Genomic DNA, 72,089 nt, shown 5'->3' on the forward strand with positions numbered 1-72,089 from the left:
AAACATTACAACATAAAATGACACACAATAAAATATCAATTGAAATGGCTTAACTCGATAAAAAAGACAATACACAAAATATACACTGAATGAATAAGTTCGATCTATGACACAATATAAATAAAAAAGATGTTTCAAAGTCAAAAAAGATAACTTTAACCTAGGACACAATGTCATCAAATAATTAACGTACACGGGTAAATTTAAATATAATAATGTTGTTGTTAGCAGTACAGCAACATTTTATACAAAATGTGAATTTTTTATTGATAGTACGAGTACAGAAGAGAATTTATTTTTCGTCATGCTAAATACTATTATGAATAACAGATATGCATTACAAACTTTTTATTATTGCCTATATATTGAATTAGATATATTATAACAGTCATATAAAAAATTGTTGTATTTGAGACAACTCAACTGATAATTCGTCAAATTGCAATCAATCTATTATTTATAGTTCCATTCCTTTAAAGATATTTTTTGAAGTCATTCAGATTATGGATTTTATTGGTGCAATATATAACTAAGGTTGAATTCAAATGTTATTTACATTCTCATAAATAGTTAAACAATTTTTGATAGTTTACATATATAAAAATATATGACATGGTAAAAGAGTTTAGGGGGAATTAAACACCATTAAATGAGGACAGCAGTGCATATAACACTAACAAAACATATAGTCTTCAACTTCAAAATGAAATTTCACGAAGGCCATACTTTGGTTCTTAGATATATCTATTTCAAAAGCCTTACTTCTAGTTTAAACAATAAAAAAAGAAAATTCTTGGTACATTTGTAACAAAGTCGGAGTAATATTGTAAAAATAAGTTGATTTTGTTCATATTTTAATCTTACAGGATGAGGAAACGCTTGACCGCAACCTTAAATCCAAAATAGTTTGTACCCAAAGATGCTTATGATGATATTTAATCAGTAGACACAAAAACTTTTCTGGTTCAGGTTGGCGGCCAAAATAAAATATGGTGAAATATGTTAAAAAAAAATGGAAAAAATTAATATTATGACAAGATAATATAAAAATAACAAACGGCCCTTTAAGACAGGCTGCTGAAGTCACAAGTCTAGTTTCTGAGAGAATAACCGCTCCAAACTAATGTTTCCAGGGGTTCATTACGCATTTCACGACGTTGAATTTCTGCAATAAAGGGAAAGTCCTCAATAACTCCATCATTTCCTGCGACTTTCTGGGTAGTTTGTATATATAAAAAAACATATATTTTCTTTTAAATCATTATAATGGGTTGACTGATCAATGACATACAAATTTCCAATAAACGATGTGTTCGGACTTAATCGGAATTTATTTGATATTCAAAGTGTTTTGATTCAAGCGCCACTGGTGAGACTGATGTAGACGAAAATTCGCCTAGCATGTCTAGTGTACCACATAATAATCATTGTATCTTTCTTGAGTTTCAATAATAAAGTCAAAATGAAACATGCATCTTTTCTGTTGGATTAACATTGATTAATTTTTGAAATAAAATGCGTAGAAACCAATGGGGTTTAATCACACCATGACACCTGTACTACATATACAGTGGGGTAGCCTAAATGTGAAGGGCGTACACAATGTTTCAACTCAACATACATAATTGGCCTAACAATTATATGTTTATAAGGAAAATCATACACTTCTATTCATCCCTCTCAACGCTATTGTTCTATAGTATAAATGTAGATACCAGATAATTAAAATAATAAACCAAATTCAATATCGTCAAAGTGGTGAAATGTGTTATAATGAGAATAAAATAACTAGAAGAATCATATTTAAAAAAATAAAAATAAAACGAAACAACAAAAATATGAAATGTTAGTTGTATGAACGTATTTAAAATATTTTTATTTAAACCTATTGTTTAGTATTTGTAAAAACATGATTCATTTTACCAAGAAACAAAAAAACAAAAAAAAGAACACTAATATAAAATAATTTAAGAAAAAAGAAAACCCAAATCATTTTACATTGTCAGGCAGAAAAGCTGAATAAAGAAATGCTGATGTTATTATTCTTTGGGTAGACATTGGGTTCTATAGATTTAAGATATAGTTCGTTTAGTCCTGAATGATCAATGTTTTCAACATTATCGATGTATCATCAAAATCATTTCGTTCCTCACAACTGTTACTACTGAACTACTAAATTTTGAAATGACTTTCAATATTTGAAATAATCAATAGTGATCAGAACTACATAGATATAGGAAGATGTGGTATGAGTGCCAATGAGACAACTCTCCATCCAAGTAACAATTTATGAAAGTAAACCATTATAGGTCAAGGTACGGCCTTCAACACGGAGCATTAGCTCACACCGAACAGCAAGCTATAAAGGGCCCCAAAAATTACTAGTGTAAAACCATTCAAACGGGCAAACCAACGGTCTAATCTATATAAAAACGAGAAACGAGAAACACGTATGAACTACATAAACAGACGACAACTACTGTACATCAGATTCCTGACTTAGGACAGGTGCAAACATTTGCAGCGGGATAAAACGTTTTAATGGTACCAAACCTTCTCCCTTTTCTGAAACAATAGTATAACATCACAACATAGAAAAACACACTATAAAATATCAATTGGAAGGCTTAACTCAATCAAAAAACGTAAATTTACACACAATGAACGAATAAATTTGATCTGTGATACCTGAATGCAAATACATAGTTAATAAAAATTATAAGGGATAAATAATTAAGGTCAAAAGAAAATAAACAGGTTTAAACAAAGTTAAAGTATGATACCACTGTGAAATGTTAAACAATATTTAGAAAATCATCACTTTTGAAAAAACCTGCGTCATATTATACACTAGTAAATGAAAATAATCTTTTTGTAACAAAGTCGGAGTAATATTGTAAAAATAAGTTGATTTTGTTCATATTTTAATCTTACAGGATGAGGAAACGCTTGACCGCAACCTTAAATCCAAAATAGTTTGTACCCAAAGATGCTTATGATGATATTTAATCAGTAGACACAAAAACTTTTCTGGTTCAGGTTGGCGGCCAAAATAAAATATGGTAAAATATGTTAAAAAAAAATGGAAAAATTAATATTATGACAAGATAATATAAAAATAACAAACGGCCCTTTAAGACAAGCTGCTGAAGTCACAAGTCTAGTTTCTGAGAGAATAACCGCTCCAAACTAATGTTTCCAGGGGTTCATTACGCATTTCACGACGTTGAATTTCTGCAATAAAGGGAAAGTCCTCAATAACTCCATCATTTTCTGCGACTTTCTGGGTAGTTTGTATATATAAAAAAACATATATTTTCTTTTAAATCTTTATAATGGGTTGACTGATCAATGACATACAAATTTCCAATAAACGATGTGTTCGGACTAAATCGGAATTTATTTGATATTCAAAGTGTTTTGATTCAAGCGCCACTGGTGAGACTGATGTAGACAAAAATTCGCCTAGCATGTCTAGTGTACCACATAATAATCATTGTATCTTTCTTGAGTTTCAATAATAAAGTCAAAATGAAACATGCATCTTTTCTGTTGGAGTAACATTGATTAATTTTTAAAATAAAATGCGTAGAAACCAATGGGGTTTAATCACACCATGACACCTGTACTACATATACAGTGGGGTAGCCTAAATGTGAAGGGCGTACACAATGTTTCAACTCAACATACATAATTGGCCTAACAATTATATGTTTATAAGGAAAATCATACACTTCTTTTCATCCCTCTCAACGCTATTGTTCTATAGTATAAATGTAGATACCAGATAATTAAGATAATAAACCAAATTCAATATCGTCAAAGTGGTGAAATGTGTTATAATGAGAATAAAATAACTAGAAGAATCATATTTAAAAAAAAAAAAATAAAACGAAACAACAAAAATATGAAATGTTAGTTGTATGAACGTATTTAAAATATTTTTGTTTAAACCTATTGTTTAGTATTTGTAAAAACATGATTCATTTTACCAAAAAACAAAAAAACAAAAAAAAAGAACACTAATATAAAATAATTTAAGAAAAAAGAAAACCCAAATCATTTTACATTGTCAGGCAGAAAAGCTGAAAAAAGAAATGCTGATGTTATTATTCTTTGGGTAGACATTGGGTTCTATAGATTTAAGATATAGTTCGTTTAGTCCTGAATGATCAATGTTTTCAACATTATCGATGTATCATCAAAATCATTTCGTTCCTCACAACTGTTACTACTGAACTACTAAATTTTGAAATGATTTTCAATATTTGAAATAATCAATAGTGATCAGAACTACATAGATATAGGAAGATGTGGTATGAGTGCCAATGAGACAACTCTCCATCCAAGTAACAATTTATGAAAGTAAACCATTATAGGTCAAGGTACGGCCTTCATCACGGAGCATTAGCTCACACCGAACAGCAAGCTATAAAGGGCCCCAAAAATTACTAGTGTAAAACCATTCAAACGGGCAAACCAACGGTCTAATCTATATAAAAACGAGAAACGAGAAACACGTATGAACTACATAAACAGACGACAACTACTGTACATCAGATTCCTGACTTAGGACAGGTGCAAACATTTGCAGCGGGATAAAACGTTTTAATGGTACCAAACCTTCTTCCTTTTCTGAAACAATAGTATAACATCACAACATAGAAAAACACACTATAAAATATCAATTGGAAGGCTTAACTCAATCAAAAAACGTAAATTTACACACAATGAACGAATAAATTTGATCTGTGATACCTGAATGCAAATACATAGTTAATAAAAATTATAAGGGATAAATAATTAAGGTCAAAAGAAAATAAACAGGTTTAAACAAAGTTAAAGTATGATACCACTGTGAAATGTTAAACAATATTTAGAAAATCATCACTTTTGAAAAAACCTGCGTCATATTATACACAGGTAAATGAAAATAATCTTTTTATTAAGTATACTTCCTCTTCTGTGTGTATAAAATCTTCCGTTAAGAATACCAAGAAATTTCTTTAATATCAATAAAACTAATTTAACACTTGGTACATATAGGGTGAATATCAACAATAAAACTATACAATAAGTGCTAGATAAAACTTCCTGTACAGTATTTAAGAAGAAATGAAATAATTATGATGTTCATAGTACAAAGAAGTTAAAATTAGTAGTAATACCAAATACTCAAAGCTGGTATATAGACAAGATCCATGTTAACATTAAATAACAAAAAAGCATTACAAATAGTATCAACAGGTCAAATTAAAAAGAAAGTACGATTTGAGAGTACTCGCAGTTACTGACAGCTAGTTAAAAGCCAAAATAATTAATAATAAAACATCATGCATCAGAGACTGAAATCAACTAAAACACATCCCATACGATAACCCTCACTAATAAGTTTGTTTAAAAGTTCGATGAGTTTACACGGATCACATAGTGATTTCCGCGCTTTAAGTACACTATTACCGTAAAATTTAGGATGTAAAATACCATTTATAATAAGTTTTCTACAGGTACAGCCAAATTTACTAATCAAATCTTTGTATCTATGAAAGAATTTAGTAAAAAGTGAAGTAATTTATGGTAAAAAATCCCTGACTTAATAATTTACCATTGATGCATTGATTACGTTCGTTAAAACCTGTGACATCACTACACACACGGGCATACCGAACGAGTTGGGATATATAAACACCGTATGATGGAGCCAAAGGCACATCGCCGTCTAAAAAAGGAAAATTAACAATAGGAAATGAAAAATCGTCTCTTTTGTCGTAAATTTCCCTTTAGAAATTGAAATGTCTAAATCTAGAAAAGGACAACTGCTGCTGTTTATGTTAGATTTAGTTAAAGTAAGTTCTTTTGGGTAAATTTCGGTAGTATATTTAGAGAACTCTGGATTATTTAACGAAAAAATATCATCCAGATAACGGTAGGTATTGATGAATGTAACAATGATGTGTCTTTACTGAGTTTGGTCATAAACTGTGATTCATAGCAATATAGGAATAAATCTGCTATTAAAGGGGCGTAGTTAGTGCCCATAGGAATACCTACTACCTGACGATACACTTTATCGCCAAAACGTACATATATGTTATCTAGGAGAAAATTTAAAGCTTCAATGATATCCTCACATTTCCAGTAAGTGTTTCTAGCATACTTTCCTTTTTCGTTATAGAAAAAGGCTTTTAACGAGTTACAGCAAATACATTTACAATGAGATTTTTCGAAAGACCATTTTATTGAATATGAAAACTTTTTCTTTATTAGATTGTTTGGAAGTGTAGTGTAGAGAGTAAAAACATCATAACTGTCAACAGAATTAAAAGGACCATCAAAAGTATGTATTTTATCTAAAACCTCTAATGATTTTTTAACACTCCAAAAATAATTAATACCATTTGTTTTCATAAGCTTTATTACAAAAGTTAATAACCAGTTGTTTGATAGTAGTAAGGGAGGTAGTAAGAAGCACTGATAGATTAGTAATAGAACACTTACTAGATGCGGAGATGAAACGGAATTTAGATGTTTTTTTGTGTAATTTTGGTAACCAGTACATGGTAGGGACTTTCAACAACTGTTCGGAAGAGGCTTTAAGCTGGGAAGTGGGAGTGATATTCTTGTTAACGACTTGACTCTCAGTGGTGCGTACGGATCTGAATGTAGAGAAATTGATAATTTCGTTTTGAAGAACTTCCGTGTAGTATATGCGTCATACCACCACTACATTATTGGCTGCCTTGTCTGCCGGTACGAACACAAACCGCTCTGCCAGTACTTGGAGTTTATTTTTTTATTCTAGAAATGGGAATATCATGGACCCTATTATTAATTTCAAAATTGTTTCAAAATGAGATATTCGAATATTAACAGTATTCATTATTTTATTCAAATAACTGTCTAGATCTTTTTTATCAGATTTTTCACGTTTGCACCAATTGTTACAGTAGGCAGACAGAGCGTCTTTAATGACCTGACGACACTGTTTCCAATCTATCATAGATGGAAGACGGTATTTCGGTCCTTTCTTTAGAAAAGTTTTGACCTCACGGTCTTCGACGATGTTGAGGTCTCCTGTAATAACATGACCATAGGGAACATATCTAAAATTAGATGTTTCAGTCTCAAGTGGAAGGAACATTATTTTCTATATTGACGTCTGATGTAACTGACGTATAACTAAACATCAAACTTCTGCTCGGTTTTTTATAAGAATACGAAATAATGGGTGGTTCTATATTATCAAAATATGGAGGTATTTGGCTATAGACGGAAGAGTCATTAAGTATGCTAGATAAGTTAATAAAATCAATACCTCTATTTATATATATTTTAATTTAAGAAAATGTCGTTTTTTATTTTCTTGTTTATCGATACTAGGAAACAGCCTGTGCTGACAAAAGGCTGTAATAATACGGGTGTATTCATAAAACGGGCTAAAAAAAGAATTTATTTTATCACACTCCAGAAAAATAGCATATAATTTACTTATTGGTATCTGACCCAGTTTACATAATACTTGATGTCTGCCATTATTTTTTATTATAGATAACAGATCAGCAAGTGTATAATTAATACGATTTTTAATACGTTGATTACGGTTTTTCGTTTACCATAAGACCTATTATTTCTAAGTCGTTTATCAACAATATTAATGACATCGATAGAAGTTTTAAATATGTTCCCCTGTCCTAATATTTTGTCATTGAGACCGAGAGGATAAGCTGTTTGAAGTCTTTTTATCAAAAATGATTCGCGAACTTCACGTGATTTTTCAAATTGCTTGTGTGATTCTCCTAGTTGTTTCTGAACGGTTTCGATGGGTTGGAATTTTATAAATTTAAGATTGTGATTATGCTTATTTAAATGTTGATATACCAAACTTTTGTTTTTTTTTTTTGTTCTACGAAAGCGGTAAAGGTGTTCTTGATTTCTTTTGTAATACTCTCGTCCCGTCTGTCCCACATATTGATATCCTAATAGGAGAGACTTACTAGTTTCAAAAGAAAAACCACACAAATTACATGTAACGATGACAGCCAGTTTAAATATTATGTTCATTTCAGCGCAGGTTAATTACGGGAAAGCTAAAACAGAAATGACCTGAAATTATTTATGTTGACAAGAAAGTAAACAGCAGTCTACAATACACAGTAAATACATATAAATGAGCAAAATTTACCAATCCATAACGATTAAACAAATAATAAAAATGGTCTTTTAACCCTTTCACCGAAAGCTGCCCCAACAGAAGCTACTCTGAGACGATGGCTTCCCTGGCTACTATGACTCAAGTGGGAGATCTTCATAGTAAATATCAATAAAAACTAGTGTGTAGTTATTTTTTTTCTTTATTTCATTCACTAACACCATGTTCACAGTTTTGTTCATGTTTTGATAATTTTTTCTTCATAAATAATTCAAATTTTCAAATTTTCGGCATTATTTAGGTGGAATTCTCAAAATTCTACTTTTTGACCCAAACTCGTAATTATTTAATCCAAAACGGCATAAGTTTGAAAAATTGAATGAGGCTGTACAAATTCCTTACACTAAACGACGTCCATTCCAAGTGTTTTGTACATAAAACGGCATTTTATGTCAAAAAAGTATACTAGTCTGGCTTCAGTTCTTCCATATTCTTAAAAAAAAATGTTCCTTTATTTCAAATTCTCGTAAATTCCGTGAATTTCATCTGATTTTGACACGGTTTTCAACAAACGGAAGCGCCATGTTTACACTTTCATCCGGGTATCAACAAAGAAAGATTACTCATGTTTGCAATGTTTTGAGCGGGAAATGTAAAAGAGGTATTCCGATCCCGGTAAAACGGGACTCATCGTCAGCTGTCTGAAGCGTGAATCCCGGTAAACAGGGACTCCTCGGCGAAAGGGTTAAATAAATAACCTTCAATGTCTTACTTTCAACAGATTATATTTGGATGATGCAATGTAATTTGAGCAAAAGCACAACAAAAAGACTAATTACTTTTGGAGGATAAGTTCTTTTTGTAAACTGGATATTGTGTGATGAAAATGCAGTTCTAACATTTTTGTATTTACATTCATAAAAATTAAAACGATCAATAGCAAATAAATTAAGTTTGTTTTATCTCAAAATATTCTTTTTTCATTAGAACAGTTGTGCTGGTTCACATGTATCTCTGATGTGTGTACCAATTTTTAAAATAGTTATCCGATCAAAACATTTGATAAATTTTATTCCATCCATAACTTTGTTTACAAAGCCTAGGTACACCTTGCATTTGCAACACGCCCGATCACCCTCCTGTTGCTGTTCATTCGATATCTTACTTTTATAAATATAAAACTATATCTTGGTTTGTATAGTCCAAACGCATTTTAAGAATTTGACGACAACTGTTAACTCTTTTTGTGCTAATTATCCAATCTATATCACTGCGTTTCAGGGTGATTTTACCTTGAACCAAGCAGTTGAAATTAAATGTAGTTAGCTTTCAAATTCTAACCCATTTTGTCAAATGAAAAGAGCAAAACGTGTTAGCATACTAAAAAAATATGTCTTAAAATGAACAAAATAAGAGATGTTTAGGATGTAAAGAACAAATTAAAGTCTTTGTTAGAATCATATTTTTTTTGTTTTGGGACAATTAGCAAGCCTTAATTAACATAATAAACAAATAGTTTTGACTTATTTCATAATATAAAATAAAACGATCACTTTATCGTTTATTTGTTGTAAACCTCGCATTGATTAACGAAATAATTGATAGCAATCAAATTTTCATATGTTATATACATTTGTAAGTTTGTTAAAAACTATTGTTTCATGTTATTTCAATCCTGTTTAATGAACATTTTTCTATATATTCTTATGTTTTAACCACATTTAATGTTCAGACAGTCTTGCATCTTTAAAAACATTCCAACTCTAAAATTACTAACCAAATTGCGAAGAAACGTTTCCTTTGCGAGTCTTTGTTTAAAATCGTCCTACTCCACAAGTAACGTGAAGTTTTGTTTTATATTCTGAAAAATAAAAGATTCTTGTAGCGTTGATAATTTCATTATGTCTTAAGAGAAAAGGTCGAGAAATTTGGAAGATTGCGTTTGATAAGGTTAAAATGGGGACGTAGAGTAACGTTTTATAAAAGATGTGATAAACCAGCTGTTTGGCGGTTATGAATAATATGTCTGCTTTTTGTGAATGGATAACGATGAAAAAAAGAAAATAAATATTCATTATTAAATTTCTTCAAATAAAATTTGCTTTTACGATTAAAGAACCCTCGTCTACCTCTTTAGGAAAGAGTACATTGTAAATCGATTATAGAAACAAGTGGTACATTAATCGATGTTGCTCATGCTGCGACAGAAATAGCCGATACGTCTCAATGACTTTATCGGAAAAATGTTTATGTTAAAGAAAACAACGTGATAAAATCGATCTGATTGTCGTTATAAACACTTTATAATTTGGAAATTACTTCTTCACAAGGAAGCTATTAAACCAAGAGTTCCAAATGGTGAAGTTGAAGTCATCAGTAAACGAGTTGGCTGACCGTTATGGAATAACCGTTTCACAGATGATATCGGATATGTTCCTTATGTCGTAACTACAATACCAATCCCTTTTCACGAATGTGACTTACCGAATAAGACTATTTACCGGATTTGTAATAACATAAGCAACACGACGGGTGCCACATGTGGAGCAGGATCTGCTTACCCTTCTGGAGCACCTGAGATTACTCCCAGTTTTTAGTGGGGTTCGTGTTGCTTAGTCTTTGGTTTCCTATGTTGTGTCATCTGTACTATTATTTGTCTTTTTATTTTTGGCCATGGCGTTGTCAGTTTGTTTTCGATCTATGAGTTTGACTGTACCTCTGGTATCTTTCGTCCCTTTCTTCTTTGAATATTGTTTTCAACGGCACTAACATAGATTTTCTTATCAATAGATTAAATCATAACTAAGTATGTATTGCCATACAGTTAAATATACTTACCGTGTTATATCCTGTGGATACATTTATTTTGGGATTGTACAATCTCATGTTTTCCTAGATTGTTTATGACGTCTTTTACAATAAATCCAGTGGATGTGTACTAATATATATTTTGTTTTGGATACATGATTGTTTAATTGCCAGTTCTTGGCTTTCGACTAGGTTTCAGTAAATAAGAGTACTTTAAGCTAAGTTATTTGTGTGCGATTTTTTTTTCTTTTGATATTTTTTATCATCTAATCGATCTGATGATTCAACCCTTTTTCAACTGACTTTCATTGTAGGTTATTATTTTGTGCTGTTAAACACTGTATGAGGTTATGAGAGGACTGGGAACCCGCGTACAAGTTTAATCCCGCGAGATTTTTGTTTTGTACATGCCCAAAGTCAGGAGCTTGAAATACAGAGGTTGTTATTTGTTTCTGAATATGTTATATGTGTTTCGTTTGCTGCTGTATATTATATTTGAGTTCTGTTTAGTTATTGTGTACATCAATTTTCGTTTCGTTTTGTTTTGTTTTTTTAATTACTTTACATCTTTTAATGTCGGAATCTTATATAGCAATGTGTTATTGTGCTATGGTCATTTTATGTATTCTTGTCTTTCATTTTTGCTTATGTACTTTGCCTATAGAATGTCTATATGCCATTTCGTTTTTCTTTGTTGAAATAGTTATTTGTTTTTTTATAGTGATTAAGATTATAACACAATGTTGACTGCTGTAACCCAATTTTTGACAATTTTACCTATTATATCTGTTTGCTTTTCTCAAACATTATTGTCAATATAATGGAATTATATGCGACTGTCGTACAAGTGAGAGGTTCAGCTAGCTATGAAAGCAGGTTTAATGCACTGTATTCTACATGAGGAAATGCCTTGTCCAATTCAAGAATATGACACTTATTTTCCATGTTTGATGTATTTGAGCATTTGATTTTACCATCCGTTTTGAATATTCCTTGGAGTTCGGTATTTTTGCTAATTTATTTTTTAATACGCGAAATAGATTACTCTATTGTTAAAGACCGCATGGTAAACATTTACTTCTAACAGCTACGTCATGTGGTCTTATTGGCAATCATACCACGTTTCGTTATTTCATACATATGTAGACAATAAACTGGACACATACATGTACATATTGCCTTGAAATATGCATTGAAGAAAATGCGGGCTGTAATTTAAAGAAAAAACAGATTAGCTGTTTCAAAGCAATGAGAAATTATCACATTACAGGACATTCCGTGCTAGGAAATGTAAACAACATTGAATAAAAAGGGGAGAGTTTAACTGATACCCTAATATGTCTAGAGGCACATTTATACCATAAATTAGTAAAGATATATCACTTGAATTGTGTAAACTTCTGAATAAAACGTGTATAGATTAAATGTGCATGCTGCAATTGAGAGTGGTTAATGGTGCATGGGAAATAGTGCATGGTGCATGAAAAATGTTTTATTGTTTTGACATTTTAGTTCCTTTTAAAAAAATATATATATATACTTGTAATCCCCACAAACATGTGACATAGTTGGTAATTCAAAAGGGATATGGCATTAGTTTCACATCTACATTCAGCCAGTGGCAGGTATGGAATTAAATTTTCACTGCAGTGATAACATACAGGTTTTTTTAATGTGAGAAGATACAAGTCGCAGCTATTGAGTTTTGTTTTTGGTTATATTGACTCGAATAATACTTGTTCCTTATAAAATCAATCAAAGTGGCAGAATGCATCAATATATATTTTAAAAAGTAATATTTGTTTGGCTAGTATCTAAAAACAGATGTTCAACAAATATATACATTATACCAGGAAAACGTGTTAATAACATTCTAAAAAACTGAAAAGGAAGTTAATAATTAAAAGTATTCTATTGCCTCATGAAGATCCAATGAAAGCACTTGCTAAAGTATAAACGTACATCTACTTCCTAGTTGTTTTTAATTTGATTTAATAAATTTTTACAACGGTAAAAAAAGAAGCTGACAATAAAAAGGAGACATTTGAAAGGGAAATCCATGGCAAAAAACCATGTGTCTACGTAACCATTTTATAAAAAGAGAATATCTAGTATCTAGTACTATACTATATGTTGTGTTTACAATATTTACTATTATTTTCAATTTCTTTTAAATATACAGTTATTCATTCATTCATTCATTCATTCATTCATTCATTCATTCATTCATTCATTCATTCATTCATTCATTTAAATATTGATTGATTCATTCATTCATTCAATCATTATTCATCCCTTCATTCATCCATTCACTGCCAGACAGTTCGAAAAAGACTTTAGTCTATACTATTATGCACAAATTGATAATATATGTACCTCGCTACATTTTCTAATACTATAAATACTGTGTATTTGTATGAACGCAACTTTTTGTGAATACATTCACAAATAAAATAAATGTATGAATGAATTAACCCAGTTATTATTTTCCCCTTAAATTACACATACCAGTGAACAAACAGCTGAAACAAGATGTAAAATCCATCTACAATGATTAATTATTTGCTGTTTGCTTGGTGTCGGGTTTCATAATGTTCCTGCATCATCAGGACGGGAAAAACATAATTTTATACAATAGATACGTTTCTTTAAAAAAGATATGTTGGGACAGAATGATGGGTTCGAAATATTTACTGTGCTATAATAGAATGTGTTGGATATCGGAAGATCTTAAGCATTACAGCAAAACACAAAAACAATTTGTGAGTACTTTTTTGTCAATTTGATTTGATGAATCATTTTATGGAAGATATAAAAGGGACAATCCAAAATGAAATCGACGCCATGGAAAAACAAAAAAACAACAATCTATCAAACACTAGAGAAACTGGGTCTCACGAACACCATAAGTGGGGAGGATTAGATGTTTCGTAATGGTATGCAGATAGTTTTTCACATGTTGCACCCGTCTTATTGCTCATTGTTAGAATAAACTCGGAAAATGACAACTTAAAGAAATTTCAAATAAATAGTGAATAAAACTCATCAACGATGATAGTGAATATATGTGTGCATGCCACCCTGTACAATCTACCCGATTCAAAAATAGTGTTGCTTTGTGGGAAAGACGAAAATTGCATTTCCTTATCAATCTTTTAAATTAAACCAATCAGTGAACATCTGGAATATTATTAGGCAAGATTTGTCTAAACTGGTTTTCATGATTAATTAATTGTTGTTTACTTGACGTCAAAATGGCTGTGACGGGATAAAGGGTTGGATATTCATACTGCACTGCACACTGAGTATATTAGATATCGGCAGAAACAAAGCTTACAGAAAACCACAAATACGTAAAAAAAAAGTTTGGCAAGGGTTTACTATTGTGAATAATGTGACACTCTCTCGATAAGCGACATCGGATAAAAATAAAGAGGCGAACAATACCATGTGTCAAAGAGAGTGTGACAAAATCAGTGCAAAACAAACGACAAACGACAAAAGAAACAAACAAAAGTCTACAAAACATTAAATAAAAAACTATAAGTCCACCACAAACCAGTGGTGATATTAGGAGCTTCAGAATAATAAGCATATCCTGCCCTGCGTGTGTTATCCGCAGTATTATTGAAAGTAATTAAAATCTGATGTCCAGTCTAAGTATATTAAACATGTTTAACGGTTCACATTCAAACCCAGCTACCGACTTTCATTTATTTGGTGTTGTGTTTGGTTACATTGTGTGTTTAATCTGGTGATAAAAAATACAATCTTTCCAAAACAAATATACTTAAGATGTTTATTGATAACTACTGCAGTTTTCACCTGGTGCCCAAACATCAAACTGGGAGCTTTCTCGAGGGACTACGTTTGATGACGGTTGGACAAGTCATTTGATTCCAAAAATATCATTCAAAACCAAAAATGTTACCCCACTTTTATTCTGTTTAATGCTTCTGTAACCTTCATCTTTGCCGTAGTTATCTCAAATTGAAAGGGGCTACAGAAGTTTGATAGTTAATTTTTCTTTCTTAAGGAAGTGGGCATTCAATTGTCTGAAGGGTATTCTGAGAATAAAATCTGAACACAATGCAAGTTTTATACAGTCAATACAGACGTCGTTCTTATCTCTTCATGTTTTGTTTATGATTTCCTCCCACGAAATAGTACAATGTATGCTTAGTGAATGTTCGCTTTTATCCTGTGTCAATTTAAAGGAAGGATGCCCCAAATATATTAAAATTAAAAATTATAAAATAAGTTGAAAACACTTTCCAATAACACATTGAATTTTTCATTTTATTTTTGCCAGAATAAACAGTTATTGGTAAACATGTTACCTCATTATAAACAGACAGTCTGTCACTTTCTACATTGTAAGTACTATCTTTGTGTTCATATAAGTTATCTGTTAGCATGAACTTGTACTAGGATAGTTGTTCTGATTATTTTTTCTGGAATGTTGTCTTTCGTATTCGAGAACTAAATACATGTAGTTATGAACAGGCTATCCATTAGCAATGAAACATTATAACTTCATAATTCAATCCATTTTTGTCCTTTTTCCTTTTTCTTTAACCTTCCTAGATTTCATCTAGATAATGTAAAGAGTAATTCTAAAACCTCACGAAGGATTTCATGTATGAATGTTATTTCTCTACCTTTTCATCTTACTGTCCATATAAATGATATAATATGATTAAATAAATATTTCTGCAAAGAAAAAACAGTGAAAAGTGAGAAAACTTATCATCGTAAATGTAATGGCCAAGAACACAATGATGGTTACCACTACATGAGAAACAAATGATTAACCCTCCGGGCACTTAAATTCGTTCCCGGTTTGAGGTTGTGTGTCGCGTTCTGAAATTTTTAGTTTTCTGTAATGTTTGTGTGAACTGCTGGTTGTCTTATCGTCTTTTGAGGATGGTGGTTTTTTTTTGTTGTTGTCTTTTTCGATTTATGGGTTTCCATTTGTTATATACCCGACAAACGTAAATAAGGTTTGCCTTGCATGATGAATACGTTCTATTTACAAGAAACACCGCAAATAATACTTAATTAAAAAAATATATCGTACTTATAGGAACTTTCTTCGAATTAATGTATCTTACAATTATCTTACACAATTTGTCGTGCTTGAATTATATAATTGTTTGGATGCCGCATTTCTTTTGCTTTTCTACAATGAAAGATCGCATACGATTTATTTTATTTTATCTTTAACACATAACGTTTTTTCAACGCTGAAATCCATGGAATTCCTTCTATGCCAGTCCATTTTCCTAACCGGGAAGTATAATAAACAACAGAAGATTGTACAAATGTCTTCAATTTATTTGACATGTCAAAGGTCCGCCTCAGTTACCCTAGAAATTAGAATTTTGAATTCAATTTAGAACATATTAAAGCTGTTCTACTACTTATGTTTATCTATTAATTGCATAAAATTCTCAATTTGTGACATGTCAAAAGATACATTTTTTATTTATTTTCCTACATTTCAAAATTGTGATTTACTGTTTTAGTTCTATGGACATTTAAACAGTTACAAAATAGATCGGTATATAATTGTGGTACTTTTCATTCTGTCAAACGTTCGGCTGTTTGAGTTCTAACCAATCAAGTAGTTACACGTAATTCGATATGTTTTATTTGCTTCTGTTTTGTAAAGGCTAACATTGAACAACTACCACCAATCTATTACTGATAACACATGTAACAGCTAGCATTGCAACATGCGTAGGTAATTTTCGTGCATATTGTTTTACAGTTTTGATAATATTTCATAAATCTGATATTTTTTGTCAAGAATGTAGATTTAAACTTTTAAAAATCAAAGTCTGACAAAGACGATTTTGCTATTTCTGTTGATTCACTTCAACACACCAGTGCCTTTTTTATACAGTTAATCGCATATTTTGAGCAGTAGTTAGCACTTCTATGCTGACAAGACTTATCATTGATATGGTTATAAATTAACTGCTTACAACACTTTGAATATTTCGAAAGTCTTTTGCTTTTCCGCAATAGAATACTTTAGCTGGATTTAACAAATTTGTTTTTGATGTTGGGTCCAAATCTATCTTCAACATCGTAATTTTTGGGGCTTTATAACTATTTCCAGTCGAGCGTCACGGATTAGTCTTTTAAAGACGAAACGTTCATTTGACGTACACAATTAAAAGCCTAGTGATGAGTATATTCTTAGCATATATCTTTTGCTCTTAATTATTAATATTATTCTAGCATTAGGGTTTATGCCCTGCTTATATATTTTGGTAAATTCTCACCGGACGCATCTATTTTACATTGCTTTTTAAATGTTTTATAGATGGAGAGTATCTGTCTCTGTACCTGTGTAATAAATTATCTTACTATGAATTGTGTAAAAATTGATAAGATATATAATATAAGAATATTTCATAAAATTTTAAGTCCGATTTAAGTTGAACAAATAACAGAGATTTTCATTTGGAAATGACAGCTCAATATTTGACAAGCAATCTATTGAAACAAACTAGTGTAGATGGAAGGATTCCAAGGCCAGTACATCCTATGATGTTTGTTTTCAATCTACACGATCAGCGAGGAAAGGGTCTTTAGGAGAAAGTACATTGTAATCAGATATTATATTAAATGTATTGACACCTAATACAAATTGTTTAAATCAGTCTTTAACACATATACAAAGAATATTGAATTAAGGAGTACATAACTGAGCAATACCTCAAATGGATGTTCATAGTTCATTCTACGGACTTGCAAATCAATTTTTGAACATCTCATGCAACAAAATTAAGATAAATATCAAAACCTTCTCAATTAATAAAATTGAGAATGAAATTGGGAATATGTCAAAGAGACAACAACCCGACCAAAGAGCACACAACGTAAAACTGTTTCTGAAGACCAATGCAATTCTTCTGGTAAGCATAATTCATTGTAATCAAATAAGAATAAATAAAAATTAGGTTATGAAAGTTATAAGTATATTAATTTGTTGTCAGGACGTGCTTTAATTATATTATAGATTTTTACCCTTCTGACGTGTTTAATATTTCTTATTTGTTTTTTGTTTTACATCTGATAGTTCCGTAAAGCCACATTTGGTTATCTGTCTGAAAATATAATAATGGTTGAGAAATGACCTATTTTATCCAGCTATATAGATCATTACATAAAGGACGATCCATCTGGAAAACGTATTCTCTGAATACAATTCTTGGATGGTGTAAACTTCATATTAACACCATTAACTATTACACCATTCACCATTTACCATTACACCATACACCCTGTGCCATTACACCATACACGTTACATATTTGTACCATACACCTTACACATTACATCATAATGCAATTTTAATTTCAAAAAAAGTGTGCGACTACAAAATTATTTAAAAAAAAAAAAAACCGACTTTTGATCACAATATTGTATATTGATGTATAAAATTAAAGATCAGTTCTTATCAATATTTTGCATAGATTTAAATGTCGTACACCATTCATTCACACCATTCCCGATCGCACGTTACACCATTACACCATAGTACCATACACCATAGAACCATACACTTTCTACCATTGCATCATATGTCATACACCATTACACAATACACGTTTTTTTTTAAGTTTACACCATCCAAGGACTGTACATACTGTTGATTTTAGTTTGATCATTACATTGTGCTGTTTTGTAATAAATCATACTTAATATTTCAATATTAAGAGACGACAACTTAGTTCTGAGGGATTGGGGCCTTGCTAATTTGAAAAAAAATTCAGAATATGTTATTTCCAACTTCAAGTGATTCTATTTTATTGATACAGGTCACATTTTTCAATAGAATACTCATACAAGTTCAATTTGAACGAAATGAGCAATGAAAGTCCAAAATTTTATTTCTATTGAAATATGAAAATATTACAACATTACAATCATGGGTGTGTCAGGGTCATAACAAAATGGCTTAATTGTTCAAATTAGTAAACAATTGGTCAGATGAACTAGGTCCTCCCCTTCAATCTTCCACTGCCAATATACATGTATCCGTAAGATTTGTATACCTTTACAAAGAAGAATATTTTAGACCAGACTATTTATTTTCTACTTTCAAAATCTGCAAGAACCTCCTCTTCCTGAGAATCAAATGAATTTCCCCCTATGTTATGCGGTTGTTAAAGATTAGTGTGGCGTTGAATGACTAATTAAATAGTAGGTATTATAATGGTTTACTTTTATAAATTTTGACTTGGATGGAGAGTTATCTCATTGGCACTAATACCACACCTTCATATATCTATTTACCCAAATGCACCTTTTTCTATTCATTAATGGTTTTATTTCACTAAAGATTATCTCGAAGTCAATCAGCTTGTAGATTTTGTTTTACTACATTATATATCTAAAGTTTAGTAAAAATGCAATTTCCTTTCTTATAAAATGTAGAAACTATTCACAAGGGTTTACATGTCTAAAAGTATAAGACAACGTTAAAGTGTGGAGATAAACGAAAACAGACGAACAACAAAACACTAACAAGAAAATTCATAATTGAGCAACACGAACCTATGCAATAACATCTGGGTTTTACTCAGATTCTGAAAAGGGTAAGTAGTTTGTGCTCTACTGTTGACACCCACAAAAATTAACTATAGATTGCGACATTATATATCTGCATTAGCATTCCAAATTTATCAGCGATAGTTCTCACCCGACTTAACAGTTACAAATTTATATTACATATACAGGTTTCTTAAAAAGCAAATTGATTAATTCAAATTCTTGGTACACTCATATTCTGATGTTTCTATATCTGAAAAGCAAAGTTACAAAAAATTGTCTTTTTCTAATAAGGGAGATAACCTAAATAGTTTCAAGAGAAGAAAAACAAAACAGATACATTACCTGTTATGGTGACAGCTAGTTTAAAAAGCATGTTCATTTCTAATTACAGGATAGCTTAAACAGATATAATCTGAAATTAATTATATTAACAGAAGTGTAAACTACAATAAACAAAATAAAAAATAAGTGAAAAATATCAACCAACTAAAAAAACGATTTTGGAAATAAGGCAGATTGTATTCTCAACAAAATACATTCGGTGTCTTACTTTCAATCGGGTTGCTTATCCAATTTTGTCAATAAAACTGTCATACAAGTGAGCGTTTTAGCTCTTTAAAACAGGTTTTACTCACCAATTTCTTCCGAAAATGCCTGTACCAAGTCAAAAATATGGCAGTTGTGTTACGTTGATTGGTTGCGTTTGAGTTTGTCAGTTTTATGGCCTTCCTGTTATACTTTTTGTCTACAGATGAAGCAAGGTTATTTGAACAAAAATAAAAACCTAAATGACATATGTCTCAATGCTTTGGGGTATAATTACATAATTACTTTTCGTAAATGAGATATTGTTTACAGGAAAATGTAGTTCTAATAGTTTTGTGTTAAGAGGAAATAAATTAATAGAAATATATGAAATAAGTCGTTTAATTAAAAAAGAAACAGTACTGTACCAGTAAAAGTATATGGTATCCTTAAAGATCAACACTTTTTTTCATTAGAATATCTTTGCGTTAAGAAAGATAAAGGCAAAGATAGGTGCTTTATTCATCTGTATTTAGGATATGGAAACATGTTGTTTATACATATCTTTGATTTTTTCTTTTTTTTTTGCTTGAAGAGCTATCTGATCTTAACATTAAGAGGAATCCTATTCTATATCATTACTTTTTTACTCAGCCTAAGTTCACTTTGCGAATAATGCATGCAGATCAAGGGACAGATTACACTTTTGACATGTTCAATTCACCCGATCTCGATTTCTTACTTAACACGTCAAAGCTAAGAAAAAGCTGTAACCTAGAGTTTAACTTTTTAAATATTTCCGCTTACTAGAGATGACCAGGATATTGACAAACGAACATTTCTCGACGAACGAACGTAATGGGAGCGGTAATTGTATGTTTACAATACGTACTTTAAACTTAAAGATGTTATTATTTGGATGGCATGTAATCATGATAATAGATAGAAACGCATAAAATATATCGATTTTAAAAAGGTTTTCATAATATAAATGAAAGACGTTTAAAAGTTTCTGCAAGTGTTACACATCTTACGATATAATGCGGTTATTATTGAAAGCATGATGAAATGTACATCACACATATGATTATCCGAGTACACCGACGACTTTCGCAATGCTCAAACAAATATTTATGCAATATTTCGATGATTTGAAACAATTTACTAAGTTATAAGATTACTAAATTATTGTTGTCGGATCGTATGTTTTTCATTTGGGTATTCAAGTTTTAATCTGCCCTCCACGCCAAGTGTGACTGTGGAATAAAATTACAGTCACTATATGTCTTCGTCCGATCCGCAGTTAAACCTTTGCCAAAGTGGGGTGTCCGTTTGGCAGTGCAGGATGTACAAGTTCGCAGACACGCCCGGTCTGAATGGGGACGTTAAATCCTATGCCTCGTATAGAGAATTTGTCACGCTCTCTGCACGTTAAGAACCCTTGCAACAATTTTGTGAGGGGTCCGTTTACGTAGGTGGCCTGTTCCAGGGATAATTTCTGTCCCTATCCAATAAACCCTCGTTTTCCAATGGCAAGCTAAATTTACCCGACCTACGGCCTCTATTACATTGTACATGTTGTATTTATTGTTGATTTGTTCTCATCTTAAACATGCATGGACCATTTCCCGCTGGACGTTAAAAAACCAACAATAAATAAGTCAATCAAATTTCAAGCTAAAAAATCTATCAATTTAAAATAAGAAAAAAACATATAGTATTTTGAACCAGTTAAAAATAATGATTTCTGACTTTTTTTTTTATTATATCTGACAACATCTGAGGATGGCAAAACTTGTTAAGTGTAAAAAAAAACACTAGTCATAAAGGTAAATAACTTTTTTTTCAAAGGGGATTTAACTAGACACAAGGGTCTATGTATAACACATACGAAGACAACTTTAAAGCCTTACGACCATATACGGAACTTTATAAATTTTAATCCTATCCAGTATGCACATAACCATAGCATCTCCTCTGACATTTGGTTTTTTTTTTTTTTTTTTTTTTTTTTTTTTTCAATTGTGGCAATACGTTTCACCGATTGAGGTATTTCAAGCTTCATTGATATCACTAACTACACAGAAGGCAAATAGTTTGATCTATAAGATGATGGTACGTCAACCTTTGTTTATTTCGGAATGCTGATGTATTGCCTTTCCGTTTTGATAAGCTCACGTGGGAAAACAGTGTATTGCTGTCCATCCCAATAATAAACATGTTAGTCCTTTAAGTCTGTTTTCATTAAATTTTGGAATGTAGAAACAATTTCGGCTAGTCAATAACATAATTATTGTTATAATGTTGAAAAATAGTTGAAATAAAATCACTGGAAAATAAGTTATTTTTTTAACTTTCAAAAATTAAGCTTCGTCCCGAAATTGTCGATTCCCAAACGAGTACAGAACAAGCCATAGTAGTTTGAAACATGTCACAACACTTAGTTGGCGTAAGTATGTTTAAATCAATATTTCTAAGTTATATTCTCAATATACAATCAAATTTACCATAGTGTGATACTCAGCAAGGTGAAACGTACTTTAGATCAATCTGTACGCGTGAGTAGCATGGTCTTGTCCAACTTTCCTAGAGTTATATCGATTTGTACCCAGAAAATTGGATTATAATCAGTACTATCCATCTGACGTGGTCTGTTGGATAAATTGAGCGTTTATACATAAATCTGTTGTTGTTTTCAGTCTGTTAACTTGTTGATTTTGGTATAAATTCGCTATCAGAAAATGTAATGAGCATCACAGATGCAAAAGCCGAGTCGGAACTCCTATTTGATTATCAACGTCTTAATATACTAAACTTCAATGTCTTTAGAAGTATCAACTTTTTATCACTAAATATTCATAAAATACTTTTTTGGCTACCCATTTGTTTTCAATATGGGCAGGGGTTCAGACGCACGTCTGACGTATTGAATTTTAAGCCTAGTACCTTTTGTTAGCTATTATTCGTGTGTTTCTTTGTTCTATATGTTCTCCCATTTATTTGTATTGTGGTCCTGTCATGTGATGTTGTCGTTTTGATGTTGTGTTTGACGTTGCCATAAAAGCGGGAGGTTTGGCATGCCACAAAACCAGGTTCAACCCACCATTTTTTTCTTAAAATGTCCTGTACCAAGTCAGGAAAATGGCCATTGTTATATTATAGTTCGTTTCTGTGTGTGTTACATTTTAATGTTGTGTTTTTGTTGTGTCGTTGTTCTCCTCTATATTTGATGCGTTTTCCTCAGTTTGAGTTTGTAACCCGGATTTGCTTTTATCTCTATCGATTTATGAGTTTTCGAACAGCGGTATACTACTGTTGCTTTTATTTAGATGATGACAGGATTTTCGTTTACATTACTGAAATCCAACCTAATGTCCACTGAGATGGCTGCATCTTTACCCATGCGTTATTTATATATAACAAGGATTACCTGTTAAGATACATCAGTATTTGTTTGTTTTTGTTAAACGATGTGAAGAGGGTTGATCGTCAACTCGTTATTTATTCAATATTCATACTGTGTATAGTATTTTGATTCGATCGCCACTGATGAGATTTACGTTGACGAAACATTTGTCTAGTGTGTTTTGTTAATGTAAAGGCGTACGCAATGTTTCAACACAACATATATAATTGCCCTACCCATTATTTGTTTATAAGGAAAGTCACTTATAAATACACTTCCATTTATCCTTGACAACTTTAATGTTCCATAGTACAAACGAGATGCATGATAATTCAATAATAAACCAAATGCAATACTGTCAAAGAGGTGAAAAGTGTTATGACTGGAAAACGATAACTGGAAGAATAATATTTTTCAATTTTTAAAAAAAGTAACAACAAAAAATGTGATAGTTTAGTTGCATGTTCATTTTGTGCATATTCTAAATAAATTTAATTTAAACCTATTAAAGCAGTTTTCATTTTACAACAAAACAATCTTCATTTTTTAAATAAAATCACATATATATTAAAGTTTTAGTGAATGTATTTTTGAATGAACAATGAATTTAATCTTATAGACGTATCCTCAAAATCATTTCGTTCCTCACAACTGTTGATACGTAATAATCAAATTTTAGTTGACTTTCAATATCCAATATGATTGATACTGATCAGAGCAACAATTTTCTTTTGCATGTTTTTAACGTATCATTATCATAATCTAAACATTATGATAATCCCTTTTCTAATAGAAGAGATACCTAACCTATTTTCAAAAAAAAAAAGCACACACAATACCTGTTACGATGACAGCCAGTTTAAAAAGTATTTCATTTTCAGTGCAGATTATCTAGTGATACCTAACACAGATATACTCTGAAATAGTTAGACTAACAAGAAGTTAAAAACATTAAACAAAAGAAGTAAATAAACACACATGTGGAACATCATCTCATCCAAAAACGATTGTAGCAATCATAAAAATTGATTTTAAATAACCTTAAATATCTTACTTTCAACAGCTTATACATGTCATATTTTGATGTCACAATGTGATTTGAAATCATCAAAACACATATGACTGAAATGCATACTTACTTTTCGTAAAAGAGATATTCTGTCATGAAAATGTAGTTCTAATAGATTTATATTTATATAGAATAAAAATAGTCGTTTTTAACACAAGAGAGAGGACGCTAACAGCAAAACACCATTCACAATACACGATTAAAACATACACCCTGTGCCATTACACCATACACGTTTCACCTTTGCAAATACACCTTAGACATTACACAATAATGCAATTTAATTTCAAAGAAAGCGTGCGACTACAACATTATTTGTTTATTTTAAAATACGAATTTTGATCACAATATTGTAAATTAATGTATAAAATTAAAAATCAGTTCTTATCAATATTTTGCATAGTTTTAAATGTCGTACAGCATTCATTTACACCATTTCCGATCGCACGTTACACCATTACACCATTAAACCATTACACCATTCCCCTTACACCATACATTATAGCACCATACACTTTTTTACATCATCCAAGGGCTGTACATAATAGTTTTAACAATTATTTTCATGTTGTTGATTTATAAGACATTATATCTAGTTGTTCGAGGATACAATAACAACATCATTGATAGCGCTTTCGAAAGAGCAAACAAAACTAGTCGCCAAGAACTTCTAGAGTACAAAGATAAGAATAAAGCAGCTAACAGAACACCCCTTGTACTCACTTACCATCCTGATTTTAAAAATGTGTCTTCCATTGTTCAGAAGCATTGGAAAATTATAGAAAATGATTCAAATCTTAAAAAAGTATTTTCCTCACCACCAGTCATGGCCTTCAGAAGACCTAAAAACATCCGTGACAAATTAGTGACATCTGTATTAGCAAAGCAGCCTACTCCATCTCCCGGTTGCTACAAACAATGTGGTCGAAGGAACTGCTTGTGTTGTAAAGCTGCCAATACAAGTAGTTCATTCATCAGCTCCGTTACTAAACAAAATTATACCATCTACTCAAATTCCAACTGTAAAACGGAGAACTCAATTTATATATTAACATGTGACACATGTGGCATTCAGTATGTGGGAGAAACAATGGACAAATTTAATATTCGGCTCAATAACCATCGTTCATGGTACAAAACCAACAAAAACTGTCCTCTCACAAGACATCTTCGTTCAACGAAACATTCTTTTGATAATGTTACCTTCCAAATCATAGAAGTCAACACCGAGTGGGACACCACGGCGAGAAGGAGAAGAGAAAATTTTTGGATCCACCAACTCCACACTTTAGAACCTGATGGTCTTAACGAAAAAGATGAGAAAAGATACAGGAAAGATAAAGAATAATTTAGTACACAGCATCGTCCTTTTTTATCCTGTAATATTGGCCAATGGACGTTGCTAACTTCAACTACCAATTTTGTAAAAATCTTGAACTTCATCCAAATTATGTATTATTTTCAAGGCAGCTAAATTCAAGTGCAACATATACATTGAGCTGCAAAAGTTTCTTATCATCTACATCCGATTTCACCTGGATAGATGCACGCTTGATAAAGCTAGTTAGTCTAGCGAAATATTGCGTTTATTTTCATCATTTTGTAAATATTTTAAACATTCTTATATTTACATACTAAATAGTGTGTTAAAATTACATTGTTAGGCAATCTATAATTTTATTTGTGTAATTGAATTAATCTCTGTACTGATTAATCCACACTCCCATAGATTTGTATGTCATGTGCTGCTATTTATAGGCACTTATATATATATATATATATATATATATATATATATCAGAAAAGTTTCAACCAGGAATTAAGCTCCTTATTACAAAATATACATAATTCAAATAGGTTTCATGTCATAAATTCAAGTGAGGCCTTACTATACGGTTAGATAATTGTGAAAGGTCATTGGTGACTGGTAGGCGTTTACATCCTTGTCCTGTTGGTATTTAGTTGACAGTTGTCTGTTTTTCTATTACTTAATCTTCTTATCTACATATTTTGAAAGTTGAGGACACTTAGCAAGTCTTAACTAACATAACACATACAAAGTTTGACTGACTGTCCAATATGAAATAAAACAACAATATCAAAACCTGGCATTGATTATCAAAATAATTTTCATATCTGTAAGTTATATTTATAAACATTGATAACAGTGGTAAAGATGGCAAAATAAGTTTTGGTCAGCAGTTTGAAATTCGTATTACAATTTGACTGTTCATTAAATGTTTGAATTTTTTAATAAAGTTTTTACAACTTCATCCTTTGGTCTCTTTTTGAAAGTAATCTCATTGGCAATATATGACATTTCCTTATTTTCATAAAACTACCCCTAGCCGGAAATCGTTTATACCAAATTTGGTGAAACTTTCTGATATGTTAAATTCAAAATATTTTTCAACTTCGTTTTGAAAGTTGAGGACACTTAGCAAGTCTTAACTAACATAACACATACAAAGTTTGACTGACTGTCCAATATGAAATAAAACAACAATATCAAAACCTGGCATTGATTATCAAAATAACGAAAGATTCTAAATTGTCATATGTCTTTACTATTGTTTAAAGCCTGTTTACTCAACCTGTTTACTATATATTTTAATGCTTTAAACCATAGTTAGTGTTAATGCAGTCTTGAAATAGATAGAACGCGAAAAAGCTGACAAGAAATCCTTAGATTCTTTTTTTAATTCAGTAATGAAATAGTTGATATACGTATACAAAATTTTAAAGAACATTTTACTCCTAACAACAACCATAATAGCCCTATTTCCCGTATCAAACATAAGCTAAAAGAACTAGCCAAGGAATTTGTTTTTGTCTCGGCTGATAAGGCTGCTAATAAAATCATTATTGTTTGACGTAAATTTTACATTGAGGTTCTACGAAAGAAAATCACCAATTCACCAACATTCCAACTGATTCCATATTTGGAAAATGACATCTGTAACAAACATAAACTTTTAGCTACCTTTTTACAAGCAAAACCAAAAACAATGAAAGTTTCAACTATGTACTGGCTTCCGAAACTGCACAAAACACCTTTTCAAATATAGATTTATTTCGTCTTCAAGCCATTGTTCCACTACTAAACTGTCTATTCTACTTACAAGTACACTTGGTACAATCAAAAACCTGGTAATAAATTGTTTAAATAAGGCCTTTAAAATAGTGGAATTAATTACTTTTGGAGTTTCAAAAATTCGTTTGAAGTACTTGATAAATTGCATGCTTATATTGGTGATTTCGAATCTGTTCAAAGTTTTGATTTTTCTACCCTATATACCACCTTGCCTCATAATCTTATTAAAAAATCACACACCTAATCAAATGGACATTTAAAAAGTCAGAATGTGAATATATATGTTCAAACTCTTTTAGGTCATTTTTTAGTAACCACAAACAAAAGAACTATGTCAACTGACCTGCTTTGATACTATAACTGCCCTTGAATTTTTACTAGATAACATTTTTGTTCGCTATGGAAATTCCGTATATCGCCAAGTTATCGGAATTCAAACGGGGACTAACTGTGAACCACTTATTACGGACCTGTTTCTGTATTGTTATGAGTTACAATTTATGACTAAAATCAGCAAAGACCCATCGAAACAACATCTGATACAAAAATTTAATAACTCTTTTAGATATTTGGACGATATATTGGCTTTCAATAATGACGACTTCAGTATGTACACTAAAGAGATTTATCCTGCTGAACTGACTCTAAATAAAGCTAATACTAACAATGAACACTGCCCTTTCCTGGATCTTGATATATATATCTTTAACTGGAAGCGTAATACAAAAATTTACAATAAAAGGGATGATTTTTCATTTCCTTTTGTTATTTATCCATTTTTAGATGTTGATGTTCTCTTGTCATTATTTTATGGTGTTTATATATCTCAATTTGTTCGATTTGCTCGTGTATGTAACAACGTATTTGAAATTAACGAAAAAAATCTCTGTTTTACTGAAAAAAATATTACACCAGGGTTTTCGATATCACAAACTAGTCAAAACAGTTACTAAATGTTATCATCGGTACAAGGGCATCATTCGTAAATATAAATCAACATGCAGACATCTTATACGTTCAGGTATTTCACATCCAATCTTTTATGGTAATATTCTTTACAAAGCACAAAAATGTCGGCATTCACCTCAAAAGCTAACCAAACCTTTAAACAGACTTATTCAGAAGAGATATAGTTACGATACTGTTGTCAGGTCATTGAAGATGGCATTTTTTGGTATTTGTATTGACTCACTCATATGGTCTTTGCATCGGAAATAAACACATGTGTTCTAAAACCAGTTGTTGGCATGATACGGGTTATGTTCTACGAATATATTTTATGATGACATATTACTTAACCCCTAACTGGAGGGATTGTGCTTGATTTTTATATGATGAAGATATAATCTTTCAATCAGTTTAATTGAAGTCTGGAGCTGGCATGTCAGTAACTGTTAGTAGTTCTTTGTTAATCTGTGTATTATTGTCATTTTGCTTAGTTTCTTTTGTAATCCATTCTGACATCGGACTCGGACTTCTTTTGAACTGAGTTTTACTTTGCGTATTGCTGTGTGTTTATTTATTCTACATTGGCTAGAGGTATAGGTGGAGGGTTGAGATCTCACAAAACATGTTTAACCCCGCCGCATTTATGCGACTGTCCCAAGTCAGGAGCCTCTGGCCTTTTTTAGTTTTTTTGTTTAGAGACCAGCTGAAGCCCGCCTATGTTTTAGAGTTTAGTATGACGTCCATTTTTACTGAACTAATACACATTTTTTTAAGGGGCCAGCTGAAGCCCGCCTCCGGTTGCGGGATTTTCTCGCTGTGTTGAAGACCCATTGGTGGTCTTCCGCTTTTTCTGCACTTTGGTCGGGTTGTTGTCTCTTTGACATATTCGCAATTTCCATTCTCAATTTTATTGAATCTTTAGAAACATCGAAGTAAACTTGTGCCTTATGAAATCAATATAGGTGGCGGAAAATCTAAATACATTTTTGAACACGAAATAATTGGTTGGCTAGTTTAAAAACAACAGATGTTGAACACATATACACTGTACAAGGACGACGTGTTAATAACATTCTAAAGAGGAAGTTAATAAAGTATTCTATTGGTTCATGAAGAACCAATGAAACATCTTGTTAAAAATCAATTTAAATCCTAGTAAGTATATGTTTCAATGTGATGCAATGATTTTCTTTTTAAATTGTTAAACAAGACGTTGAAGATAAAAAATGGGACTATTTAAAGGCAAACCAAAAGGAACATAGCAAAAAAGTGTTAAGACCAACATCAATACCACAAACGCTACAAAGAACTGAAAAAGTAAACAAAATTAAAATACCAAACCCCGAAGAAAATTTAAAATAGAAAGTCATAAAATAACACAATCAAACGCCTAAACACATAAAACGAATAGAAAACAACAAAGAGAAACAAAATTGCATTAAGACACTCTATAGACATGATAGACAAAGTCCATATTAGGCAAAAATGAAAATAGTACAATAACACAATGGCGGGAAATATAAATACATAACCACGTCAAAAGCTCACAAACTGAGTAAAGTCAGTGAAGTACAGCCTTTTACAATGCGCAAAACCGATTTCTCATAGAAAGTTAATAGAGGCCCCGAAATTTAAAAGTAATCTCATTGGAAATATATGACATTTCCTTATTTTCATAAAACTACCCCTAGCCGGAAATCGTTTATATCAAATTTGGTGAAACTTTCTGATATGTTAAATTCAAAATATTTTTCAACTTCGTATTTGATTTTACCTTCCAACTGTTTCTTTTCGAGCGCAACACGCGAGTCTCATGTTAATTGCTGTTAACGAAACGAGGATTTGTCGCAATAGATTTTATTCCAGGTATTGACATCATGTAGTTTCTGCATATCAGTTTTTTCAGAATTTGTGAATGTAAAGTACATATGTATTGATTGAATACTGTACATAGTTAACATCTGGTGAGCAAAAATAGTCATTACAAAACTACATCGCAGGTAAACTAACACTGTTAATACGTTATTTATCAAGCTCCTTCACTTACTGAAATAAACGGTTTAAAAATCTTTATTTTTAACTTAATCATTTGTAATAGCATTACCATCGTAACCCGACAACGTAAATAGTTCCTTCTCCACAATTGTTGCCCGACGCCTTTACATTTACTAACCCAGACATACTACCATCATCAATACATTTAAATAAACATTGATTTAAGCCACACTGTTGTGATCATTATTTTTGTACTCTTGGTTGCTGTCTCATTGACGAATATAGTCTAATATCTTTTATACTAACTGAAAACGTGCCATGTAAGTTCGACTGAAATTATACAGCTGGGAGAGTATGTGTTTAAATCAATAAAATGATGACAAATAGAATACCACTTTTTTTTTTTATTATTGTGTACGGTACACAAGACTATGTTGAGAATAATGGGCTAATATTACAAGAAAACAGGGCATACAATTAAAGAACAGAGATAAAAAAATAAAAAGAAGCAAAAAACTAAGGAGAATAGAGATAAATGGGGTGATGAAATATCAACATGATCAAGAATAAAAAGTGGTGGACATTTTTCAAAAAAAATAATATAAGAATAGATTGAGAGAACTTTGTTTGAAAAATTATGCACCAAATAAAAAAACATTCCTGCCAATTTAAAACTATAGAATAACAGGAAGTGGGTACACGCCTATTGTAAAAATTGTCTGCACAGAATTATTCAATATTATCAAGCTTCAGCGCGAATATAAAATAACACCTTTCCAGGTATCAGGCAAACAAGCTGGACAAAAGTGTTTCTTGTACTCTGCGTGTTGTACAATTTCAAACTATTGGCAAACAGGAAGTGACTGCAATCTTTATGTATCTATAATGTTTCATTGTATAATGTTTGTCGATAATGTTTCTCCTTATAATTTTTGTGTCTATTTTTACGTATGTGTTTTTAGTTTTTTTAGTTCTTTTTATCGTTACACTTTCGATGCGACTGTCATATAAGTGAAAGGTTTAGCTAGCTATAAAATCAGGTTTAATCCACCATTTTTACATAAAGAAATGCCTGTTCCAAGTCAGGACAATAACAGCTTTTTCATTCGTCAGATATGTTTGAGCTTTTTATTTTGCCCTTTTATAAAGGACTTTCCGTTTTGAATTTCCCTTGTAGTTCGGTATTTTTGTTAGTTTACTTTGTATATGCCCGATGAACGAAAAAAGTGTTTTGTCCTAAATGGTTGATAAGATGTCTATACAAGAAATATTCAAATATAATTTATGAACATTTGTTTTCAAATTTTTCAATATAGTTAGTTGTGCTATTGGACAGGATGATATTATTGTTATAATGCCGTATATGCTGTTTTCTACAATAAAAGACCACACACCATTTTTACTCAATTTTCTTTTATATTTTACACAGTCACATCGTTTGTTTAGCGCTTAAATTTACGGGATTCCTTTTATGCCAGTCCATTTTTCAATAAAGGAAGTATAATAAGCAACAGCTGAATATACAAATGGTTTTTCAGCATTACAAACATTATACAACCATGCAAATACTCCGACGAGAACACGACTCCCATTTCTTTCACATGTCAAAGGTCCACCAGCGTCACCCTAGAAATAGATTAACAACTTCAATTTTATAAATTTTAAAACTTATTTTCATATATCATGTTCATAAAATATAAAATTGAGAATAGAATTTCATATAGATTATGTAGAATGTAGCATTTAGTATTACCATGCAATGAAAACCCGTTTTGAATGACATGCTTACCGATAAGTATTATTGTATTATACGTTTATTACAAAATTGTGATGTACTGTTCTATTAACATTTTTTACAGTTATAAATAGAGTCGTTTATAGTTGTTTTCCTCCTAATTCTGTTCACTGCATGGCTGCCGGAGTTCTAATCATAATCGATCATTAAGAGCTCAAATAATTTGGTATATTTTTGATTTGTTACTGTTTGGTTGATGCTAACTTTGAACAGCTATCACCGATATATTACTGTTTAAAAGCTATCTCGTCAGTAAACTAGTGCCTTTACAGTTAATTGCATATTACATGCATGTATCTTTTACTATAAACTATCAAAACGTACACAGATCCATATTATCTAAGCGTTAGAATTGATTGATTGCTTGATTGATTGATTGGTGTTCATATCACTTTTAGCAATGTTGGCGATTTCGTCGCGAAAAGATTTTATTGGTGGAGGAAGCAAGAGTGCCTCGAGAAAAAAAAAACAGAACTTCGGTAGGAAAACTAACAATCCAAATCAGTTAAGATAGGAGTTGAGTGCACCTTCCACGTGCGAGACTCGAACTCACAACCCCAGAGTTAATAGGCTAGTGAGGCAGTAGTTGGACTACTAAGACTACTAGAATTCTGACCGAGTCTCACTTGACACATCTTTCTTACATTATTGTTTTGTAACGTTCTGAAAGAACTAATGAAGAATCACGAGTTATATCAAGCTACTGAAAGAGAAAAAGACAACTTTGATTAGGTTTATTCATCATGTTTATATAATTTAGTGTCATTTAACAATGCTAAAAATGTACTTTTAATTTGCAGAAGCTTAGGTTTGAAAAAATCCTGATTCATATGACTTCAAGGTATTTTTACTTACATTGCAGGCTTGTTTTATATTCTCGAAGTCATAAGCACATATTTGAGACTTGGGCACTGTAGGATCTGCTAGATCATTACATTCGGCATTCGATAAAACTGATGTATCTGCAAACTGGAGAGTTTCTGCTTCATTTTCTGTGAAATAAATTATCTCATTATGAATTGTTTAATAATTGCAGATGTCGAATATTTTATAGATTGAGTAAGTCTGTTTTTATTTGAACAAATCACATACATTTTCACTCGTTAAAAAATTTTTGACAAACAATGTATCTAAATACACTAGTGTAGATGAGAATATTTGAAAGCCAGCACATGCTGTCATATATATTAATTTGCCCGATACGCGATAAAAGAAGCTATGAGGTAAATTGGTTGTTACATATGAAAGCCGTCTTAATTCAATGGTGTAAGTTTACATTTATTGACATCTTCCACATATTGCATACATCAGCTGTTGAAATGTGAGCACATCATATTGAATTAAGAAGCAAATAACTGAGCAGTACTTATAAATTGATCACAATGCTTCATTATATGTTGCATATCCATTATTGAACTCCTTATGGAACGATATTTTTGTTGATTGCAACTATTATCTGTATACCAATACAATTATTGTGTATACATCTTCGGGGATCAAATCAGCAAACATAATATTTAAGTTATGAAAGTTAGAATTATGTTAACCTATGGTCAGGATGTGCTTATCGAATAGTTAATGGTTTTTGTAGACAAACTAAAGGATTCGTCAAAATGTATTCTAACGTCCCTTATTTATTTAAGTGTTTATGTCAACGGAATAACAGAAATTGTTGACTCATTTTTTCATTTGATATGTCTTGAATCTCCTTTGATTTTTATATATTTCGTAAAGAATTAAACCAAAATAACCCACAATTCACCTTATGTCACTTACCATTGGCATCAATGTATCCCCATCCTGATATTTGACAGTTGTTAAGACCATCACTACCTTTGATTGTTGTATAAGAGATACTTTGACATCTAGGTCCAAATTTCAGAGGAGTATGAAGTTTAATTACAGCTATGTTATTGTCAAATTGAACGTCATCGTCGTCCTTGACGTTCCTATCAAAACGGGGATTCTGCAATATAGATCAAACAAGTGAAAATTTCAAAGTAATAGTTTGACGTAGCACATCAATTGGTCCTTGTAAGACATGTAAGACTGAGATAAACAAAATTGAAAATATAATTAGATTTGTTTACATTACATAGGCATGATGCCAATATTCAGGACATGTATTTAAACATGTCAGGTAAAAGTCAATGGTAAGCCCAAAAAATGTACATAACGTAAGGAATAGTGTATATCAATTATGACATAAAGGTATTTCGTTCACTCAACAAAAGTAAAATCATTAGAACACAGCTTTAATAGCTGTTATATGAATACGTCCCTTACCATCAAGTATCAGGCTAAAATCTTTTCAACCTGATGCAATAGCTAGCAACTGAATGTGATTTCAACACGGTCAATTGCGGAGGTATGAAAGACTTTCTTTACGGCATATCGATAAAATCATATCATCATATGTATTAAAGAACACAATATGGTAGTTGCAAACTTAACTTGTTAAAACAGACAAATACGTTATACAAATAATGTCATAATTTTTCAGACAATTATTGATTAAATTAATTGCCATTTAAAACATAAGATAGTTAAACAATCTAGTTGTTTTGAGCTTTAACCATGTTAACAAGTAACTTAAAGAAGTATAAACTGTCAATTTTTCCCGATTTGACTCAAATTCTCATACTTGATTTATAACATTTCAACAACGAATATCTAAATAAGAAAAGGTTCAACGGAAACAAAATTTGTAAATCATCGTCTTATCTGTATTACAAAGATTTTTGTGTGGGCCTAATCAGTCAGTAATGATGCTGATTCATGATAGCTTTGATATTGAAATTCTTTACTGTTTGATAAATGACTACACTGATATTATGAAGTTTATGGTCAAATTAGAGCTCCCAATTAACTGCATACGGGGAAAAACATGTTCCACTGATGTATATACCATATATTTGACTCGGTATATCTCTTTCATATCATATTAAACATGTGTAAAATGTAAATAGATAAAACTATGGTATCAACATGATCAATGTAAAGATAAAATTTGCCATAAATCATATCTTATGTTGCTGTCTCATTTACATAAATGCATTTTCCTTTTATTCATATAAAGAAATAAGTTTTTTTGTTTTTTTTTGGATTTTTTATATGATTTTGTGGGGTCTCATTTACATGTTTATATATATGTTTTTTTTTTATTTCTGTTTTTTTTTTTTGTGTAAATAAACATGCATAGTTTCCCCTTCTCTTTGAAAAAGAAACAAACATTGCGATATCAGATACTTACTATTTTGAAGTTCTTAATAGTTCTTATTTGTTTATTTGGATCTGAAAGATCCTCAAAGCCACACCGAACTCGTCTGTTTATCATTCTAAAAATACATTTATGATAGTTTAGTAATTTGATCTGATCAAATGCAGCTGTAAAGAGCATTTAATACCAAAAATCAAAAACCTGTTTTTATAAAAAATGTATTCTCTGAAAAGATAATGTTAATTGAAATTGTATCATTACAGAGGACTTTTATAGTTTCTTCAATCTTCAATAACACAATTTTAGGAGACGTCCACTAAATTCTGATGGAATAAGGGTGGCACTGTGATGAAGTCAAAAAAATACATTTACTTCAAAGTAGCTCAAATTTTATTATATAGATAACCTTTTTCATGTTTAAGATAAATAACATACAACTTCAAACAAAAGAAAAAAGTAGTCAAAGTGGAGTCTAAAATTTAAAATCTGTTAAAATTGAAAATAATTATATGACAACATAACAAACAGAGGCAAATTCAGGGTCATAAGAACAGAGGCCTAATTGTTCAAACTGGTATTTACTCAGATGCTCAAATTTCTATATTATGCCTCTATATTATTTTGAAATATTATGTAAGTCATATAAAAGTAAGTTGTATTTGAGACAAATCGACTGATAATTCGTAAAATTGCAATTAACCTATTATTTAAAGTTCCATTCCTTTAAAGATATTTTTCGAATTCATCCAGCTTATGGATTTTATTTTGTTCAATATATAACGTAAGTTTAATGCCAATATTTTTTTCATTCTCATAAAAAGTAAAACAATTTTTTAAGGTTTACATATATGAAAATATATGACAGGGTAAAAGAGTTGAGGGGGAATCAAACACCATTAAATGAGTAAAACATTGCAGATAACACTCACAAGAGAATATAGCCTTGAACTTCAACATGAAATATCATGAAGGCCACAATTTGAATCTTAAACATGTTAAATAGATCTATGCCAAAAAATTTACTTCTAGTCAAAACAATAATGGGAAAACTCTTGGAAACAAAGTCGGTGTAATATTGTCAAAATAAGTTGCGTTTGTGCATATTTTAACCTAATAGGATCAGGAAACGCTTTGCCACAACCTAAGATCCAAAATAGTATGTATCAAAACGATGCTAATGATGATATTGAATCAATAGACACAAAAAATTACTATATCAGAGTCAGCGGCAAAAGTAAAATATGGTAAAATATGTTAAAAAAATAATATGGAAATAATAATATAAGAACAAGGAAAATATTGAAATAACGTACGGTCCTTTCAGACAGGCTGCTGAAGTTACAAGCATAGTTTCTGAGAGAATAACCGCTCCACACCAATGTCTCCAGGGTTCCTGACGCCTAGCACGACGTTGAATTTCTGCGATAAAGGGAAAGTCCTCAATAGCTCCATCAGTTCCTGCGACTATCTGGGTAGTCTGTATAATATAAAAAACATATCATCTTTGTTTTAACCAATATGAGAAGATTACTTACCCATGACAGAAAAATGTCTATTAAATGATGTGTTCTGGCCTTATCGTCAAATTTGTATTTCATGTGATATTCAAAGTGTTTTGATTCGAGCGCAACGGATGAGACTTAGGTAGACGAAACATTCGTCTAGCATGTCGAGTGTACCACATTATAATCATTTTAACTTTCTTGCGTTTCAATAATGAAGTCAAAATGAAACACGAATCTATTTTTTTTCTTTTGGGGTAACATTGATTAATTTTATATACAATGTATAAAAACAAGTGGTTTTAAACACAATATGATACCTATACTACATATATAGTGGAGTAGCTTTGATGTGCAGGGTGAACAGAATGTTTCAACACAACATATATAATTGGCCTACCATTTATTTCTTTATAATGCTACATGATACATTTTGATTCATCTCTGTCAACGCTGCTACTATTGTATAGATTAAATGTCGATACAATATTATGCAATAATAAACCAAATGCAATATCGTCAAATAAGTGAAAGGTCTTATAATGAGAACAAAATGACTGGAAGAATCATATTCACAATTTTAAAAAAATCAAGCACCATCACATATGATAATTAAGTTGTGTGTTAGTATTTAAATAATTTTATTTAAACCTATGTTTTAGTATTTGTAAATACATGTTTCATTTATCAAAGAAAAAAAACCTTCGTTTTATAGAACAATATCAGAAAAAAAGAAAACCCAAATTATTTTACCTTGTCAGGCATAAAAGCTGAAAAAAGAAATGGAGATTTTATTATACTTGGCTAGACATTGGGGTCTACAGATTTAAGATATAGTTCGTTAAGTTTTGAATGAGCAATGTATTTAAGATTATAGATGTATCATGAAAATCATTTGTTCCTCACAACTGTTAATACTTAACGAACAAATTTTGAATTGACTTTCAATATTTGAAATAATCAATAATGATCAGAATTACATGTTTCTTTTTCATAGTTTAAACAATATATAAACATAACCTACACATTATAATATTATAATAGAGACTTAACTAGTTTCAAAAGATAACAAAACACACATTACCTGTAACGATGACAGTCAGTTTAAAAATTATGTTCATTTTCAGCGCTGGCTAATTACGGGATAGCTAAAACAGATATTGTCTGATATTAATTATTCTGACAAACCACAGTAAATACAAATGAATGAGCAACATTTACCAATTCACAAACTATTGAACTGATAATAACCTTAAATGTCTTACTTTCAACAGATTATATTTGGATGAAGCAATGTAATTTGGGCAACAACAAAAAAAAAAAAACAAACATATGTCTCTACTTCTTTCTGATAAGTTCTTTTTTGTAAACTGGATATTGTCTCATGACTATGTAGTTATTATAGTCTTATATCTATATTCATAAAAAAGAAAATGATCAATATCAAATAAAATAAGTTTACTTTTTACACATTGTGACTTGGATGGATAGTTGTCTCATTGGCACTCATACCACATCTTCTTATGTATATTGTTTTGTTTCAAAATATTGTTTTTCAATAGAACAGTTCTTCGTGTAGAACATGAAAACGTGTGGTTTACATGTTTCTCTGATTTTGTACCAATTTTGAAAATAGTTATTTGATAAAAACATCTGAGAAATGTTATTCCATCTCATAAATTTTGGTTACTAAGCCTAGGTTCACATTTAGGTTAATGCATGCAAAGCAAGACACACCTTACACTTGCAACATATGCGATCTCCCTGTTGCTGTTCATTCGATATCTTTCTTTTGCAAATATACAAATATATTTTGGTTTATTAATTTTAAACGCGTTTTACGAATTTTACGACCACTGTTAACTTTTTTTGTGTTAATGATCCTTCCTATATCACCGTGTTTTAGAGTAATTGTACCTTGAACTACATGCGTAAGCAGTCGAAAATAAATGTAGTTTGATTTTTAATTCCAACCGATTTTGTCAAATGAAACGAGCAAAACGTGTTAAGCTTACGAAAAAAATATATCTTAAAATAAACAAAAAAGTAATGTTGTGGATGTAAAGAAAAATCATAGTCTTTGTTAGAGTTATATATTTTTAAGTTTTGGGGCAATTAACTAGTCTTAATTAACATAATAAACAAAACGTTTTGACTGATTGCCCAATATAAAATAAAACGACATTGATATGTGTTGCTTATTGTTGTAAACCTCGCACTAATTAATAAAATAATTATAGCAATTACATTTTCATCTGTTTTATACATTTGCATGTTTGTAAATACAAGCTATTGTTTCATGTTATCTCAATCCTTTTTATTCAACAGTTTCCTATATTTTTACAAATTACTTAAATTGTATTATAAAACCAAGAGAATGTGCATCATCTTATCTAAAATTATTTACCAAATTGTTGAGAAGCGTTTCCTTTTGCGAGTCTGTTTAAAATCGTCCTTCTCCACAAGTAAGTAAGAAGTTGTGTTTTATTTTCTGAAAATAAAACTTTTATATCACATCATGTCTTAAGATAAAAGTTCGAGAGACTTGGAAGTTTGCGTTAATAGGGTGTCGATGGGGACATAGAGTAACCTTTTATAAAAGTTGGGATTAATCAGCTGTTTGGGGGTAATAAATAGTTACATGTTTGCTTTTTGTAAACGGATATCGAAGAAAAATTGAAAATCACCATTCATCATTGAACTGCTTTTAAAATAAAATTTGCTTTTATAATTAAAGAACCCTTGTCACCTCTTTAGGAAAGAGTACATTATAAATCGAATATAGAAACAAGTGTTACATTAATCGATTTTGCTCATGCTGCGACAGAAATAGCCTATACGTCTCAAGGACTTTATCGAAAAAATGTTTATGTTAAAGGAAACAACTTAATAAAATCGTTCAGATTGTTGGTATAGGAATTTCATCAATTGAAAATACTGTATTTGAATATTGTTTTCATCGGCACTAACATATATTTTCTTAATAATAAGTCTGAATGAGTACTTGATAATCTTGGTATAGTTTGAATTGGTCGCGACAAATGCTCGATCAGTCTCGACTCAGTCTTGACCAGTCTTGACCAGTCTTGACTCAGTCTTCACCATTTCACCATTCTCGAACTGTCTCGACCAGTCTTGACCTTAAAATTTGATCTCTACTGGTCTGAATCAGTCCATCTATCTCAATTATATATTGATCTTACAAAATTTCAGGTTATTTGGCAGTTTGGTTCATTGATGTCAAATTCAAGAAATTAATTTTAAAGTTGAAAAAACATTTCTATACCTTTTTCAAATCAACTTGGATTTTCATAAAACTCTACAGCTATCTCAATTATATATTGGTCTAACAGAATGCCAGGTTATTTGGTAGTTTGCTGTCAAATTTAAGGATTCTGTAAATAGTTAAAAACAAAGCTAGCATTTTCAGTTCAGACTAAATTCAGATAGTCACCTTTAAACATTTGTATGACTTTTTCAAATCAACTTAGATTTTCATAAAAGTCTACAACTATTTCAATTTTGTACTGATCTTACAACATGCCAGGCTAATTAATGTAGTTTGGTTTATTTCTGTCAATTCTATGATTTAATTAGTAGGTAAAAAAAGCTAGAAGTTTCAGTTCGGACTAAATTCAGATAGTCACCTTTAAAAATGTCTATAACTTTTTCAAATCAACATGGATTTTCATAAAACTCTACAGCTATTTCAATTATATATTGGTCTAACAGAATGCCAGGTTATTTGGTAGTTTGCTGTTAAATTTAAGGATTCTGTTAATAGTTAAAAAAAGCTAGAATTTTCAGTTCAGACTAAATTGAGATAGTCACCTTTAAAAATTTGTATAACTTATTTAAATCAACTTGGATTTTGATAAAACTGTACAGCTATCTCAATTATATATTGATCTTACAAAATTCTAGGTTATGTAGTATATTGGTTAATTGCAAATTTAAGGATTTTATCAATAGGTTTCTATCTGAATTTACTCCAAACTGAAAATTTTAGTTTTTTTTACCTATCAATTGAATCTTTAACTTTGAGAGTAATAAACCAAACTACTAAATTACCTGGCATTTTGTGAGATCAATATATAATTGAGATAACTGTATATGTTTATGAAAATCCAAGCTGATTTGTAATAGTTAAAGAATTTTTTATAGGTGACCATATGAATTTAGTCCGAACTGAAAATACTACCTTTATTCCTTTTAATGAAATCCTTAAATTTGACAGCAATGAACCAAATAACCACATAACCTGGAATTTTGTAAGATCAATAAATACTAAAGATAGATGGGCTGATTCAGACCAGTAGAGACTAAATTAAAAGGTCAAGACTGGTCGAGACTTGCAAAGACTGAGTCGAGACTGGTTAAGACTGGGTCGAGACTGGACGAGATTTGCCAAGACTTTAACAAGCTTATCATGTACTCAATCAGACTTATTATGTTAAGTCGAATCCAAAGTCTAGTACATTTAAGTACTGTCGGGATTATGTCGAGTCTTGTCACGTAAAATATGTGCTCAAAATATGGTCTTTTCTGACTCTGTGCAGTTTTTAGTGTATGTATTGCCATACAGTAAATAGAACTTACCGTGCTTCATCCTGTGGATACTCATATTTTGGCATTGTACAATCTCACGTTTTGCTAGATTGTGTTTGAAAAAATCCATCGGATGTGTACCTATTGATATTATGTTTTAGAAAAATGAAACTGTAATACAGTGGTTGTCGTATATTCTGAATATTATATATTTGTTTTATTTGCTGCTGTATATCATATTTAATTTTTGTTTTGGTTATTGTGTACATTAATTTTGTTTTTTTTTTCTTTGGAATTGTGTTACATTTTGTATTGTCGGAACCTTACAGTCCGTGTAACGTAAAAGTTAACAAAACGAACGATGCCCGAATCATGTACGGACGATGCCCGAACGATGTACGTACGCTACCCGAACGGTGTACGAATGCAAACGAAACGCTGACCGAACGTTGCACGGACGCTGAACGAATGATGTACGAACGAAACCATGTACCATACACCATACTCTAAACGATAACATAAGCGCCCTTTTATCGTACATCGTATGGTTTTGCGTACTTCGTTTCGTTTAGCGTATACCGTATCGTTTAGCGTACATCGTTTCGTTTAGCGTATATCGTATGGTTAAGCGTACATCGTTTCTTAGCGTGCATAGTTTCGTTTAGCGTACTTGTTTTTTTTTTAAATATAAAACTAGAATTGTGTTCTGTTAAATATTTTTTATATAGGTGATAATAAGCTTATAAATTAAGATTGGATGCATAATTCAGTTTTTAATCATTCATTAAATAAATTATAATTTATTCTGTCTCGACGTTGATCCAAAACTATTTACATAAAAAATTTGAAAAATAAACACTGAAATAGATTTAAACAAACTAAAAGATACGATTATGAATTTTGTTAGCCGTGGAAAAGGTGAATGTGCGAGTAAACTGCAGTCTACAGGGTGTTTAGTCAACAGTTTAGATTATATATATATTTTTATTCATCTATCAAATCAGTCGAAAAAAAAACAAATATTCAAGAAATTTCAAATAGAAACAATATTCTGTTATGTGCCTCATCAACCCCAAACATAAACCTACCAATGTACAAACGATTGTGTATTATTTTTACTACTAAATTAATGCACTTGACTTTTAACAATCATCAAAGAAGAGCGTGTCCGGCAAATGAAAAATTTCTAAAAACTGAAAAAATTAAAAATCTAAAAACTGTAAGTGAAATTATAATTTAGCGTTTTCATTTTTTTATTTTGTAACAACAACAAAAATCTAGACCATTTCCCTCTTTTCTTTAATAATCTAAGACCGTTTTCCTCTATTCTTCATTTTGCCCGTTATACTCTATTCTTATTTTATTTTTTTTTTCTGTATTTTCCTGTATCTATATACCTCCTTTATTCGGAGCAACCCCACCCTAAATATACATATGATACACAGGGTCTATAGGTCATCGCTTGTGCCGTGATACACATGTTTGCATAACAAAGGATGTCCTTGTTTATATTCATGACATTTTAAATGTCCTCCTAATAATACATCTAATAGTTGCCACTGGACGTTAAACAGCTAACTATAAATGCATCCGTCATATTCTTAGTTTTGTTGTAATGTGTAAATCAAACAACATGATGAAACACTTGCAGATTTTCACTGCCGACATAATGGGAAATAATTGTAAACAAAACCACTCAGGCCCTATTTTCCAATTTCTATTGTAATGTGGTTTAATGCAAAAAAGGTAACTCCTGAATACTGATCTGTACCCATCAAGCATTTAGGATTAATAACAAATCTATGGTAGTCTCTTTTTCTTTACTCGCAAATTATTCGACTAAATCATGTTTTATTTATGAAAATAGCTTATTGCTGGTAATTGTTAAATATTGATCCCTAGATTTTCAATTGTTTAGTTGTTGGGTTACTGTCTGATCTCGCAAACTTGACATTTTATGGTCAGTATTGTTTGCATCCAATTGCACCAATTTATCAAAAAGATAATAATGCGACACCGTACGAGAGTCGTTACTTTACATAAATTACTAGGTTTTTTTCTATAACGAAATACGAAACCACTTCTCGTAATTCGCCTTGGAGTAATTGTGCTTCTCATTTGACAAAATATGGCCTGGTCTCAAAAACAAACAAAAAATACAATATAATACAGAGTAATATATAAAACTGGACTAGAGTGAAGAGTTTGAAAGTAGGAATTCTGAATTTTAATTGAATGTTCTAAATCTTTGTGTATTTTTTATATAAGATTGTACAGACTCAACTATTTCTTTGTTTTTGCTGTGCTGAAATGAAAGGTCACCAGCCAATAGTAACAAAAAGGATATAGTAGATCTTTCTAATTTTGAAGATAATATTTCTCTTGCTTCAATGTGAAACGGGCACCAAAAAAAAGAAGGTGAATACTATCCTCAACAGGATGGCCACAGCTGCATGCGGGATTGTGTTTCATATTAACAAGGTTTTTATAAATCAGCATTTGAAGAACTTCACATGTTTCTCAAACGTATATCAATGATATTAAGATTTATATCACCACAACCAAAATAGGAAGTGCGTACTGTGAATAAATACTCAGTTTAGTATTGTTTACAGCAATTTATCACATATAATACCATGTTAACAGTTAATAACATAAACGTTACCAATGTTTCTGCACCAGATGCGCATTTCGACAATCAATGTCTCTTCAGTGAAGGTGACGGTATTTGACAGTCTGAAGGAGACAGCATCGAGGATTTAATAAGGCAAAGCTTCTGTTGTACTCAATCTTACTAAAGTTTTCTTTATTATATTTTATAGATATGTATTCGAGATACGATAATGTAGTTTCCTTTTTTATATTACACCTGATCATCTATGATGGGATAATGTCTAATGAGAGAATTTAACCATAGACTGAATAACGTAGAAATGACCAATTAAAGGTCACTGTACGGCCTTCAAAAATGAGCAAAATCCATACAGCATGGTAAGATATACAAGGCTCCGAAAGGACAAATGTAAAATAAACTCAACGTCTTCTCAGCGATTGCAAAGTACTTTTTCTAAATAATTAAGTTTTGAATCAGGTTACAGAGTCACAATAGTATACAGTAAATAGCCTTTCATGTTAAAATACAATGTCATACAACAAATGGAAGTTTTTAACGACCTTGACTGGCTATACAGCCCTTGCACGGTCACTACAATGTCATAATACTATGACAATGTCATTTACACTGTTCAAACATCACCGCACGTCAATCTTTGTACAACAGAAAAAAAGCTGATTGGACATTCGTGAAAATGTGTCACGCCCTCATCAATTGGCGTACATCCTATCAAGTACCTTCAGAAAGCTTCCATTAAAATAATTTTACATACAAGTAATTGTGTATTTTATTTTCTAAACAAAACAAAATGTGCAATGAAGCCACGGATTCGTAATCTTCAAAAATAGTTCACAAACGGTTGATAAAATGTGGAAAGTCTAAATAGAAATATAACAATTATGTCCAGTGTGCGTTTATAAAACGGGCTCTGTTTGGACATTTTGAGATACTATAAGTACTAGTTTAATGTGTATAGAATTTCAGACGTCATTACGACTTTTGATCAGTTGGATTTTCAATTTCAATATAAAAAAAAATGTTTTGGGTTTTCTTCTTTTCTTTCAATTTATATCATGATTCTTTGGATATTTCCCATTATCTTCTGATTTTTTTTAAGATGAATAATTTAAAATTTGTATACCAAACATTTAAAATTTTACTCTGCATTTATAAATAGCATTGAAAGTACAACATCTTATAAACGATAAACATTGATAGATGTAAATGAGCCACTCTTTCTCGTGTTGAGATGGAATATGTTCGTTATTTGATTTGATGAGTTTAACAATCGAAACCCCTGAAATATCGTCTCATAACAAGCACGAAAAATGGCATAACTTAACTTACAACAGCGGGCGATGATTTCTAAGTATACAATACTCTTGCAATGGATTTTTTAGACATTTCTTATCCCGAATTACTTCTTTGTTAAAACTATAATGCACTATTTCATGGTCAACTAACCCAAGAAGTCAAATGAAATATCATAATCGTGGTAATTGTTTCATGATATGTTTTAGCTATCATTTGTGACTTTCAGCAAGTGACATTCCCTGTTGACCATATTAAACAGTGCACAATAATAAATTAACATATACGTTTATACATGAGGTTAAGAATGATCGAATGGACTACTTTTTTTCTACGGTTTCCCTTTAACAATCGATGGGCATTCCATTCCCTTTTGAAATTACTTAATCGAATATGAAGTCTCATGCACGAAGAAGTTTGTCTGACGTGAAAATACGTAGTCCCATATCTCGAGGCTACACGGAGACACAAAGAGTAAAATAAAAGGCAGGACTACATTTACATTGAAATTATATACATTTAAAGAAAAATACAGGACAAAATTTTTCATCATAGTCCTCCCCCCCTCGTAAAAATCTAATGGTAGCTTCCTAGTTGATTTCGACCACGAGCTTTGTAACCGCAGAGAAAAAGTCAAGTGTAAGTCGGTGTGACTATACCCACCAGCAACATATGTTCACAAGCTTCGGGTACGTGAGGAGACTTTCTTGCTATGTTTAAGACGGTTGATATTTTCTTCATTATGAGCTAGAACTATTTTCGACCTTCGCATCTTTTATTTTTTAGATTACGTCATTGATGATCTGATCACTACAACGTTTTTACAAAATATTCGTTCCCGTGAAAATTAAGATTTGTTTAACTTAAAAAGTTCATCAAGGTCTTCTTAGGATATAAGCCATCTGTCTGGCTGGCTTTCAAGTCGACAAGATAACAGGTCAATGTATTCAAGTGAATTTAAGATTTGTTGCAATTCTAAAGTACAATGGGTAAATCAATCTTATCTTCGATTTGCAACATGGGCATCTCTATAAAGTAATACAGTCCATGCGTGACCTATAACATTAGAAAATGTTATGCATTTCATTGGATATTTTCTATTACAATCCAGGCCACCTATAGTAACCTATATTAATTTACTTGTCTGAACGCGAATTTGTATAAAACACTTTGTTTGATTTTAATTTCTGAAAATTAAACTAAACTCTAGAACAGACCTTTTACGAACGTCGGGCTGGGACTTTGTTATTTGTGTGAATTCGGGATTTACAAGTATTAAACTCTGGAAGAATATATGATTAACTTTTCGGGATTCGGAGGAAAAATTGCTTCAGTAAACACTGTTGAGGAAAAAAAATCATTTTATACCATAATTCTAATTTGTTAAATATTTGCAAACTCTTAAAAAATTTCAAAACCAGCTGATTTTTTTTTTTTTTTTTTTTTGCATTTCTTGTTGAATAACTTTTAAAAATGGGGATGTACAAGACTTCCCAAATTTAATCTAAAATTCAACTACGTTACTCAACACTTTTAATATTGAAACAAAACGAGATATCAATATTTTTTTATATCAAATTCGAATACTGGGAGCTATCTGCAGTCGGTTCAAAGGACCTCAGTTTTCATATAGGCGTGGCAATCCATCACTTTTATCCAATCAACTGTCCTTTAACTTCGTACTTTATTTGGCCTTTTAAACATTTTTTTTTATTCGAGCGTCACTGATGAGTCTTTTGTAGACGAAACGCGCGTCTGGCGTAAATATAAAATTGTAATCCTGGTATCTATGATGAGTTTATTTTTAAAAAAGATTGGCGTGCAATCATGTATCTGAATCCAATAGTATCAATTTAGATAAATATATTCATATTTCTGGACGTACATATGTCGGGGTTTAGACTATTTCATTCGATAGTTATATCTATCTATAACTGCATGCTGAGTATCACATAATTATTACTGTTTCGCAAATTATAATAATTTAGATATTTGACCAAAAAGAGGCAAAATAGTAGAGGCAGTCCCATTATGTGAAGAATAAAACATATTGAGCTTTCTGGACTTTCTTCTGTCCACTAGCAAATGTCACCCTGTGTCTCTGAAAATGTATAACTTCCCGACTAGCAAACACGGGCGACCCAGTGACTTATCATTCTGCTTCAAACTTAACGTCATGTTCTAAATTCATGACAACAATTCCCTAATCACATGTTGTTTAAATTGCTATAAAAACACAGAGGTTCAATTTGTTTATTTAATATTTTTATCTAAATTCACATTTCGCCTTAGTTCAATTCCCATCTCGCCTTAGTACCATATTTTTTACCTTTTTTACCTGGAATTCACAGCTAAGGCGAAATGAGAACACACCAGTAAGATTATCTAGTCAGTACATATTTCTTTTCTTTTTTTAATTTAATGTTGTGCTTGCACAACTTAAAACGTATTCTATATGTGTATAGAAATTACCATTGGGATCAAAAGTAATCCCAAAGTGTTAATGACAGAAGACAATTCTACTACTTGATTTCTTATGTCATCTGGGGAAAAATTAAAGGAAAATAGCATATTTTGCATTTGTCTTGTTAGGATTAAAATCAATAAGCCAATCTTTAGACTATTTATTCTAAATCGCTATTTAAGACATCCTTTATTGTGTAAGGACTATTACTTAAATTAGAAAGGGATGTTTAATCAGCACTCAATCGAGGTAGACAAATTACCAGCTATGTAATATACATGAATAATAGGGGACCTAATACAGAGCCTTGCGGAAATCCTGCATTAGTATTCTCAAAAGGCGAATATGAACTTGAAACAAAAACGCTTTCTTGTCTATTTGAAATATAACTAAATAAGTGATTAAATACATTTTTAAATACACTTTTTTCAAATACTTTGCTCACTGCTGATAATAATGAGATTGGTCTATAATTGGAAATCAGTGATTTGTCTCCGGTTTTGAATACATATATATATATATATATATGCTCAAAGTCAACACATTTTAAAGATTTTGTGAAAATACGATGGTTATATGCATTTTTTTTTTTTTACATAAAGCACAAATTACTTTACATAGAGTGTCAGATCAAAATATCTTAAATGCCCCAGTCCAGATATACCGTGTATATTCGACAGGAATATACCATATCGATAATTTTACATTCGTACTTGTTACGTAATAAAATAAGTGTCAATGTAAAAAGAACCAGCAGGTGGTATATATTCTAAAGTGTTTATCGCCTTCCATTATACATCTGACGATGGCATTTAGCTTTAGGGCCAGTTTGTTTTCGCGAAGAATTTAAAAAAAAAAATTATATTTATAACATTCTGTGAAAAAATCATGTTAAAGGTAAACTGAGCATAACGTCCTCGCAATTTCTTATTCAGATCCAGGGACACAGATGTCGGAATGAATAAGAATACACTAAATTCTTAAACGATATATTGTAAAATGGACACCAAGCACATTTTGATAGTGTATTTTAGTCTAATAGATTTTCTGGTGTATTTTCTATGTTCTGGAAACTTCATCATTCCATCAAAAATAAATTAAATGTTATTAATTTTTAATATTATTTGCGAGGCTGCATGCACATTGCACCTATTGTTTTCTTATGTTTCTTTTCCGCCATGCATAAGTTTAATGTTTACTGTGACTTCTTTATATAATAATTGTGTTTCATCGATTTAAAAACTTTATGCTAAAAATAATTGACCGACACGGAGCGATAGCACGGACATTGGAAAACGGTACGTCTAAACACTGCTAAGGAGTCCTTAGTGCACTAAGGACGTATACTATGCCACTAAGGACTAGATGGGGTGCTGTTACATGTATTATTTTTTTCATTTTAAGTTAGAGATTGATATTTAATGCATAAATTAAAAATGTTTTAGAAAAATAATCACAAATAAACGAGTTATTAAGCATTGTTTAAGCACGTGCCCATTTTTCTTTGATATGCCGAAAATCAGTGAACCGATTGACACGTGCCTATACCACAACAACTGAATAAACAATCATAATCTTTTTATTTTAAGTAATTAACAATCACATGTATCGAAAAGATTAATGCTTAATGATTTATAATTAAATATGTTGTTCTTATTTGCAATGATTAAAAGGACAAATAATTTTATTTATTGTTTATATCTTTCTCGACAAAGTTATTTGCCATTTGTGCACGACTTTGATGTTCGCCAACTAATAAGTTAAGAGTGTGGTCAGCTTGTTAAATGTTTATGTAAGAGCATGGAAGTAATATGTAGAGATACCAAGACAAAAGGAATAGATATATTTATAAGTTTTTTGTTTTAATTTTAATTCCGACAAAGATGCGTGTTTCATTAAACTTTATGAGTAAATTCCGAAAAAAAAATACCAAAACCTGGTGTTTGCTTCTCCACTTTCTATTACTGCTTCATACTTAGTACGAATTACGATTGAATTGGAAAAAAAATCATGTGACGTCCTTGGGGTTATTCAAAACCACTAGTTTTCAACCAGTTTGATAGCTGTTTACAAAGGCTTCATACCGTATTATTTTTTTTATAATTGTTCGACATTTTTTTTTTAAAAGTATAAGAAGTTTAAATATCATTATCGAACTTTGAAGTTTCATTTTCCAATATATAAAGGAGACAAATGTTTTTTTTTAAATGTTCCACAGTTTTTAGCACATTATTTACGAAAATTATCCCGTATGTGTTAATTTAGAGCTATAGATATAATTTTGACATAAAAAGGTTATGCTTCGTACGAATGCCTTGAAAATATGCTTTTTCATGGGGAATCCGATTTGTATTTTTTAACCAAATTGTCTGTTTAAGATATTGTATGAAATAATGACTATGTTGTATGTGCTTTACTCATTGTTGAAGGCCGTACGGTGACTTATAGTTATTAATTTCTGTGTCATTTTGTCTCTGGTGAAGAGTTGTCTCATCGCCAATCATACCACATCTTCTTTCTTATATTGGTTGCATGTAGTAAAAATTTATTATCATATTGAATTCGTTTTTGTCCAGAAATATATTGCTCAAACGTTTTCTTCATATGATAAAAAATTTGAAAATGAACCATAGCAAACGCATAAGATAATTTCTGCCCAAACAGTTCATATATGAAATTAGTGTGGTTGCATGTAGTAAAGATTAGTAAAGATTTATTATCTTATTGATTTCGTTTTGTCCAGTAATACATTGCTTAACGTCTTCATATATGAAAATAAATTTAGATAAATTGCTCTGGAAACAAATCTATCATTTACAAGAAATAATTACAAAATACTCTTGAGAATCTGAAAAAAAAACATGAATAAAATTTTAACAACTTATTCAGTGCGAAGTCAAATCAAAATTGATCACTGAAATATAATCTGAAAACAATTCATTTATTAGTATCCAACTTTTCCAATATTGTCGATTAAACACAACAGATAGCAGGATTCCCGTGTAATCAGTTATGGAATTTGACACGTGTCTAACGGTTCATTGATTTTCGGCATATCAAAGAAATACAGGCACGTGTCTACACAATGTTGAATAACTCATTTATTTGTGATTATCTTTCTATAAAATTTGAAATTAATGCATTAAATATCAATATCTACCATAATATGAAAAGACATTAAAGGTAATAGCACCCCATCTAGTCCTTAGTGGCATATCATAAGTCCTTAGTGCACTAAGGACTCCTTAGCAGTGTTTAGACGCACCCATTGGAAAATGCTTCTGAAAGAGGATTGTTTGCAATTCATTTTGAAAAAAAAAACCTGTGAATTATTTTGATATCCTTATGAAAATGTTTCTTTTTGGCAGCATTATATTTTGTTGATTATTCAATATATTTATATGGTATTTGGCATTTATGTACATGCATAATAATAATCCCTTGGATATATTTTAGTTGTTTGATTGTTGGTTGTTTAATGTCCAGTGTAAACTATTTCATACATTTCTATGAAGAAAGAGTTCTCATTCCAAGGAAGATTTGAGGTGTTTTTTGTGCAAAATGTAATTTAAAGAATTGAATCCGTGTTTCAAAGTCAAACAAGATAATTATCATTTTTCTTCATATTTCTTTTAAAAAATTTGAATATCCATATAATTCAAATCTGGTTTGGTTTTGTTTTGTGCTCAATTGAATTTACTTCGACAAATTCAATTTTATTGATAATTTTGGGATCAAATGTGATGAGGTTTATATGTGGGTATGTGCCAAACAGGGAAACACTAAACTGGTAAGTTGGAGACCATTCAGACTTCGTTTAAATGAGACACATCTTCAAAATGAATACAGTTTAAAATTTTGGGAAGTTAAAAATTGAAAAAAAAGATTTTGTTTTTAATGTTTAAATTACTTTGCACTAAGAATTTATATATATACCTCTTCAATTTATTACTCTTCATCTGAGCAAAATTATTTCAAATATGAATTGTTTTAAACCGATTTAAACAGTAGAGCACACCTTGGGTAACGACAATAAGACAGCAATCAAACAACAAAAAACACATAAGGACATCTAGTGATAGCAAGTTATACTAAATGTTCATGAATTACGAGTATTTTTCTCATTAGATTTCTAAGACTCTTGTGAAATTGATCGATGAGCAGCTTTTTACAAATACCAAAAAAAAAAGATATGGCGTAAACGTCAATGGACAAGCAACCCAACGAGAAAAATGAAAAATTTAAGAGGCAATTATAACTAGTTTTGAGTTGGAAAATCATTCAATGCCATGTGATTGTTTTTCGGTCTAAAATTTGTGCGTGTTTTTGATTTATGAAGAAGTCCATTAGAAAAAATTAAGTAATTGACGACCAAAAAAGAAGTCATCTGGTAAATATCCTTGCAAAGCATGATTTAACAGCGCGCATTATATTTCTCCATTTTCTCTATATTTTTTGACAAACCGGTAATTTCGTCGCCCGGGGATATGAATTTGACATTAATCTTCCTTCAGTAACTTTACAATACGCAGCCGTGTCATTTCCGTATATTGTAGATAGTACGTGTGGTATTTACAGTAGAAATACTCATTCAAGTGAATTTTATCGGGTTACATTAAATATAAATAAAAATAAAATTCCACTAAAAAAAATGATATTAATAAGTTCAAGTGTTGCTTTATTAAATGCACATAGGTACGTATTTGTAAACTTATTGACTTTTTAATCAGCGCGTGTCACTGGTACAAATTCAGGATAGTTTAAGAAAGTTTTTAAAATTTTAAAAACTTTAATCACAGGGTGTATGTAATGTTAAGTCTATTTATAAATAAAGTACGGATAAATAGAATTCTAAGCTTCTGTCCAAGTTTGGTAGAAATCCGGGATATTTCAAGAAAGTAATTAAAATTTTTAAAACTTTAACGCCGTGACAGAGTGAATGTAATGTTAAATGACAGAAAAAACTAAGCCCATTTATAAGTAAAATACGGATAAACATGATTTTTTTTTACAAAATTTCCTCCTGGATACTATTTTATGATCATAAACAAGCTTCTGTCCAAGTTTGGTAGAAATCCAGAATAGTTTAAGAAAGTAATTAAAATATCAAAAACTTTAATCTTACAGTGAATATTTGTGGATGTCGCTAGCCGACGGCGACGCCGATGACGGAATGTAGGATCGCTATGTCTCATTTTTGCGACAAAAGTCGCAGGCTCGACAAAAATGTAATAAACTGTTATACTTTGAACATGTGTATCTTATGTGCTGGTAAATAAGAATATATATATACATTCTAAAATTATTTTTATAAAAAAATACTAGAGAACTATTAAAGAGTAAGCTTAACAAACAAGCAAAAGAAAGGGAACACAAATTAAAAAAATAGTAGAAAATACACTATTACATAGAATTAAGAAATATAACTGACAGAAAAACAAAATAAATACAGCAGTAATAAACAAACGAAAAAGATCAGAGAAAATTGAAATACGATAAATATGTTTAATCAGTATACAAGTGGATCCAAAACGGGTCAAGGTTGAACAAACACGAATTTCTATCGATTACACAAGTGACAATCAACGGAGGGTGGCGCGTGTCGATAAAACATTAAATCAATTTATAATTACTAAAGATATGATTTTCAAATTTGAAATTATGTACTTTTAGAAAGTCTCCTTCTATATGCCTTGTTCTTTGAGTCAATACTATCATTGATTTCAAAATAAGTGCAAAACTTTGTTCTTCGTGCACTAATCGGTCCTTTGCGGTTTTTCTACATTTTACATTTTTTGGCCCAAATGAATGCTACAAAAGAAGAATTAGCGTGATTAAGTTGTGGCAAATTAATTTTTTTTCAGCGCAAATGGATATCGGTCTTCAAAACACCGTTTGTACAAAGGTGCATTCATCTTTTACGCTGTCTAGACTGAGAATAAAAGTTTTGGCAATTTGTGTAGGATTTTAATTTCAGAATGTAATAAACAATTAAGAAGATCGGTAAAAACCTTAAGTGAATCGGAAAATGAGCTATGGACGATAAAAGGAAATAGTTTGGTGCGCCAATATGAAAGTTCACAGAGGCATGTAATATTTGTAAAATTTGCATTAAGTCTTTATGATTGTTTCGATCGTTCAAATATGTGTGAAAGAATTAATATTTATATTATTTAGTCTCTTTCATATATACATTTGCAGTATGTTTATAAATACTGTAGATTTGTAATTGATCATTGATTGCATGCATAACGTCCAGTGACAAATATTTCATTGATTCGTATGTAAAGAACAAATCAATAACTTTTAATATACAATTGATTGGTTATTTAAGGTGATTCGATCTAAATGATTTGCGTTAAAACTTATGAAACTTGGACAGAAGCTTACCTCTAAAATAAATAAATGTATGAAAAAAAGGTAGAGTTATTTTTTTCATTCTGTATTTTACTCATACATGGACTTAAACACTTTGTACAGTCAAAATAACAGTTTTAACACCAACAGCAGCAATTGCAAGCGACGCTGGGTTTAAAAGAAGTCTTCACGATTTTTGTTATATATCCCTGGCAATCTTCGATCTAAATTAGACTCTGACATTGAGGGGAACAAATACCATTGATAACTTGTCTTTTTTTAATACATTTAGATATAGTACGTGTATCTCATATAAAGCCTCATTTATAGAAAGTTATATATAGTTTATTGTGTCAAGGAAATATTTGGATTAAAGAAATATTTGGTGGAGGAGGATGAGAGAGAGAGACTAATATATTTCCCGTATTTGTCTCATGTTACAACAAATGTACTACTGTCAAAATGTGATGGAAGGAAATGTTTCCCCTTCGTGTTATACAGCAGGCTATTCCATAGTGTTATGATATTAGTTGCAAACATTTTTTTCTATCGGTTAGAAATGGTATACAGTTCGAAATCTACATTAAGTTATAATACATTTAAAGTAAGTTTATTGCATTGCTAAACGTTTCTCAATCAAAATAAAACGTTACAACCAATACTATTTTTTACGACTACATAAGTTTTATGTAAAATAGATAGGTATAGGAAGATATGACTATGAGACAACTCTCCATCCAAATAACAATTTATAAAAGTAAACCATTATAGGTCGAGGTACGGCCTTCAACACGGAGCCTTTGCTCACACCGAACAGCAAGCTATAAAGCTATAAAGCTATAAAGATAATTCACGTTCCATCGAACTAGTTAAGAGTATTGTTTAGGTTAGTTTTTTTTTAACATTTTATAAGATCAAATTTGAAATGTTATTAATTACGCAATTAGTATTAAATAAAAAAGTACGCAACCAACTTTTAATCAATCCAATCTTGTTTTTTTTTTATCTCGCATTTTTTTTTTTTATATAAAATTATTTCAACTCAAAATAATAAACGAAATAATTTTCTGAAATAAAACCCGAAAAACGATATACCATACGATAGATGAAACGCTAAACCATACGATAAACGAAACGCTAAACCATACGATAAACGAAACGTTAAACGCTAAACCATACCATGTTACATACGACAAATAAAACGCTTTACGATACCATGAACCACACGATATACAAAACCCTAAACGATGGCATTTACCATACGATGAACGAACGATGAACGTACGCTGACCGAACGTTAAACGAACGCTATACGAATGATGTACGAACGATGACCGAACGCTATACGAACGATTCCCGAACGCTGTACGTACGATTCCCGAATGAAAAAAGTGTTAACTTTTACGTTACAGGGACTGTATATGGCATGTTATGCGAAATAGATTATTTATTGTTAAAGGTCTCATGGTAACCAAACATTGATAACAGCAACGTCATTTTGTATCATTGGAAAAATTATACCACGTTTCATTATTGTATACAGAGGTAGACAATAAACTTGACACAGACATGTACATATTGCCTTGAAAATTAGACAGGCTGTAATTAACAGAAAAAACAGATTAGCTGTTTCAAAGAAATGAGAAATGGTCACATTACGGAACCTTCCGGTTAGGTAATGCAAACAATATTGAATAAAAAACGGGAAAAGTTTAATTGATATCTGAATATGTCTAGAGGCAAACTTATACCATAAATTAGCAAAGGTATATCACTTGAATTGTGTAAAGTTCTAAATAAAAAGTGTATGGATTAATGTTGCATTATGCAACTGAGAATGGTTAATGGTGCATGGGAAATAGTGGATTATGCATGAAAATATTTTAATGTTTTGACATTTTAGTTCCTTTCAGAAAAAAATATTTGCAATTCCCACAAACATGTGACATTGCGGGTAATTCAAAAGGGATATGGTATTAGTTTCGAATCTACATTCAGCCAGTGGCAGGTATGGAATTTAAATTTTGACTGCAGTGATAACAGACAGTTTTCTTTACTGTAGGAAGATATAAATCGCAGCTATTGAGTTTTGTTTTTGGTTATATTGACTTGAAGAATACTTGTTCCTTATAAAATCAATAAAAGTGAGAAAAACAGGTTAATAACATTCTAGAAAAACTAATAAGGAAGTTAATGATGTATCCTATTTGTTAATGAATATCCAATGAAAGCTCTTGCTAAGGTATAAACGTACATGTACTTCCTAGTGAGTTGTTTTTTTTTTTTTATATATATATTATGAATTTTTAGAACAGTAAAAAGAGATGACGATACCAAGCAGACATTTAAAATGGAACACTATGGCAAAAAAACCATGTGTCTCCGTAACAATTTATTACAAGGAAATAGCTAGTGTTCTAGTACTGTACTATTTGTGGTGTTTTCAATATATACTATCATTTACGCATTATTGTAAACATACAATTATTCATTCAATTATTCATTCATTCATTCATTCATTCATTTATTCATTCATTTATTCATTCATTCATTTATTCATTCATTCTTTCTTTCATTCAATTACTGCCGGAAAGTTCGAAAAAGACTTTAGTCTATACTATTCTGAACAAATGAACAACACGTGCAACCGCGCAACATTTTATTATACTACAAATATTACGAATGTGTGTATTCGGTGAATTCATTCAAAAATAAATAGATGTATGAATGAAGGTGTAAATGATAGTAAATATTGTCAATACAGCATACAGTATAATTTTAGTGTATCAGCTTCTTCTGATAAATGGTTACGTTTACAAATATAAAGATCAGTAGTACACATGTACAAGTAATACCAAACGCTACATAGCGATCGAAAGTATCCCGAACTGTGTAAAGTCAAAAGACTGAGCATTACGAACCACACCAAAAGTTTGGGTGATATTAGGTGTTTCGGAACGGCTACAAGATTCTGCTCCATGACACTCTTCGTAATCCTCATAGTTAGAACAACTTCTGGAAATGACGATAAAAAGACATTTCAAATCAATGGTGAATAAGAACTCTGAAAGCCTTTTTTCAATCTCGCACGAATCAAAAACAGTGTTGCTTTGTGGGAAAGACGAAAACCCAGTTTCTATTTTACTCTTAAATTACACATACCAGTGAACCTACATCTGACACAAGATGCAAGGTCCATCTACACTGTTGTTTTTCTTGGTGTCAAGTTTTAAATGTTTCTGCATAATCAGGACGAGAAAAAAAAATTATACAATAAATACGTTTCTTTTTGAAAAAAAAATGTTGGAACAGGATGAAGGGTGCGACATATTTACTGTGCTGTGAAAGATTGTGTTGGATATCGGTAAATCTAAAGCATTACAGCAAGCCACAAAACAAATTGAGATTACATTTTTGTCAATTTGATATGAAGAAACAAAAGTAGCATTTCCTTATCAATCTTCAAATTAAACCAATCAGTAAAAATCTGAAATTTTATTAGGCAGGATCCGTCAAAACTGGTTTTCAACATTAATTATTTGTTGTTTGCTTGACATGAAAATGACTGTGAAGGGAAAAAGGATTGGACATTTCTCATGCACTGCACACAGAGTATATTAGATTACGGCAGAAATAAAGCTAGAAAACCATTAACACGTAAAAAAAATTCTGGAAGGGGTTTCCTATTGTGAAAAAGGTGGCACTCTCTCAATAAGCGACATCGGATAAAAAAAAGAGTCGGACGATACCAAAGGGAGAATCCACATTCATGCATAGGTAAAAAAGAGAACGACATACTCAGAGGAAAACAAACGACAAACAACAAAAGAAACAATCAAAAGTCTACAAAACATTACATAAAAAACTAAAAGGCCACCACAAACCGGTGGTGGTATTATGAGCTCCAGAATGATAATCATATCCTGCCCTGCGTATGTTATCGGCAGTATTATTTATAGTAATCAAAAAATTATGTCCATTCTTAGTATATTAAACATGTTAAATACACTCATCATAGATACCAGGATTGATATTTTGTCTTTGCGCCAGACGCGCGTTTCGTCTACAAAAGACTTATCAGTGACGCTCGAATCAAAAAATGTTAAAAAGGCCAAATCAAGTACGAAGTTGAAGAGCATTGAGGACCAGAAATTAAACATTCGCATTCCAACCCAGCTTCCGAATTTCATTTATTTGTTGTTGTGTTTGGTTATGTTCCGGACCATATGAGTATTTGGACCATACGCGTCATATAGCACAAGTTTAGTGTTCTTTTATTTGTCTTTGTAAATTATCAACCTTAACTTTTAGTCCATTTTTGGTAATATCCAACAGATGCCTAATTCAATGTACCTCATAATAAGCAGACAGTCTGTCATTTATACATTGCAAGTACTATCTTCGTGTTCTTATAGGTTATATGTTAGCATTAACTTGTACTAGGATAGTTGTTCAGATTATTTCTTCTGGAATGTTGTCATTTGTATTCGAGAATTAAAGACATACAGTCATGTACAGGTTATACATTAGCAGATTAGCAATAACACATTATAACTTCATAATTTAATCCACTTTGTTTTCAGTTTAATTTTTCCCAAACCTTCCTAGATTTCATCTAGATAAAAGAAAGAGTCATTTCAAAAACTCCTAAAGTTCATAGTTTATTTTAGCATTTCATATATGAATGTTATTTTACTATCCATATAAGTAATACAATATGATTAAATAACTATTTCTGGAAGGAAAAAAAATGAAAAGAGTGTAGATTTATCATCGGAAATGTAATGGCCATGAACACCATAACGGTTACCACTACATGAGAAAGGAATGTTTAACCATCCAGGCACCTAAATTCGTTCCCGGTAAGAGGTTTTGTTCGCGTTCTGACATTTTTAGTTTTCTGTAATGTTTTTTTCGGACTCTTGGTTGTCTGTTCATCTTTTGGACAAAGTTTTTTTTTTGTCCTTTTCAATTTACGGTTTTTCATTTGGTCTTTTTTTATAAATCGTTTCTCTTATACTCCAGACTAACTTAAATAATGTTTGCCTTGCATGACGAAAAAGTTCTATTTACAATAAACGCCGCAAATATTCCTTAATGTAAAAAGATATCTCGCACTTATAAGAACCTTCTCCAAATAAATGTATCCACCATTCCAATTATCTTCCATATTTTATCGTGTTATTGGTCAGCATGATATAATTGTTTGAATACCGAGTACAAAAGCAAAACAATCCAAGTTGACAAATTTTGTTGCGGACAAGAATGTATGTTGCTCACCGAATTTTGTCAATATAACGGAAATATTCATCCGTCATACAAGTGAGAGGTTTAGCTAGCTACAAAAGCAGGTTTAAAACATGCCATTTAGCACTGGAAATCTCTGTGTCTATTCAGGAAAGTGACATTTTTTTTCCATTCGTTTATTTGGCTGTAAAGTCGAGTGTTTTATTTTGCCAGGAGTAAAAGACATCCCTTTTTTTACTTTCCCTTTGAGTTCTGAAATTGATTATTTTTACAAGAAGGTAAACAATTTATTTCATTCTGCCCTCCAATTGTTTTTTTTCAGCGCAACAGATGCATTTTTTATGCGTTTAATTCAGACTAAACGCGCGTCTGGCTTAATTAAGTATAAACCTGGATTCTTTAATGTTTTGTTTTGGAGAGCATATTTTTGTCACTGGAATAGCTAAAATACTTAAAATGATGCTGTATTGCTTCAAATGTGATGCAAATTAAAGATAATCAGCAAACTTTGATTGACCTTGTGAACAAATAATTATGACTAATTGTCCAATGTGGAATATATAAACGATATTAGTATAACCGTTTATTGTTGTAAACCTCGTATGATTGTCAAAATAACGAAAACAATTAAATTTTATTTGTGTTATGATTTGTAAATTTGTTGAAAAAATAGTGTTTTATGTTATTTTGAGCATGTTTATTCAATTTTGTCCTATATTTGCATATGCTTTTCACCACATTTAATACTTAGACAGTCTTGAATCTTTAATACATCCCAACTCTTTTATCATTGATATTCACAAAAAACTTAGACATGTTAAACTCTATTTAAAATCCCAGAGAAATGGAATTGAACTTTACGAACCAAATCAGGGAGAAACGCTTTTAGTGCGAGTCACTGTTTATAATCGTCGTAATCTACAAATTACCTTGTTATGTGCATTTTAAGACAACGTAGAACGACAAGTAAGATTGCGTTTAATAAAGCAAAAAAAAAAGGGTCATCTGCACAAATGATCATTCAGCATTACAACACATCAAGTCAAATTTGCTTTTACGATTACGTAATTCTGGTTTACCTCTTAAATAACGGATATTTCAACGTATACATTTTAAATTGAATATAGAAACAAGTGTTACATAAATCAATATTTCTCATGCTGCAATTGTTGACAGAAATAGCAAATACACCTCAATGACTTTATTGATAACATGTTTATGTTTATGAAAACAACGAGACAGAATCGATCAGACAGTGGCTATATGGATGCCATTTATTAGAAATAAACTCATTATATATTCCAGGCTGTACATTTTGTACGCCAGACTCGCGTTTCGTCTGCAAAACAAACTCAGTAACGCCTGAAAAACAAACAGTTAAACAGATCAAAAAAAGAAACCAAGTAGAAAAGCATTGAGCACCCAAAATTCCGAAGAGTTTTATAACAAAAATTCAATCTAATCAATACTTGGATAGAAAATCCTTTATATTTCGAAAAATTCAAAGTAATGTAAACAGTAAATTTGAAATTTTGACCATGTTAATGATGATTCATGTCAACGCAGAAGTACTGTCTACTAAGCTTGATATGGTCATTATTCTAAATTAACTGTTTACAAAACCTTGAATTTTTGAAATACTAAGGTTTCTCTACCTCAGAAATAAATTACCTTAGCAGTATTTGGCAAAACGTTTAGGAATTTTTGGTCCTCAATGCTCTTCAGTTTCGTACTTTATTTGGCCTTTTTAATTTTTTTTTATTCGCGCGTCACTGATGAGACTTTTGTAGACGAAACGTGCGTCTGGCGCAAATACAAATAAAGGCAACAGTAGTATACCGGTGTTAAAAAGTCATAAATTGATTAAGAGAAAAAACAAATCCAGGTTACAAACTAACACCGAGGGAAACACATCAACTATAAGAGGAAAACAAAGGATCAACAGGACAAAATTTCAATCCTGGTATCTATGATGAGTTTATTTGTATACCCTTGTGATGGAATACTCCACCAGCAGTGGCATCGATCAAGTGGTTGTAAATAAACTGATCATAGATAGCAGGCTTATCATTTTGTACGCTAGACGCGTGTTTCGTCAACAAAAGGCTCATAAGAGACGCTCGAACCAAAAAAGTTAAAAAAAGTCCAAATAAAGTACGATGTGGAAGAGCATTGTGGACCCAAAATTCCGAAAATTGTTTGCCAAATACAACTAAGTTAATCTTTTCCTGAGGAAGATTATATTTCATATTTACTAATAAAGAAGACCCAATATCATGTTGGTAAAGTTTGGTTGTTGCCTTAATTTAATGAATCGAACCAGGTAGTAGATACAGCTGGTCCGTATGACAGGAAGTAGATACAGCTTGTTCGTATGAAAAAACCTTATTAACCGGGCCAAACAGCCGTATTAAACGTATGGTGAATATGAGTTGATCTTTTGAATTCCATATTAGTCGTGTTGATTTTAGCCTGTTAGGGCCAATTTAAACATATTAGTTCATAATTATATATAATTAGTATCACCTATTGGGATACATCAGTATCTGTTTGTTTGTGTTGTCTTACTAAATAATTATGAAAAAATCATTAAACATACCAGGCTTATAATTTATTACGCCAGGATCGTAATTTGTCTAAATTAGACTCGTGTGTGGCGCTCGAAACAAAACACAATGAAACAGTTAGAAGGTTAAACCACATACAAAGTTGATGAGAAAAAAAATTACTCACGAGGAAGAGATCGAAAGTATAAACAAGAAATTTGAATGGATTCTATATAATTCAAGCTAATAAGATACTTTATTAACTTATGTCAACGCTTTATGTCCTAATGTTGTTTTTTTTTAATTACACGTCTCACTGGTACAATTAGGCTTTTGCCTGATGAAATTGATATGTAAGTGATAGAAAAGAAAATTATATTTATATCAGAAGAGGACGTTGTTTTGGGCTAGCTTCAGCTGCAAACAAACCAACACATGTTTATACAAATATACACATTGTACCAGGGAGATGTGTTATTTACATTCTGGGAAAAACACATCAAAGGAAGTTAATCAAGCAACGAACCAATGAAAACTCTTGGTTATTTTTAGACCAAACCAGGAAGATATGTTGGGCTACCTTCAAATGCAAACAGAGCAACAGATGCTGAACCAGTATAGCCATTGTACCAGCAAGATGTGTTCATTGCATTGTATGAAAAGAGGGATGAATGTATCAAAGGAAGTTAATCAAGTGTCTTATTGGCTCGCAACTAACCAATGAAATCTCTAGCTTATATTTCAGACCAGGAAGATAAGTTGGGCTAATGCAAACTCAGCAACAGATGTTGCATAAATATAGCCATTGTACCAGGAAAATGTATAAGGAACATTGTAGGATAACACAGAGATAAATGTATCAAAGGAAGTTAATTAAGTATCCTATTGGCTAGCAACTACCTATGAAAATTCGTTATCTTTTACTTCCTTGTGAGTAAAGGATGTATTTTTGATAATGTTTAATGATTTTTTTTTCATTTTGTTTAGAAAAAATTGATATATGAAAACTTATCAAGTATACAAGCCTTATCTGAACGAGTTTTTTTTAAATCAAAAACGAACACGAGTAGGCGTGTGCCCCTTTATTTAAAATAATGTCAATCTCGCCCGATAGAATTACAATAGTGTTTCATTTTCGAAAAGTTTTTATTTTGGCGCTCAAAGGAGTGATCTAACACTTCCAAGTTGGTTCTTCGGATTACTCTTAAGAAATGTTAAATATGTCATTACCATACTTTTCTGAGTGATTAATTATAAAATGAAATCAACACTTTATAAATATGTGCGTCCTAAGTGCTTTTTATGATTTTCTTTATTGAGATAGTTCAAAACTATAATTTTAAAAGCTTAATATGTATAAGTAATAACAATCTTGAGAAGAACTATATTTTCAAAACTGACTTCAAGTGAGTACCCAAATCAATCTAAATTGTCTGAAGTCAGCTTTGCCTGAAGTATCTTAAATCTTAATTTCTGAAACATTTTAGTTAATTAATGGATAATTTATGAAAAGAATGGTAAAAAAAATACCAGTACCGAAACACAAAATACTGAGCAGATTATATCACTGGGTACTTGCTGTCAATCAGCAGCGGTAAATTTGGTGGCACTTTTCTGGATTTAACTTTACCAAGAACGCTCAAATCCAAACATTTTTAAAAGCATAAGATGTGTAAGTACCTGAATAAGCAAGGAATTTTATTTTCAATTGTTGACTAACGATCAATTGAAAACATTCACCAACAGTTCGTCAAATACTTTTTCCCAGAGTTCTTTTGCATGGCAAAAATATGGAACCCTTCCCACATGATACATCGAATGTAAAAATCCTACAAAGACATACATGTACTAATGCCACATAATATTGGCATATTCAAACAGTTCTTAAAGAGGCTGTCGTATTTGTATTTTCTTTTGTTCATTTCATTCCAGACACCTTTAGGTTTCCCCTTGTTTTTCTGTATTTGATTCCAAAAGAGTTTAACGGTTTATTTTCGTGATTGCAGATGTATTTAAAGTCGGTGTTTTAATTCAATCAAATATTAGAGTATTCGGGTTTTTTTCGGGGGTTTTATTTTCACCAAAATAATATAAAATTTCACTATCGATAATAAATCATACATGCCAACGAAATCCATAACACAGCCTGTCTCACCTACATGTTTTCTGATTGTGTCAGGTATAAGTGTTATGCGATTACAATCTGTTAGCATTCGTCTATGATTTCTAACGAGAATTAGTAGATTACTAGTACGTATTATTTACAAGCCTTTAGGTCTAAAAATGATAAACATTGAAAACTACATAAAAGGTTAAAAAGTAATATGGATAAGAAGAAAAAAAAGAAATAATTAAAACCTTGTGAAACCATTACTCTTTTCAGAAAATTTGAAAGTTTTGGAAATGCAATTTCTTGGCCCTTACATGTATAAAAAGCTTAAACATTATTTTTGAAAAGAAGTATTTAATGGTTGTTCTGATCTTCAAAATATACAAAATAAATCTACAAATTAACATTAAATAGAGAAAACGGTCCAGTTTTGCCCTCCGTTATGAACATATTTTTCAAATCCCCGAGAGGTTAAAAAAATATGTATAATATTTTAAACAGTAAAAATCAAACTTTAAACAGAAATGTGGACAAAATTGGTCCTTAATTCTCAATACAAACTACAATTGAAAAGATATCCATATATTGCCATTTCATATTACCAAGTTTCAAAACTGCAGTGGTTTCAATACAAAATAATACTCCGAATCTAAGCAACGAATGAACTTCTCTTTAAAGTAAAAGTGAAAGATACAAATAATTGTAGTTTTGGGTGTGGGGGTCGAAACAATAGAACATATATTCTGGACTTTTACGTATATATCGAAATCATGAGAAGACCTAACTACTGAATACTTGAGAACACAGAAATAGATCTAACTTTCATGATCTTGATTTGGTTTTATGTTGTATTCTAACCAAAACCGATAAATAATGACATAAGAAACCTAATAATTCTGTTAACAAAATTCTATATTTATAGATGCAAATCATCATTGAAACAAACCAATCTGATAGCGCTAAAAAAATATTTAAAAGAAAACTTATTAATAGAAAAAAAGCATATTTTATAGAAATAAAAGACTCAGTACGGCAGAGAAATTCTTGAAATCCTGGACTCCCTAATTTTCATAACAACAAAGATAAACACCAGACACTATATGGTTGTATTAGTTAAAAATATGTATTCTCTATCCAAGCAGCCTTTGTCTTGCAATCATATTCTGTAATATATCAAACTATTTTAGCTGTGTCTATTTAATATGTTGTATATTTATATAGCCTATATATTATAGTATCCATAAAATGTGTATAACTTACTGTTATGTTCATGTACAAATAAAAAGAACTTCTTTATAAAAAAAAATATTTACACGATTTACGCCTACGTGTGAAAAATTTGTAAAGGGTCTTTATCCAAGTCTTAACCATTTTATGTGTACACCTATACTTTGTTCAATTTTTGCAGAGATCAAAAAGGCTGGACAATATGGCCCACTCTGGATAAGAACCAACTCGTTAAGAAAAAGCATATGAACATTTAATATAGATAAGAAGATTCCGTATGAGTGTCAATGAGACAACTCTCCATTCAAGTCACAATGTATAAAAAGTTAACGATTATAGGTCAAAGTACGGCTTTCAACACGGAGCCCTGGCTCACACCGAACAACAAGCTATAAAGGGCCCCAAAAATGACTAGTGTAAAACAATTCAAACAGGAAAACCAACGGTCTGATCTATATAAAAACGAGAAACGATAAACGCCTATGAACCACACCAACAAACGACAACCACTGAACAACAAGCTTCTAACTTAGGACAGGTGCAAACAAATGCAGCTGGTTTAAACGTTTTAACAAGCGCCAACCTTCGTCTTACCTGAGACAGTAACGTAACACTACAACATAAAAAGACATACTATCAGTAGTTGTAGTCGTTATAATTTTGTCCTTGTATATTTTCAACCTTTACTGTTTATCCATATTTGTTTATATACTAATGACGTAAATCGGTACTTATAAACCTCGCCATTGTGTTATTGTGATAAGGTTAATTTTGAGTTCTTGTCTTTCATTTTTGCTTATTTATCAGTCTATATGTCATATTTTGTTTCTTTGTTGAAACAGTAATTTGTTTTTATAGTGATTAAGACATGTTAGATTATTTTACAATGTTGACTGCTGAACCCCAATTTTTGACGTTGTTACCTATTATATCTGTTTGTTGTGCTCACAATTTGTTGTCAATATAATGGAATTCAATGTGACTGTCATACAAGTGAGAGGTTTAGCTAGCTATAAAACCAGATTTAATCCACCATTTTCTACATAAGTTAATGCCTGTACCAAGTCAGAAATGTGTTTTCCGTTCGTTAGATGTGTTTGAGCTTTTGATTTTGCCATTTAATAAAGGACTTTCCGTTTTAAATTTCCCTTGGAGTTCGGTATTTTTTTTTTTCTATAAATGACCTTGTACGGTTATACATAATTTGGTGGTATAAATCACATCTGTTGCATACCACATATCATTTTTAATACACATTGAGACAATAAACTGGACAATAATAAATTACATTCTTGCTACCTTGAAATTAGCAATGGAAAAAAGATGGACAGTAATTCAAAGAAAAACAGACAAATCTTTTGGTATGAAAGTATCTTATTAATGAACATTCCGTGCTAGTTATTTTAAACAATATTGAATAAAGAAAAGGACAAAACGTTAATTAATATCCGTATATATTTAGAGTATTATCAGCTTAGCAAAGATACATCCCTTGAATATGTAAACTTCACAATACATCTTGTATGGATTTATGTTGTATGATGCAATTGAGAATAGTATAAGTTGCAAACCATTCGGAATTGCTGGCCCTCGTTGCTCTTGAACTACGTACTTTATTTGGCCTTCTAACGTTTTTAATTCGAGCGTAACTGATTAGGATTTGAAGACGAACGCCCATCTGCGTTTAACATTTTAAGCCTTGTATCTTTGAATTTTCGCATGTTAAATGTTGTTTTGTTTGATATTTAGGTTCCTTTTAGAAAACAATATTATTAAATTTGCGATTCCCTCAAATATGTTACATGGTGGGTAATGTTGAATGGTGATAATCGTGTAAAATTGGAAAGGGTAACGGTGTAGGGTGTTAAGGGACATGATATATTTACCGTTTAAAGACTGTAGCATATTCTATGAAACTACTTGAAACACTGAAGCAATAAACAAAGAAGAAATGTTCCTGATATAGAAAAAACAGTTTTCATCAAATTCTGAACGAAGTGTATCATACTGTACAGAAGATCCAAACTCTGTACCGACGAATTTTTCATTTGTGTTATTGCTTTTTTATGGTTAATTTTATGAAAAAGATGTCATGTATTCGGTAAAACAAATACTTTTAATAAATCATGTAATGATGCAAATATCAACAATAAGAAAGAAATGTTTCACAAATCGCACGAAAATAATCATTTTATCACCATTAATTATATGTATGTAGTTGTCAGAATTTGCTAGGGGCACCATTATTTTATTAAAAACAAAATATTGTACTTAGTATATAACAGTGCAAACATTTTAAACTTTAAATGAAACACAAAGCATAACGTTGCGATTTTAAAGTTTTATTTTTATGAATCTTTCCGACCAGCATTGATTCATTTCTGAAAAGGGAACCCTTCTATTCCAGTTTGCTGCTTAATCCGGGAAGCGTAATGAGTAACATTTGTATAGGCAAACGGATGGTCTTCATCGTAAAACGTATACAACCACGAGAACAGACCACATAGAACACGAGTTTTGCCTGATAAACAGGTCAAAGGTCCACCACCGTCACCCTAAAAAATTTGGCATAATATATCAAACTACACCTAATATGCTCAAGTTAAAATTGAAGAATACCTTATCCAATAATTCGACCAGCGTCTACAATACTATAAGAGTGATCCCCAGCAAATGCAGAAGTCGATATTATAATGTTGCTTTGCTCATTAAGGGTAACGACCGTATTGGTCTTCCTGATTTCTTCAAATATTAATTCAAGCGATACCTAATTATCACCTGAAAAAAAAAAGAATTTAACTGAACCACTAGACTTGTAAAGTTATATTGAAAAGTCAAAATAATTTCACTTCTCATCACGAATTCTGTTTAATATCAATTTATTCCTTGAAGTAGTTTTGAAATATTTAAAGATGTTATAGGAATCACGTCGACTTCGTATATGCTTAATGCTATGAATGGTGGAAAATGAACATGATATGACACGTTAATATATGTATATGTACTTACATAACAGGCTTGTTTTTTAAGATGTTTGTCAATAGCACATATTTGAGAATTGGTCAAAGGAGTCTCCGTTAGAAGATCACACTTATCAATCGTTAATACAGATATGTCTGTATACTGAAGGGTCTCTGCGTCTGTGAATGGTATCAGAATATCAAATTTGAAATAATATAATAATCGTATGGCAAGCCGTTGGGAAATTTATTCTATATCTATTGCTATAACTAAATAATTATTAACATATTAATAAATGAATTTTTGATAAATAAATAAATTTTCTGTGACAGTAGAGGGGCATTATGGGTCGATCCATCTATACGTGCCAGATTAAAGATTTAGTTTAAGTAGGCTAAATTTTTTAATAAGGGTAGTTTGGGTTCACATCAACATAAAACTTTTTAGATTGGGATTCCGTTAAATATGCAAAACTATAGCTTAACGCCTTTTACATGTATCAGGGCATTGCTTGTTCAATTTGCTACAAAAGAATTTAAATTGAAAGAATTACAATTGTTTTTACTGTTTTTCTGTTTTGTTTTTTTATTTTGTGTGTGTGTGTGGGGGGGGGGGGGGGGGGGGGGGGGGGGGGTTCTTTGTAACTATCATCCAAGACTGATTAAATGTTTTTTTTGAAATCCTTGATCCGTACCTCTATGATGTTAATAATGTGTGTCTGATAGATTTGTTGAAGCCTTAGTGTTTTTTGTGAAATACTGTCGAACATTATTATGTTGAAGTCGAAGGGACCGGACAAACATATGCGACTAATCCGTGGTTCGTCATAATTTTAGAATGCATGAAATACGGTATGAAATTTGTATAAACAAGATTTTTGAACAGTGTGCCTTTTGTGGTATGACTCTTTATGATTGTGTATCAAATCTCCATATGTTTGGTCCCTTATAACAATTAAACACACAAGGACAGATACAAAACGTTCACAAATAAAATCAATAAACAAATATTTACAAAGGTCAATCACTATAAAGTATGAAATCACTTGCGTCTGTTTTGTATTCAATTAGTATAAATTGATCATAATTGTCTTAATCGTTAAATTTATTGTTATTTATTTAATTTTTATTTTGACGATTCATGTAATCTCGGCTTGGGTCATTTAAATTCTTTTCGTTTTGTTTTTAGTCTTTTTTTTTTTGTAAGGGGAAATAAGTCCTACTGTTTTACAAACAAGTATGTTTACATAGCTTTTACCATCTTTTGAAAATGATTAGGTTGCATTAGAAATACATCATATTTGAATTGTTATCATGAAGTCTGTATCTTTAGAAATTTTTCTTTCCAACTTCGAGATATTAATTCTACATCGACGGGAATTTAAAGTTAACTCGACTTAACCGAGTATTCGAATCAACCGAGTTCGACTCATCAGAAATAAATATGCATTGATCAAACGGGAATTTTACTGGGATCGAGAAATTACTTCAACTCATTCGAGTTTTCGACACAACCGAGATCGACACAACGAGGTTCGACTGCATTTGTTCTATATTTGTTGATTTTTTCGTGTATTTCGTGTGGTTTCTGTCTTAACATTTTCTCTTCGTATAACAGTGTTAGTTGTTATACTTCGCTTGACAAAATAAAAAAAAACTTAAAATGTTCGTCTTTCTTTAGTGTTTGCTCAATGTTGCAAGACCTTTTATTCTATTTCGCAGCACTGCATTTTAATTATTATATGAACACTCTTAACAGAAGCACATGCATGCTATTTCAGAGAAGAAATTAAGCATATCATAGAAAGACAACACCATTGTATTTACCATGTCGGGCAATATAGCTTGAAAGATAACGCTACAATTACAATTTTAATGATCAGCATGTACAGTCTTTATTCGCATTTTATCTTTTAAAAGAAAGACAGCGATTAGTTACATTCTCAATTTTTTTTTGACTCTGCACAATGTCAGATACTGACTGAGCTTATATATTCTTTAAAGGTCTCGCAATGTTGTGATGCAATAATCTAAACTGAGCAGGGCGTTTACTACATTATAAATAGGAATTTTAGGTTTTATTGAAAGGGTTGATCAATTTAAACACGCTTCTGGCGCAAAACTATTTTCTCTATTAGCAGTGATTTCTTTGGAAGTTAGCAAACTGAGGAAGTTAAGTTCTTTTTTAAACGTTATGTCTTTTCTGGTCAGGCTATACCTTTATGTCTTTAAATGTTATACCAGATCCTGAACGTTTGTATTACTATTTTGACTTTTAAATACGTTTGCCTCGATCATAACTGAAGATACATTTATTGCTTAAATGTGCGTCTTGTGCAGTAAAATTGGTACCGTAAATGATCTTTTAAACAATTAGCAGGTACGTTTTGGAATAGCATTTCATTCTCTGTATTTTAAGACACTAAGTGCATAATAAAGAAGTTGACTTATTATTTGCAGTTGGTTATTTTTACATGTTCTGAAGAGCTTTATATACTGATCAACTAGTTTGCAGAGACACCAAAACTAATATCCTTAAAACATCAAAACCATTACCTATAAGGAAGATTGCTATCTGGAGACTTCTCATTTTGAGATTAATTCGGAATACGTAAAGATGATCGGTACAGAATTAATGTTCTTATGTAGCTCTTCATTATATTACGAATGTATTTTTTGTCTATATTTTTCTTTATGTTAAGTATGATACAGTTTACGTGTAGTGGTAGCCATTTTAAAATATATGCTGTGTGGCATTTTAGTACCCAGATCATTTGAACTGGTTATCGCGGCGGTAAACAAACGTTTGAAGTAGAGCTCCCAAAAAACGGCGACATTTGATAATAATTTAATTTTGGATGTAACCCTACTTCTGATTGGCTGAAAGTTTTTTGTCTATCAGCTCATAGACATAATTTTGTCATTTGACTGTGACGTCATCAACGTTTTTTCATGTTTTACTCCTTAAAAATGGAATTTAGAATTAAACTATAAGGAAAGACTGTAATATTTTTCTGTCTATGAAGAAATAACCACAAAAAAGTGGTGCACACTTTTAAATAACCGGCTACGCGTGTTATTCCGTGTCGGCACCCCATTTCTCATGTTATTTCTTCATAGACAGAAAAAATACTGCAGTCATTTATTAATGAAACTAGATATGTAAAATTATCATGGCATCCTATGCACCGTTCCAGGTGCGTGGTCTATTTAAAAGCTAAACTGGACGAAAATTAGTTACAAATTTAAAAGATACTGAGAATGATGAGGACAAAAGGTAACAATTAGCAAAAATATACAAAAAAACTTAGAGATCGTAAAACAAAAAGATTTTAGCAGTTGTGTAATATAAGGACGACAGAATTAAACTAGGTTAGACAAAGGTAGAAGACAAAGACTGCTTTACATTACACATTACATTTTCAATATAAAAACTAAAAACATTTAAAAAACAGATTTTTATAAGGAATTATTAAATATTACCGGGGTATAATGTACATATATATATACAGTGTTAGTGACATAGACTTAAACTACTTGAAAAATGAATAAATTATCATATAATTTTGTTTTTAACATTGATCACTTAATCATTAAGACAAGGGATTTCAAAGGGATATAAA

General features: G+C 31.0%; 1 protein-coding gene across 1 annotated transcript; it reads right to left on the reverse strand.

The window, feature by feature from the left end:
- Positions 1–32,020: 32,020 nt before the first annotated feature.
- On the reverse strand, positions 32,021–41,716 carry LOC127712859 (cationic trypsin-3-like). The gene is made up of 5 exons (XM_052219465.1): positions 41,682–41,716; positions 35,614–35,698; positions 34,137–34,326; positions 33,216–33,352; positions 32,021–32,191 (listed from the first exon to the last, which is right to left on the reverse strand). Exons 1-5 carry the CDS (start codon positions 41,714–41,716, stop codon positions 32,021–32,023), a joined length of 618 nt encoding a protein of 205 aa, XP_052075425.1.
- Positions 41,717–72,089: the final 30,373 nt, after the last annotated feature.

The sequence above is a fragment of the Mytilus californianus genome, unplaced genomic scaffold (assembly GCF_021869535.1).
Source record: "Mytilus californianus isolate M0D057914Y unplaced genomic scaffold, xbMytCali1.0.p SCAF_8, whole genome shotgun sequence".
NCBI classification, from domain to species: Eukaryota; Metazoa; Mollusca; class Bivalvia; order Mytilida; family Mytilidae; genus Mytilus; species Mytilus californianus.

Excerpts from the sequence above, each read along its gene's own strand:
- LOC127712859 (XM_052219465.1), bottom strand. The coding sequence starts at position 41,716 with ATGCCAAAATATGAGTATCCACAGGATGAAGCACG. Across the intron at positions 34,327-35,613 it reads CTATTAAGAACTTCAAAATA|AATCCCCGTTTTGATAGGAA; the intron begins GTAAGTATCTGA and ends TCTATATTGCAG. Across the intron at positions 32,192-33,215 it reads ATATAAAACAAGCCTGCAAT|GGTGACGCTGGTGGACCTTT; the intron begins GTAAGTAAAAAT and ends ATCTATTTCTAG.